Source organism: Pagrus major, chromosome 13, assembly GCF_040436345.1.
Source record: "Pagrus major chromosome 13, Pma_NU_1.0".
NCBI lineage: Eukaryota > Metazoa > Chordata > Actinopteri > Spariformes > Sparidae > Pagrus > Pagrus major.
The window spans coordinates 784134-850000 of NC_133227.1; the positions used below are offsets into that span (position 1 = coordinate 784134).

At 41.4% G+C, this 65867-nt stretch overlaps 4 protein-coding genes across 6 annotated transcripts; 1 reads left to right on the forward strand and 3 right to left on the reverse strand.

Moving 5' to 3' along the window:
* Positions 1–6509: 6509 nt before the first annotated feature.
* Positions 6510–13401, reverse strand: LOC141007630 (von Willebrand factor A domain-containing protein 7-like). Its single transcript, XM_073480004.1, has 15 exons — positions 12605–13401; positions 12156–12428; positions 11382–11475; positions 11132–11257; positions 10762–10948; positions 10490–10656; positions 10085–10197; positions 9857–9973; positions 9369–9581; positions 9150–9282; positions 8710–8859; positions 8161–8253; positions 7804–8078; positions 7192–7485; positions 6510–7108 (listed from the first exon to the last, which is right to left on the reverse strand). Exons 1-15 carry the CDS (start codon positions 12830–12832, stop codon positions 6641–6643), a joined length of 2931 nt encoding a protein of 976 aa, XP_073336105.1. The 5' UTR covers positions 12833–13401; the 3' UTR covers positions 6510–6640.
* Positions 13402–14243: 842 nt separating this feature from the next.
* LOC141007629 (protein ABHD15) lies at positions 14244–18421 on the forward strand. The gene is given in 4 exon segments (XM_073480001.1): positions 14244–15140; positions 16993–17222; positions 17317–17648; positions 17651–18421. Coding segments are annotated over 4 exon segments (1722 nt in total). The 5' UTR covers positions 14244–14351; the 3' UTR covers positions 18022–18421.
* Positions 18422–18922: 501 nt separating this feature from the next.
* taok1b (TAO kinase 1b) lies at positions 18923–44006 on the reverse strand. Of its 3 annotated transcripts, none has more exons than XM_073480000.1 (21): positions 43715–44006; positions 34339–34597; positions 33667–33738; positions 31770–31871; positions 31624–31669; positions 31416–31512; positions 31210–31323; positions 30677–30768; positions 29756–29849; positions 29357–29438; positions 26908–27075; positions 26436–26642; positions 26009–26143; positions 25605–25841; positions 25316–25444; positions 24818–24901; positions 24494–24613; positions 24176–24415; positions 23875–24087; positions 23142–23324; positions 18923–22851 (listed from the first exon to the last, which is right to left on the reverse strand). In XM_073480000.1, the coding sequence occupies exons 2-21, from the start codon at positions 34468–34470 to the stop codon at positions 22351–22353; spliced, it is 3048 nt and encodes a 1015-aa protein (XP_073336101.1). In that variant the 5' UTR covers positions 34471–34597; positions 43715–44006; the 3' UTR covers positions 18923–22350. The 3 variants fall into 3 exon arrangements, with proteins under 3 accessions (XP_073336101.1, XP_073336099.1, XP_073336100.1); XM_073479998.1 differs by having other exon boundaries at positions 43441–44006; XM_073479999.1 differs by lacking the exon at positions 43715–44006 and adding an exon at positions 42865–42949.
* Positions 44007–46401: 2395 nt separating this feature from the next.
* smg6 (SMG6 nonsense mediated mRNA decay factor) lies at positions 46402–60723 on the reverse strand. The gene is made up of 19 exons (XM_073479102.1): positions 60633–60723; positions 56908–59314; positions 56536–56728; positions 55954–56064; positions 55537–55643; positions 55038–55116; positions 54714–54824; positions 54024–54239; positions 52596–52657; positions 52295–52440; positions 51943–52056; positions 51185–51344; positions 50412–50631; positions 50080–50256; positions 49726–49893; positions 49173–49317; positions 48705–48961; positions 48499–48580; positions 46402–48398 (listed from the first exon to the last, which is right to left on the reverse strand). Exons 1-19 carry the CDS (start codon positions 60721–60723, stop codon positions 48268–48270), a joined length of 4977 nt encoding a protein of 1658 aa, XP_073335203.1. The 3' UTR covers positions 46402–48267.
* Between the last annotated feature and the right edge of the window lie 5144 nt (positions 60724–65867).

The window sequence follows — 65867 nt, forward strand, 5'->3', positions numbered from 1 at the left end:
GTGATCATTAGATAACAGCATTAATAAAGTTATAGAACCTATGGCCATTAAGGGCTTCAGTTTATAATACAGTCAGCTCATCTGCATTTTTTGTTTATTTTCCCTGTGGTTTGTGCAAATGTGCTCAGAAAATTATCTGTGGGAGAAACTGTTGCATTAAAGCAATAGTAGTTGTTGGTTTGTCATTTGCACATCTCCACATTCATTATATTGAGAAACTGATATTGATAGACATAAAACACACCAAGACATTAATAATATCAATCAAAGGTAGATATGGATGGTGAGAGATTTACTCCTCCTGTAAGATTGCTATTAAAAAAAGGGTGGTTGGGTTGGGTGACCTGTTTTGCGGATCAATTTCCCGACAGTACGAGCTGATGTACAGTATGACAGTTATTTCTTGAATGGGAGGACACTCCTTTCATTCAAGGCTACTCCACCAACCAATCAGTAGAAAAAACTTTTAGAAGTTTACACTTTTGAGTATTCAATGTGATAGACAGATCAGTGTAAGCAGCTAAAAATCAATGAGATTATCAAAAATCAACTCAATGCAAATGTGTTACTGTCCAGTAGGCTACAGCTTTTGTTCACCAGTAGGGAAAATAAATTACACACATCGGTGGGTGTTTGAAAGCTATAGGCCAATAAAATGTATATTTAAATAAGTAAGCTTTATGTACATTCTGATGCATTGATCAATAATGGTTATCTCTGGATACCAAAGCTCATTTTCTGAAGTTAACAAGAAAAAAAAAAATCACGAGTAAACTGATGTTTGTGATCATTAGATAACAGCATTAATAAAATTATTGAACCTATGGCCATTAAGGGCTTCTCTTTATAATACAATCAGCTCATCTGCAATGTTTTAAATGTATTTTCCCTTTGGTTTGTGCAAAATGTGCTCAGAAAATTATCTGTGGGAGAAACTGTTGCATTAAAGCAATAGTATTTGTTGGTTTGTCATTTGCACATCTCCACATTCATTATATTGAGAAACTGATATTGATAGGGGCTGATAGTAAAACATAAAACACACCAAGACATTAATAATATCAATCAAAGGCAGATATGGATGGTGAGAGATTTACTCTTCCTGTAAGATTACTATTTAAAAAGCTAAGCACAAATCCTTCTGCTGTATAGTTGAGATCTTTCATTTCATGTCTCATGCTCACAGGTTGGGTAATCTGTTTTGCGGATCAATTTCCCGACAGTAGGAGCTGATGTACAGTATGACAGTTATTTCTTGAATGGGAAGGACACTCCTTTAATCAAGATTAATAAAATTATTGAACCTTTGGCTATTAAGGGCTTATCATAATAATACAGTCAACTCATTTTTATGAGTCAACTCAAAGCTTTCTGTTATGTGTTTGAGTTCTGTCATTGTCATGTCCCATGCTAACAGGTTGGGTTAGATAACTGCTTTTGCATTCAATTTCCCGACAGCAGGAGTGGATGTACAGGAAGTGAGTCATTTGGGAGGATATTCCATTCCAGGTTACTCAACTGTCTTTAAAATTGAAAATACTTTTAGAAGTTTACACTTTTGAATATTCTCATTTAACTGTAAAGGATGTAGCTTCATTAATTTAAAATAAAATGCAATCTCAAATGTCTTTAAAATCTGATAGCAATATATTGGCAGACATTTTTGCTCTTTACTGGGGTAAGCATGCAAAAGAAACAATGGCAGGAACAGCATGTGGAACAAGGTCAAAGGGCTACAATAAACATAACATTAAGGGGACAGACCCTGTGTTGCCTGTGTTTGTAAATGATTTATGGAGGGAGGAGAGGGTGTGGGGGGTGAGGAGAGACAACCATTTACATGTCTACTCCGGTTTTCTTTCATTGAAGACCTCTCTTTATTCTCTTTATTTTATCAGTCAATTTATCAGACTGGACTTCCACATTTGTTTAAAAAGCAACAAGGCAGAAGTTTGTCAAATATGGGGGTAAGATGTTTTTGAGGAAATCGCAGCAAAACTTCCTGGAGGAAACAGAGGATTTCCTGTATTTTCCAATGGCATCATTTGTACAGGATTGTGTGTTCTGTTTGATTCCATCACTGCTGCTTCTGCTGCTGTGCTTGGCCCCCCACTGGCCCAGGGTGCACTGTTGGACGAGGCAGGCTGTCAAAGCTGCAGCCTGGAGACTCTGGGTCATTATTTGCCTGATCCTAGAGCTGCCACTGGACGAGAATACAAGCGCATGGACGGATCAGGCTGGATCACCATGGACGAATGTTTTGTCTGGGTCAGGTCAGGCCTCAGATGGCCCCAGGCTCATCTGCAAACCTACTGCGCTGGCCAAATATCTGCTCCGGCACTGTGGCTGTCTGGCCAGGCCGAGACTGGCCTCCTGGCCCAGGGGAGACCCCCATATACAGACTCTGTCCAGCATGCTGTGTGGACAACATGGAGACAGTTTACAGTTCGCTAGAGACCATCTGCTACTGAGAGATGGGGATATTGTCGCTCTGGACTGGGGGGTTGAGAGGAGGAGGTGGGAGGGGAGGAAGGAGCATCAGTCAGGGGGAAAGGCGCTAGGCTGTTTCACCATGACGCCTCCCGTCCTGCTCGTCATCCCTCAGTTCTGGGGAGGGATGACCCCCCACCTAAAGCTACTGTGCCATCAGGCCGTGCGTCAGGGCTTTTATGTGGTGGTGTTTCACGCTCGAGGCACAGCGGGGTGCCCGCTGACCACAGCACGGCTGACTGAGTTTGGAGACCCAGCTGATCTTGAGCAGGTATAAAAACATGTCCGGTGTACATGCCTTTGTTATGTTGTTATGTTTTGGGAGAAGTACACATAAAGGGTAACTCCACCAATTTGACACATTACAGTGTTTATCTGTTGAGTACTAGTGCATATATGAAAAAGAGTAGTAAAAAGCCTTCTTTGGCTCCAGAAGAAGCTGCATGTAATCTGATTTACTGCCTCCAGTGATGTCACTCAGTGGTGCAGTTGCATTGTGGGTAATGTAGGCGCCAGATTTTAAAAAGAAAGAAGAATGTGTAGAATATAGGAGGTGATATCTCTTATTCTGCTGTACGGATTTTGATCATTTGTTTTCAAACTGTATATAATGACTCCAACATTGTTATAGGAGTGTGATGCTAGACCAGTGGACCACTGCTAACTGTTGGAAGGGTTAGGAATTTCGGCTCGCTTGACCATTCAGGGGAGATGAAGAAAACTCTGAGACACAGATGACTTACGTTGAAGTAGTTTATAAAACATGGTCATGGAGGAACAACATAACAGCACATCTGTCTGCACAGTGCGATGTCATGTTAATCCTGTCAAGTCTCCATAATGTTCAGATTATTTCTACAGCTCAGAAAGCATCCCTCCCATACATGGTTATCTGTTTAACAACAAAGAAGGGAAAAGTTACTGCAGAGCTTCTCACCTCCGGCCAAGTGAGGAATAGAAAGAAAATGAGTAGAAGACAGTAAGTCTGCTACCATAGATAGATCGAAGGCCATCCTACGAGTTTACACAAACAATCAGCTTTGGTTTGTCGGGGATCTGTTCTGTAGACACATCTACTCAGCTTCAAACTGCTAAGTTTGCAAAGACCATGAGCGATATAAAGTCATAGAGCAGATGTCACTATGCCGTCATCCATACCTTATCGAGTCGTTGTTGTACGTTTACACAGGGTACGTACGACATCCCATCTTATGAGGCCAGAAAGTTCTGGACCTCAGATATTTCTCCCACAGATGGGACAGTTTATGTTGGATTAGTGATTGTTTCCTTTTCTACATGTACCCTTCTTTCATTTCTATGTCACAATTTGGTGACAACAACCACTGACGATGTTTGATTCATTTAGTGTGAATAATTACCTGTTGCTGCATTTCTAAGACTGATGCTGATTCAGTGCAATACTTATTTGTTGTTACAAGACTTGTTACCAATTATGCAGATATATGACATAGTTTTTACCCTCTGATGATGTTATGTGGCACTGCGAGGTCACCTTTCTGCCAAAAGAAATACAGTGAGTGGATATAGGGATAATTATTATTATATAGGGATAATTATTAATTATGATTAATAATGAGATCCAATTTACATTAGATCACCTCAGGGCACCACCCTTGAAGAAGTGAAAAGAGCCAATTCACCAAATCAGTCTCAGAAAAGGTACTAAACTGTTTGCAACTCTGATTAATAATTAACTTAATAACTACAACCAAAATTACCATAACAGCTGTAATGGTTGAAGGATTTTGGAGTCCTTGACAGAGTAGAGGTTGGCAACATTCACTCTTGTACAATATTAAATGGACAGCATGAAGGTTTGGGCCTTCGACAGTTCTAAAGCTGTACACATACAAGTTCATAAAATCACAACCTCCCAGTGTCAGAAATGACTACAGACAGCTTTGTCAGGCATTGAAAGAAGAATTATCTTCTACTTCTGATGAGGCCACAGCAATGGGGGGGGGGGGGCAGTTGCATGCCTATCTCAACTGCGTCGAGATAGGCATGCAGACAAAGGGAGTTGTAGAAGGCCATATGCAGAAATCTTAGCCCAGAATTATGACGAGCCAGCATACTGCTCAGATGATGATCACAGCTTCTCATAATTCCTTCGATAGTGATTACGCCTCAGAATTCCTTTCTGCATTCAGCTACTCAGAGCGTTACAGCCCTGAGCCACAGTTAAAGCAAAACGTAAAATCCAAGAGCCCCAGAAATGCAAGGCAGTAACAGCCAGATATAAACTCCTTAGTATCACAGGGCCAGTGGCACACTGTGATTAACACGAGGAATATTCAAATTCTGAACTGAAATTTTTACAATTTCTACAGAGCACTTTCAACTTGAATTGATAGCAGCAATAGCAAATGGCTTAAAGTGGCAGTTAGTAACCTAAAAGATTTTGGTTAATGTCTATCCATGTAGTAGACCAGTGGGGTTAAGTGTAAAGACTTTTAGCTAAAGGGTTCAAAATGTGAATCTCAAATTTTAGCACTTTCCAAATTATGCTGAAATTGATATTGCACATCTATGAATGATTGCCAACAGTTCACTGCCTCACACGGGGTACCATTATGTTGTACACACTTCACACAAGGCACCATTATGTAGTGCTTCATGCAACATTATTAGGGAGTTTTGGGTTAAATTTGGCTATCAATAATAATTAATGATCATCAGGAATAATGAATAATTAAAACTGCAAGCAGTGATGAACGGACCTCGACCCACGTACGTTGGGCTGTGGCGCCAAAATTTTCAGTAACTTCCTGTGTCCACTGGGTGGCGCTATGGATACGAGACAGTATTGATGCATAGTCGTATTCAGGGCGAACCCCTCTACATGTATGAGCAATTTGGTGTAGATTATTAAACAACTTAAACAAATCATGCTCAGGCTTGTATAGGCAACCGTGAGAGACGGGCAAGGATTCATTTTTCACATCATGATACAATCCTCTCACATATGGTCAATAAAAAAAGTTATTAATACATGTAAATTGCTAAAAATTGTTACACAATGCCCCTCTAAATGATCAAAATCATTTAACAATTCAATCAACTATAGCAGTCCACACCTTAATATCAGAGAATCTTGATTTTATCTTGATTTATGTATTATAATCAAACCAACATGTCCATGTGACTAATGTCTTAATCGTTACATAATCACAGCCCCATTATGCTTTTAAAGTAAGTTTTACAATGGCATCAATCCCACTGCGATACATAGAGTACATGCAGTTCACATTTCATAGCTTAAAGATTTTGGCATTGGTTCTACAGTAGTATTAATCACCTGGTTGTACATTCACTCAGTTGCCAGGTTATGAGGTTTGCCCATGAATCCATTTATGTCAAAAAAGGTAGACCAAATATTAAAAAGCACCTCTCAGTCTAACACAATAAAACACAAAAAACAACAGCCTCCTGAATGTAAACCGTAAAGGGTAACTCCACCAATTTTACACATTAAAGTGTTTTTGCAGGGTCTTGGGGTGAAAACCTGCGTACAATGTGTGAAAAAGTATCATAAAGCTTTTTGTGGCTCCTGAGGAAGCTGACTGTAATCTGATAAATTGCCTCCAGTGATGCCACTCAGTGATTAAGTTGCATTGTGGGTAATGTAGGCACCAGGTTTAAAAAAGCAGTTTATGGACCATATTCACATGGTGGCCATTTTCCTCTGACATCCCACTCAGGGTGGGAAGCTCAAATGTCGTACTGCTGTGTTCTTGGCTACATATAAATGTAGGCAACCTGACAAGTTGTCATTTCACTCTTTCCTTATTTATTAGTAACTGTAAAGACAACAGATATTTTAATCTGGAGGGACATCAGACCATTTTTTTAAGTAAAACCACAGGTTTGATAACTGATTAGCTAACGTTAGCATTCAACAAACACATTTTAATGTGGGAAATTGGTGGAGTTACAATTTAAGGCTTTGACATAGTGCACTTTCAGCTCCAGCAAACTAATTCATAGGGTTAATTGCAGTGCTGTTGTTTTAGACTGCATCATTTAAAGCTACATATACCTAATAAACTGGCAACTGAGTATGTATTTGATTTTCCAAAGTCAAGAGAGCTTCTAAATGTAAGTCTTCCCAACATTAATATGTCAACCTTCAGTTGATTCCCATTTCAAATGGTAAATTGAGCCCAAGGATTGTGATTCCAAGGCAAAGAAGAAAAGATTGAACAGCTTTGGTAGACAAAGACCCAACAGGTGCTGCTGTTGGAGTCTGTGGGGGGGCTTGGGAGCTGTTGGTGGGAGTTTGGGAGCTGTTGGTGGGAGTTTGCCGGACACTGTAGGAACAAGAGCCAACATTACCCACCCCATCAACAACCAGCAGTTCCACATCAGGGGAACAGCAAGATGCAGTGTAGGACACCAGCGTTACGTTCTCGTTGCCAGCGGCCAGGCTGGTGTTCATGGTGCCATTCCCCTGTCTGAGGCTAACACGGTCAATACCTGTACCGTTAGCCCCATCAGTCACTTGAACTGAGAGCTTCCATGAGGACAAGCTGCAGTCTTCAGTGCAGTTGGACTGCAGGCTGAGCAGCTCACACAGCGGCTCAGTGAAATCAGTCACCTACAGTATGAGGACAAGAAAAATCAGAAAAGAAAAAACTAGAATGATTATTCACTGCCATCACATTTCAACTGGAGAGTTACCGTTTTAAGGACAGTGAGACGCATCACAAGATAGTTGGTGTCTGCTCCTCCTGGAGATTCAGCCTCAATGGTCAGGGTGACGTCGGTACCAGATGTAGTGGTAACAGGTGCTGTGAGGTTCACTGTACCATTAGCACTACCTCCAGTGTCCAGGACTAAACTGGACGGGAACGTCGAAGTAAATCCTCGGTCATTGGTAGCTCGGATAGTGAAGGTTCCTCCTGCACCGCTGGTCTCCACAGAGAAGGGAACTGAAAATGTTTCTCCCGGTGCTAAGACGCGATTTGTATCAGCCTCAAAATGGAAGAAAGTGGGAGAATCAGTCATTTAAAATATAGATGACATATGAGATCTTAAGGAGGCATACAGTAACACTGAACAGAAGTTTTTTTACCTCACTGTTTATTCTAGGATTTTCTAGAAATATTATTAAATAATATTTTTCTTGCCTTATCAGTAGTAACAAACATAATCCTAGAATTTCGTTTTGATACTGTAGCTAAACTTGCTCAAAAGGCTGCCATCTCTCAGCTGTGCACCTTTTATTGTAAATAATAATAAATAAGTGCAACCAAGTCATATCTGCTTTTTAGATGAAGTAGTTTTACTTACAACAGTAACAGTCACAGTCGATGCTTGGATGCTGCTGGATGACTGCCTCTGAAAGGTCCCAGAGGATCTGGAGGAACCGTCGCTGTTCTGCCCCTTCACGAGCACCACAAACTCCTCTGATGGTACCCTGTTAAACTGTACCAAGAAGTCTCCTCCACCCACAGCTCTCACACTGCCATTGACATTTCCTGACCCCGATGATTCAACCAGAATCACTTCTGTCACTGTGGCGGAGGTACTCCCGGTGACCGTCAATAACAGACTACCATTAACACCTTCAGAAAAAGAGAGAATGCACTGAAATATACTGAAGTTAATAAAATGTCATATGTCTTTCATGAAGTCTGTTTCCTTTACCAGCTCTGGGACGATTGTCTATGACTTCCAAACCTCCAAATGGGCCACGTGATGCTTCCAAAAAGTCAAACAGGAAATCAATGGAACTCTCACCTGCAAATAACCAAAAGTCACAAGAAAGGACAATCAACCAACGAGGGGACATGCTGAACATATCAGGCCATATTTCAAGGTAAAACAACATATTTAATAAACTGTTAGCATTAGCATTCAACCACTTTCTGGCTAACATTATACTATTCCTTCTGCATAAAGTAGTTCTAGTAAAAAATTGTTAAACACAAAATCTGTGGATTATTCAAAGTACCTGTAACGTTTTGGATGGAAATACACGTTATTGTTGAATGAATGAATTTAATCCATTTACCTCCACTATATTTTGTTGATGGCATAAGGCTACATAAGGCAAAGTGTTTGATATCTCAAAATCTCAGGAAAAAAACACCAAAACACCAAGCCTTACTGTATGTGCATAGCTATTGGCTACATAACACCTCTTTTGTTATCTGGATGAATGTGCCCATGTCCATGTTATCATGAAGTTCTCACCTACGACCTTCAGAGTGTAGGGATTTGTTGACACCATTTTCACTTCCCACAGTCCCACTTCTGTTTTTAGCTTCAGATTCTTGAAATTTCCCACTGTCTGGGATGCAGTGATCAATGCTCCTGTCGTGTCGGTGCTTTGCTGAGAGACACCTGAAAGCAAAGCCAGGGCAAAAAATGAAGCACACTGGTTAAAAGACTGAGTGTTAAACTAACTTCAGTTCTTTTTTAACAATGGAAATTTTTCTGAGATCAGTTGTAAAGTAGCAGCGTGCATTGTTGTAACTGTACCTCTGTGTGACACTGAATACTACCACTAGATGGGGTCAAAGTCAGGAAATTTCAAAGCTTACATCAAGTGGCTTTAAAATACCCTTTCAATACTTATTGACAATAATACAATTAACACCCTTTAAAAGATGTAATCTCTAAAGCAGAATCACCTGAGGGACTGATGAGAGTAAAGGTGACAGAGCTCCCAGTGATGTAAACTGTGAGGTTTTTTACTGACTCGTCAACTGTGAAGGTGAAATTTTCAGCCTTTCCTGGACTCCTAGCTGCCTGCAGGAGGGTCACCTAGGGGGTTAAATGAAACTGGTGACACAACTGAAAATTTTAAACAATCAGAAAAGTCATTAATGAGTGAGAGCATTCCTTCATACCAGAGAGGAGCTGGATGACTCTGTAACGATGCTGACGGCCTCAGGGAGCTCACTCTTTGTGACTTCAATAGACTGACCTCCTGAAGTCTGAGCCAGGTCTCTGTAAAGCTGGGCATCTGATGTCGCTAACCGACTCTGTTGTTGTTGTTGTTGATTGTCACCTATCTGTCTTCTACGACGAAATCCCAGTCCGCCTGTAATCATGAAGTTCACCTGAAAAGAAATCAAATGAATAAAAAATAAAGTGCACTATGTAGTTTTTTTGAAGAAATTTTAATCAGAAGAAAAAAATCTTAAGTGATAAATTCATTAAACTCAATGCCCCCATGTTGCTTTTTTACAAGCTACTATACAGTATAGCTGCTTTATTCAGCAGAAGATTTTGACCCGTCTTGACAGTTTGACTTCCTCTGATTGGACAGTCAGTGGCTGAGGTGTAAAACATATCATGTCAGTTTTTTTAGCAGTGATATACTAAGAATACTCACCACTGTCTTGGTGCGCTCTATGAGTGCAGTCACTGTGCTTTTCAGGTGACTGTCTTTAGCAGCTGCATCCGTGAAGAGGAAGATCTCAGAATTAGGAGGAGCACCAGTTAAAGCCAGCTGTAAGAGGAAGAGAGGACCGAAAGGATACAGTAGTTTGACTTAACTTTTTTCACATCATTAAATTTTACAGAGACTGATTTTGAAGTAGTGTCAAAGACATCACAGCACCTGCAGCCCTGATAGACTCAATTCAGGAGCATCTCCTCCACCAGCTGCTGACAGTGAATTTATAGCGTTCTTGAAGATGTTTGGGTCTGTAGTTCTCATCAGCGGCCCAAAACCTGAGGTTCAGGTGTGGAGAAAACTGCTTTATTTTTCATATTGTGCTCGTGTTTTTTGAGTGATTTACAGACACAGATATTTTTCTGCATATTAATTGAGCAATCATAATTTTCCAACAGGTATATAGCACATGTCAGCTTACAAAAATCTGCAGGTTTATTTCACTTAATTACAGTTCAGAAGGCAAGCAGATAAAGAGCAAATTCATAAACTTCATAGCACAAACATCCATTTATTTAATTTAAGAGGAAAATAAGGATTAAAAGTCTATTAAGGGACTCGTCATACTACCTGGATCACTGAAAGGTACAAGAATATAAACTGAGGGCTCATCTTCTGTTCCCACTTTGCTGTTGATTAAAGAGGAAGTGACGGTCCTCACTGTTGCAATGTCGTCACTCATGCTTCCTGTTGTGTCGATCACAAAACAAAGAGCTTTACTGGAAATTCCCATCATCCTGAGGGAAGGACAGAGACAATTAAAAGAGACATAAAATACATAAAAACCCTTTGCTTTGCCTCCTTATGGTACATAACCGAAACATGCAGAATGGGTTTCTTACTGTAAGAATGTTTTGTCACCAGCAGCCCCTCGAATGTCCTCCAGCAGCTCACTGGTTGCAGCCACCGCCATGTTTGCTGCTGCCATATGGAGATGTCCATGCTCGGACTTCATCTTGTCTTTGTTGATCCCACCTTTAGGCTCGACTTTTTTTGATCTATCAAAAAATCCTCCATGGCTGCATTTTCCTGTGTGAGGAGGGACAACCTATCAATGTGTGTTTTTAGAAACTAGCAACAGTGTTTTAGCTTTAGAGCAGTGATTTATTAACGGTTTATTTACAAGCCTAAAGACAAATTGACATTTTCTAAATAGTCTTTGTACTGTAAATTAAGTACAGTTCTTTAGGTAGGCACTGTCAGGACATTTACCGTCTGGTTTGCTCTTTGAAAGACTAAAATATCCGGAGGTAAGTATCTTCTCCAGTAGGATATCCTCCAAAATGTTGTTTGTGCAGTCATCTCCATCACAGTTGCGACAGGTTGCTCTGCTTAAAGCTGTGGGAGAGAAAATCCACCAGACATTTTGAGTCTTTTAACTGTTTTGTTTTGAAAATGATCTCTCTAATCACATTTCTCTCTCTTTTGGTAACACAGCCAAACACTTGCATGAGCTCTTTACCTGCTATGTTACCAATGCTGGTGCCTGATCTGATCAGATTGGTGTTTGGGAGAGTGTTTTCCATTTCCACCCAGTTGCTATGACTGTAGAAATCCTGTTATTTGAAAAGAAGAACAAGTTAAATATTTTCAATAAGCCATTTTATTGTTCATTTTTAATAGGATGTAAAAAAGTACATAAACTGCAGTGCATACACTGTAAATTCTAATGAATTATCCTTACTTAATAATAATACATTTCATTTATAAAGCTCTTTTCTTAACAAAGTTAGGGAGTGCTTTACAAGAGAACCTTTAAACATGACCGATTGCCTCTCCATGTCATTTCAAGTGAAAAATATGTGTATTCCAAAAAACTCCAACTGCAAAATCCATCCCTGAACCCAGCCCTCATCCTATTCCTTTCCGTCTTCTCCTGCAAACTAGCTACACTTCAGTGCATCACAGCCTCATACTTGTGTCACATCATTGTTTCTTTTGTGGTTACTTGATTGTTTGAAGTTAGCATTTGTTTTATTTACTTTGATACCTGTAACTTGATAAAACCTAGTAAGAAGTAGTGCCAGTATTGTGGATAACCCAGTTAACTGATGTATTTCATGAGAACTATAAAAAAAATTACAGAGTACAATAAAATTGAAAAAAATAGCACACTGGCTCATGGAAATATACTGATATGCTGCTTGCTGAACTTAAGTGAGTTTTAGTTTTGAGTGCAACATTTTTGTAAGAAAATTTTAATAAACACAGGAACCAAACAAATAATAGACAGTACCTGTAAAGGGTGTGAGATTTCTCCAAGTTTTTCTCTTGCTGCCTCAAAGTTCATTTCCTTGTTGCTGGCCTTCACTATTGCCAGTCCTTCTGTGATGACTCTCCTTCCCTCTGCAAACTTTTCATTGTCAAAATGGTATTCAGGGTCGGAGGCATGAGAAGAGTCTACGAGCCGATTCTTTCGTTGGATTAATTTGATGGTTTGGTGGAATCTCTTGGATGATTTTGATGCTTGACAGGCAGCAGCAACAGACTCGGCTGTAAAAGGCTGAGGCTGCATACACACACACACACACACACACACACACACACACACACACACACACACACACACACACACACACACACACACACACACACACACACACACACACACACAGAGATTGTTGTAGTGTCACATATATCAATAACTGATCGGAAATGTATAATTTATACAGATTGAACACTTACAGGAAAACTAAAGTCTTTGCCACCAGCCAGGGCCAGAGCACGACACGCCTGCAAGGTTGTATTTAAGATCGCTCTCTGAGTGATGTCTTCATGCTTTTGATTGGTTGCTTTACTGAAAAGAAAACTACTAACAAAATCCTTAATAAACTCACTATCGAGCTCAATGTCAAACCCGGACACTCCAGTCTGCATGAGCAGGAGACACAATGCCACCAAGCCAGGAGACATCGCTGCACATCCCCGGGTCTATTTCAGTGCTGAAAGATGAAAAAAACACAGCTTTAGCATAAATCACTGAGATCAGTCCTAACCCAGGTCATTATCTCAACAACTGAATATTTCACATTAACACAAATCTTTGTCAGCTCAACTGACATTGAATTCAAAGTTGTGTATAAACATTCAAAATATTTATCAACATGGTAAACGTTTTTACATCCTCAAGAATCAAAAACACAAAACAGGGACTAAATTGTTCATATAAAATATGTATGTTAAAAATATTCCAAATATTCTTGAAACAAATCTCTCTACAGCAGGAAGAGAAACGTGGTGCGGAAATTCTTCTAATTAAAAATAAAAAAAAAACTGAAATCTAAAAATCTGACTTACATCAAATTGTTGGTCCTGATTTTGTCTTGTAGGCTATTTACTGTTTGTGACAACCTTATTTATAATGTTCCACATCCGAGGTGGAGTCACGACTGTGCTGAGCCTGTTTGACCTGTTGCCCATTGTTGTTGGTACTGGCCTTATCTCAGTTTCTGCCATCCTAATTCTCTCTGGCAAAGTCCGCAGAAATGTGGACTGAGAAAGTGCCCAGAAAGGGCTCAAAATGTCTTTGACAGTTGGACAGCCCTCACAGACTTTATGGGAACGGCCTCAAAGTCTGTGAGTGTGTGAGTGTGGACCCTGGGATTGGGCCATTGTACATTCTTTAACATTTACCATGATGTTGTCTCCTTTTTGTTGCAATGTCCGGAGCTGGGTCAGCATAATCTATCTATATAATCTTATCCTGGTTATGATTTTAGTGTGTGTAAATGTTTACAAAGACTCTGAAAGTAGCCACTTTTATTTAAAACAGAAACACAATAAGACAAGTGCAGTAATTTCTGGAATGGGAAGGACACTCCTTTCATTCAAGGTTACTCAACCAACCTATCAATAGAAAAAACTTTTAGAAGTTTCCACTTTTGAGTAATCAACGTTCTGTCATTGCCATGTCTCATGCTAACAGGTTGGGTGACATGTTTTGACAGCAGGAGCAGTTGTACAGGAAGTGACCCAAGGTTACTCCAGGTTGCTCAACTGTCTTTAAAAACACTTCTAGAAGTTTACACTTTTGAACATTCTCATTTAAATGTAAAGGATGTAGCTTGAGTAATTTGAAATACAATACAATCTCAAATGTCTTTAAAATCTGATAGCAATATATTGGTAAACATTATTTTGGCTCTTTACATGGGTAAGCATGCAAAAGAAATAACGACAGCAACGGCATATGGAACAAGGTCAAAGGGGACAGATTTGTGTGGCCTGTGTTTGCTTGCTGTAAATGATTTATGGAGGGAGGAGAGGGTGTGGGGGGAGAAGAGTGAGGGACAACCATTTACATGTCTACTCCGGTTTTCTTTCATTGAAGACCTCTCTTTATTCTCTTTTTTTATCACTCAATTTATCAGACTAGACTTCCACATTTGTTTAAAAAGCAACAAGGCAGAAGTTTGTCAAATATGGGGGTAAGATGTTTTTGAGGAAATCGCAGCAAAACTTCCCGGAGGAAACAGAGGATTTCCTGTATTTTCCAATGGCATCATTTGTACAGGATTGTGTGTTCTGTTTGATTCCATCACTGCTGCTTCTGCTGCTATGCTTTGCCCCCCACTGGCCCAGGGTACACTGTTGGATGAGGCAGGCTGTCAAAGCTGCAGCCTGGAGACTCTGGGTCATTATTTGCCTGATCCTAGAGCTGCCACTGGACGGGAATACAAGCGCATGGACGGATCAGGCTGGATCACCATGGACCGATGTTTTGTCTGGGTCAGGTCAGGCCTCAGATGGCCCCAGGCTCATCTGCAAACCTACTGCGCTGGCCAAATATCTGCTCCGGCACTGTGGCTGTCTGGCCAGGCCGAGACTGGCCTCCTGGCCCAGGGGAGACCCCCATATACAGACTCTGTCCAGCATGCTGTGTGGACAACATGGAGGCAGTTTACAGTTCACTAGAGACCATCTGCTACTGAGAGATGGGGGTATTGTCGCTCTGGACTGGGGGGTTGAGAGGAGGAGGTGGGAGGGGAGGAAGGAGCATCAGTCAGGGGGAAAGGCGCTAGGCTGTTTCACCATGACGCCTCCCGTCCTGCTCGTCATCCCTCAGTTCTGGGGAGGGATGACCCCCCACCTAAAGCTACTGTGCCATCAGGCCGTGCGTCAGGGCTTTTATGTGGTGGTGTTTCACGCTCGAGGCACAGCGGGGTGCCCGCTGACCACAGCACGGCTGACTGAGTTTGGAGACCCAGCTGATCTTGAGCAGGTATAAAAACATGTCCGGTGTACATGCCTTTGTTATGTTGTTATGTTTCGGGAGAAGTACACATAAAGGGTAACTCCACCAATTTGACACATTACAGTGTTTGTCTGGTGAGTACTAGTACATATATGAAAAAGAGTAGTAAAAAGCCTTTTTTGGTTCCAGAGGAAGCTGCATGTAATCTAATTTACTGCCTCCAGTGATGTCACTTAGTGGCTCAGTTGCATTGTGGGTAATGTAGGCGCCAGATTTTGAAAAGAAAGAAGAATGTGTAGAATATAGGAGGTGATATCTCTTATTCTGCTGTACGGATTTTGATCATTTGTTTTCAAACTGTATATAATGAGTGTGATGCTACACCACGGAGGAATAAAAACACAGCGTCGTGCTTAGACAGGAACCCATTCTCAATCATGGAGAAACTTTATTAACACATGCGCATTTGACATTCACATCATATGTCAGTTACAGCACATTAAAGAGTACCTGCCTGAACTTTTGCTTATGTGACAATATAAAATAAAGGCTCGTTTTCACAATTGACAGCATACATTATAACCAGTGCATAGCTTGCTTTCTATTAGCATACATCTCACCATCTCAAAGAGAGTGGGCTAGTTTCATTCAGCTGTAACCTTCTGGTGAGGTGATTATATCGCTGACGTCTCATGTCTGATCCCATATCTGCAGAGTAGTGTCTGGTATTTTTCTCCCATGAAGATCTGCATCATTATCAGATCTGAGACACGTGAACTTGCCGTCTAGGGCTCTATTAGCAAGAAAGTTATCTGTTGCTTGCGCTGTGTCACTCTTAGAAAGTACGCAAACACTTCACTGGAATAATCATCAGTGAATGATAAGGCAAAGCCGTCTCTGGACTCATCACATAATCATCACACAGTACCTGCCTGAACTCAGCCAATTTTGCTTATGTGACAATACAAAATAAAAGCTAATTTTCACAATTGAGAGCAAACATATATACAGTATATGTCAAAACCCACAATGCAACTTAACCACTGAGTGACATCACTGGAGGCTGGAGTTAATCAGCAGCTTCTTTTGGAGCCACAAAAGGCTTTAAACTACGTTTTTTCTAATATGCAGTAGTACTCCCCAAGACCTGTAAACACACTTTAATGTGTAAAATTGGTGGAGTTGCCCTTTAAATTTTTAAAGTTTTGTTTTGAGATAATGATTTTGCGGTGCACTGTTATTTTTTAAACCTGTAATCATTAGAAAGCACCTTTAATGACCCATATTGAATGTACTGACCCATAATGTTGGTATATAGTCCTACAGTATATGCTTGCATGGCAGGACTTCTAGATGGGCACTGCTGTTTTTCTTCTCAGCCCACCGTAACTCAAAACACAAGTCTCTTATTCTCTAATGTTAACAAATACAAATATAAACATATGGCTTTAAAGTTCAGCATGTTTCACCATCTCATTTTAGCATATTAACATGCTAATATTCACATATTATCACTAAGCATAAGCACAGCTGAGGCTGGTGAGGATGTCATTACTTCAGCAGGTATTTGTAGTAGTATTGAAAGAAAATTGATTGAAATTTTGACCTGATGGTGGCGCTACATGCTAAGTTAAAGGTGTGACCAAAGTTATCAGGAGTCATCCTCTGGGGATCATGAACACATGTACAGCATTTCATTGCGATCCATTAAACATTCGGGATGTTTCAGTCTGGACTAAAGCGAGCGATTGGAATAACTTTCCATAGAGGCGTGCTGCTAGCTGCTGTTATCAAGGCCGAAACCGACATTTTGTTTATTCTGTGTTTCTGTTTTTTTTTACCTTACAATGATGGTATATTTGTTGTCTTCCATTTTCAGGCGGTGGTTTACGTCCACAGCCGCCACCCGTCCTCTGCGCTGGTTGCAGTGAGCGAGGGTTCAGGCTCAGGGATTCTTCTTTCCTACTTGGGGGAGTCTGGGTCAAGTTCATACCTGAAAGCAGCTGCAGCCATCTCACCTGTGCTCCTGGGCCAGCTGTGGTTTGAAACAGCCATGCCTCCCATGTATCACTGGGGGGCTTTACTTCACAGGAAAATGCAGCTCAGCAGGTGAGAGGAATCAAAGACAAACAAATTAACAGTGGTTATGACTCGTATGCAAAATGGACAGGATCATAAAAATGTTATTTTTGGCTCTCATAAGATATGAAAGTTCCTTCAGGGGAGTCCTGGATGTGGATCGGGCCCTCAGCTGTTCCTCCCTCCGAGCCTTTGAGGAAACTCTTTCCTGCACTTCAGCCCAGCTTCAGCAGAGGGCCCCTAGACCTCCACTGAGCTCAGGATCTCATTCCCCACAGGGCCTGGCCCCCTCAGTGGCCTGGGCACTGGGCGAGAGGGCCTACCCAGCCAAGGACTGGGACAGCTACTGGGAGAGGAACGAACCTCTGAGAGATGCAGATGAGGTGGCGGTCCCTGTGCTCTGCGTCTGCAGCCGCGATGACCCTGTCCTCCCGCCTGCCTCCACCTTACCCCTTTTCCTTTCCAAAGCAATCCTTTTTTCCTCCTGGCCTTGACAGACAGAGGGGGGCACTGTGGATTCACTCTGGAGCGGGGGAGCACTGGAGATGAGGAGCTGGAGGAGGGTAACTGGAGTCATATCGCAGTTCTGGAGTACTTCAGAGTGGTGGCCGATTTCCTGAAAGGGGATGAGAGGGATGGGTCGAGCTGGGGTGGCACACCAGCAGAGTACAGTCAGGCTGGACAGAGGAGCAGGAGCAGCCACATCATGGCTCCCCCTCGCAGGAGGAGAGCCACTGTGATAAGGAGACCAAGACTGCAGACACCTGAGCAGAGCGGTGTGGATGCAGAGGAAGGGAACTTTACCTGGAAGAGGTCGTACACACGCTGAGGAGGAAGAGATGGTGAAGATCTGCGGATAGAAATGTTGTTGACTTTGGACAATATTTAATTTTTCCTTGATATTCTGTCACACACACATATCATTATGAAATATTTCTGTTTTGGTCAGTGCTAGTGCATAACCATAGTAAAGTGGTGCAGTCATGGACCTGCAAGAACCATCATCTAATGAAATACGAAGATGGGATTTTTTTTAATTAAATGAAATAAGGACTAACCAGGAGGAGCATCTATCCGACCTGATGTCTATCTCAGATGCCAAGTTCAATCCAAATAGTTTCAATTTCGGTTTATGGCTTGCTAATACAGTTGACTGGACCACAGGAATGTAATCCTCCCCAAAAAGGAAATAAATATCGACTACATATCTTCACACGCTCAAAAATGCACCTCTTGTCAGGTTTTTCTTTGAGAGGTCACTTTAGGTAACAGACTTTTCTAGTTACATCTTTACTGAGCTAAATGAGTAAAATAAATCAAGAGTACAGGTGACTTTTGGTAAAGATAAGCAAAAAGCACTTGTTCTGAAAACATGGATTCCCTTGTTTCGACCAAAATAATAATAAAAAAAAAGGGGGGATCATAATTTTGCATTAAGGCATAAAGTTTTTTGGCAACGTTGCTGCTGTTTGCTTTACGAAATCCCCCTCCGAGACAACAGAAAGGAAAGGTTAAACAAATATTTGAAGTTAAAAACACGTCTTTTTGTGCCTGGGCTTTGAACAGAAGTGTGGTAATGTAGTACAATTAAAAAATGTATTACAATAACGCAGGCATTTAAGGCACGCAGTTTAAGGAATTCAACAATTTAGGCTGAAATTTTAAGCTTTAAACACAAACTTGCTCCTCACACAGAATGAAAAAAAAAAAAATCCAACAATGCGGCAAAGAAATATTAAAATTACTTTATTACAGATGATTCTTTATCCAGTAGCCCTCTTCCAACAAAAAATAGTAATTACAAACAAAATATTACATTTATCCCCTAAACTTTGTTTCTGAATTTCTTTTATACATTTTAAATCACTTTGTCATCTGTAAGGAATAGCTTTTCTCTTCTGCTATGCGACATTCAGCTTTTTGCACAATCTATACAATTGAATACAGTTTAATACAGGTCTCTGGACTACGGAGAATAAAACAGCAAGATCCACCAAATGACAGGAGAGATAAAGGGAATACTGATAAACAGACTGTACAGAGACATAACCCTGCCTCCCGCCTTCTTTCAACCAATGGCAGCCGTCCCTCAGCACACTGAGGGGGGGGATCACAGTAGACTCTTTAATCTGGTCAATCACTTGTGCAATCAGTGCAACTGATCCAGTTCAGAGTGACCGAGGTCTAAAGCTAGACTCTGCCCCGACTGCCTCGCAAAACACCTGGGAGTTCTAGTAAACACAAGAGAAGGTCTAAAAAATAAAAAAATCCACCACTCGTTTGGCCCTCTGCAGACATCATCCGGAAATTAAAATGAGCCTTTCTGGCATAAAAGTAAATAAAACACTACGGAGCGGGGAAAACGGGCTGATAAAAAGATGTTGGGTACAATGGCATACTGGCTGAAGAAAGAAGTGGGACCACCACACTCTGTTGTTTTTTTTTTTTCTGTTTTCAGAACTGAGCCAAGAAAAACGACAGTATTGTAAATTCTGAGTGCAGGTGGTGGTCTTTTTTTTCTTTTTTTTTTTTTAAAAAAAGGCAAATACTTAAGTGCAGTGTGAAAATGCTTTGTGTAGAACCACAACAAAAGAGGGCGCGTGTTTCATAAATCAGAAATAAAAGTCCAAATAATAACCGTGGACCCCACAACACCGAAGAGTAACCCTTTGCAGATATCAAACAACAGATATATTTTCACTGTCTTGTGCAAGAATTTGGAAAGAATTTGTGGAGCTTGTGGAGTGCATCAAATATGGATTATGCAGCCAAACACCATTCAGCAGTTTTTCAGATTTTACAGATCTTTGAAATAAAATTCTTTCTCTCTACATTATTATAATCTTGACTTTAGGACTGTGAGTCTTCTAAAAACCATGAAAAACCTAAAGAGACAGGCGAGTCTACATTTGGGTATCATAATGTCAGTAAAACATAGCCAGTGCTAAAGCAAAGGCTACACCTAACTACATTTCAAATTATGTGCAAAATCATCCTCATTCAGCATTAAACAAAATGTTGCCATTTACTCGAGGCAACCTGACCTAGAGTTGTGTTGTTATCAGTCACAACAGAATATCTGTAACACGTTTCAGAACTCGCAGCTGCAAGTAAGACAGTGAAAACCCAGCGGCCGGAAATTTGAACACCGCTGTCATAAAACCACGTCACTGCGTCCGCATCACAACAAGTTAATTTGTCTTTGATTTGTCGATCAGATTTCCATATTTTCAAATTCAAAATATACAATATTAACAGGTTTCCTGTACATTTTCACCTCTGAAATTCATATAATGCATAATCTCTGCATTTCACAATAAGACTTCCACCTTTATCTCTAGTTCTCTATAATCCTTCTTTTTTTTTAAGATTTATATAATAATACATATATATATATTTTTTCTTCTTTTCTTTCACTTGAAGAGCTCTTCCCAAACAGATCAGGGAGGAGGTGAATACCACACCAGGCTCAGGAGGGGAGGAAACGGAGGTAGAGGGGAGGCGGGGAGATCATGACATCGGGGGGTCACCAGGGGTGAAACAGAGCGGGGTGTCAGAACGGGGGGGAAGGTTGCAGGGGCATGGCAGCGGAGATCACAGCACCACCGCCCATCCACCCACTGAGACATTCAGCAGTCACCAACCAGCAGAGGGCGGGTGAAGCTCCTCTTTCAGCTCCTTGCTCATTCACTACATCTGTGACCTCTTAAAAAATCAAAAGTGCGCACTTTTTCACACTTTTATGTCCCAAAATTTACCCCTGTACATGCATTCATCAGCCAAGTGTGCAAAGGGACATACTGTCAATTCAAGAACTTTTGTATCTATATGTGTGTGTGTGTGTGTGTAAATATGTCTGATTAATATTTAGTGTGATGTAGAAGGCCTGTGCCAAAGTGAAAGTCATTGTCAAATCATGACACCCTGTGGTGAAGCTCTACTTGGTGATCTTGAGGTAGACCAACAACCATGTTTTTACTGCGTAGTTAATCGCTTTCACCGACCAACACAGTGCCAGATTAGACCTGGAAATTAATGCAAACGAGCGACGAGTGAACACCAGTTTTGAAAAGTTGGTGGTTAGGCGCTGCTGAAATACCCATCTCTGTCACGACGGCGCATGTGAGTGAAGTGCAGAGGTCTGTGGAAACCCAAGAGCCGGGCCAATGAGGCCGAGCGTGCACGAGAAATGACTCCAGCGACAAATGCATCACATAGAATTACACTGAACTTTCACTGACATCTCTGGCACAATCTCATTAAATACATTAACAGTATGTTGGCATGGATAATGACAAATCTGACTCTGCACCTTTGGCATCTTTGTAGGTTTTTTGTGTCAAGAAAACACTGCACCTGGTGATCAGATCTCCTCTCTGGTGGAGGATAAGCCTCCCACTTATACTGCATACTTCTAGCTTGACATACCTTGGTACTCACTTACGGCAACCTTCGTCCTCCTTTTCATTTTCCTTCTACACCTGTCCGACGTTCTCAAAATGCTCTTCAATCATCAGTCCTGCCTCCTGCCTTCTCATTTGCCTGCAACTGCACATTAACAATAATCTCATTAACTGTCTATCAGTGAGATGTCTGTTCTTTAATCGTGAGCTGTGAGTGGTTTGAAGGAGTTTGCACACTGACACATTTTAATGCTAATCAAAAAACTGCATACTCAATTTTTCGCATTATGCTCACTATTGTGCTACCTTTACATCTAAAAGCATCAGATTAACCCCACGTGTGTATAAAACAGCGTACTGCAAACAGACAACTCTTGATAATAAACTCCATGAATATGACACTTTGGGTCTATGGCAACAGAGACTAACATGGTGAATACGAACACATAATAGCGCTGTAGGCTGCAGTAAATGACACTATTGCACTGTGGCGTACTGTAAATGACCCTCGGCCATCTTGGATTGGACTTTTGGGCTTCCACAGACGGCTGCTAGCAGCACACTGATGTAAGAGAGCAGTGGTGGTGGGAGAGGAACTGGGGTGAGGAAAACCCAGTCTCAGCACTGTGCAGTGTGCGTTGTATGCATGGTGTGTGTCTGTCTGTGTACAGTGTTACCTCGGTGCACAAGAATTTTACTTTCAGACAATTACTGTGTTGTTTGTATGTGTGTGTCTGTGTGTGTTGTTTTCCGTTCTAGGTGTACGACAGATGGGATCCGTTGGATATCTGAGAGGTGATGCTGGCGCTCCTGCTCATGCCCTGTTCATTCCTCCCCCCTGATGACGTCCTCCTCATAGCCTGCGGGCTGTTCCTCACCCCTCCCGCCCCTCCGCCGCTCCCCCTCTGACTCCCTCCTCCCGGGTGGTGGAGGCTCCAGGGCGGCGGGCCCCCAGCCAGCATGGGGTGTCCCCAGGGCTGCTGTGAGCTGGAGCCCCCCTGGTGGTGATGACTATGGTGGCCGCCTCCTCCGCCTCCTCCGGGCCAGTGGCCTCCCCCCTGAGCCCCCTGGCCTCCTCCACCTCCTCCCCCCCAGCCCCCCTGGGAATCGGGAGCCAGGTTAGTGAGAACCATGTTGCTGAAGCCCAGCCGCATGGACTCCGAGTCGAAAGCCTCGATCTCTCTGGCCTGGCGCTCCAGCAGCGAGCGGATTCGCTCCAGACGCTCGTTCTGCAGTGCGAGCATTTCCTCCTCAATCTGGAGAGATGAACACAGTGAAGAGATGAGTTCAAGATAAATAAGAAAAACATGAGCCTGCTTTGAAAGGACAACTGATTCATAAGTTCTTGGTTGAAAAAACAGAATGTAGCCACTCAACTAGATATTTTCACATTATTGACAAAAAGAAGGAAAAGAAAAGTAAAATATGAAGGAAAATACATAGAATCATCCATTATGAACATCCAGTATGTTAATGTCAACAATTGTCACTGCTAAACCCACAGACACACGTCCTGACACTGGATGAAGTTGAGCGCCTCTCTTACTTTCTGCTCCAGCAGAGCCCTCCGCAGAGAGACCCTCTGCTCCAGCTCCCTCCTCTCCTTGTCGTGCTGAGCGTCTGTTTGCATCTTGATCTTGCTCTGGTAGGCATTGAGCAGCTCCAACTCCTGCTGCAGCTGCATCCTCAGAACCTGACACTCCCCCTCTTGAGCCTCGTCTAACCGCAGCTGAGAACGAAGAAGAAAGACAGGAAGTCAGAAATACAGAATAACTCATTTTCATCTGTGATAAGGTAGCATTTATGTGGGATCTAATAATGTTAACAGAGGATTTTTTTTTTATATATAACTCAAGGGCTTTAAAGAAATCTGCAGGACCCGTTTTGATAAATCCAGTGACTTTACTTTGGGATGTGCTGTGGCAAGATGGGACAAATACTAAGTGCACCGTACATAAGGACCAAAATCATGTTCTTCAATGAGATATTTCCAGATTTAAATAATAATTTTGCTAATTTTTGACAGTTTTTTGTTGTTGTTAAGACAGAATTAAACATTGATGCATTTGAGAAGTGTAGCATATTTTCTTGTAAAACATTTTTTCAACATTCTTAAGCTCCTTAATGTTATGTTGTGGTATGGGGTATCATTTATTGGCAAAGGTACTGAGAATTTCCTTCAACGGCAAGTCCTATAGGAGGCGAGTTTAAAACTAAATTAGGGCATTTTCGTATCTGTGTTCCACAAAGTTTTTCGGGCCTCCTCTTCAGGTACTCACAGCCTGCGTAGAGAGCATTTCGTTGATGGAGTGGTCGTACTGCTCAGCCAGGATGGCCAGCTTCCGGGTCTGCTCCTCCTTCAGCCTCTTGAGCACGGCCTTGTGATCAGACTTGGGTGTGGTCTCCAGCAGGTGGTTCCTGAGGGCCTTGTACTGCCTGGTCTGAGTTTTACAAGTCTCCTGGAACTGCTTCTTAATCTGAAGCTCTTTAGACTGTAGACAGGAAAGAAACAAAGATGTCGAGTTAGGGAGTGTGTGTTGTTTGGAGTAAGGTTAGTTACAGAGTGGCATGTCCGTTTACCTTGAGGCTCTTGGGCTGCTGTCGAACCTCCATGACATGCTTGCGCCTCAACTCCCTCTCCCTCCTCTTGTTGTATTCCAGTTGGTTGGTGAGTTCAGTCTGGTGCTGGGTCCTGATCAGCTCTGCCCGCGCCTTCTGGATCGTGCCCAGGTGTCTGAACTCCAACTCCTGCATCGACTCATGATGCCTGAGCAGCATGGCGTGCTCCAGGTCCTTCTGTGTCTGCCGTTTGTTTAGCTCCTGAAAAGGAGTAGGAAATGCTGGGTGACAGCAGTCACATGAATAAAATCAAACACTGAATTCAGAGTGACTACGTACCTCTCTGGCCAGGTCCTGCTCAACATTGTGTCTGGCAATGAGGATCCTGCGTTTGAAGCGCCGACACTCTAGCTCCAGGTACTGCCTCTGTCTCCTCAGCAGGTTAGCCTCCTCCTCCGCCTGAGAATCGACACCATGTGGCATTTTATGACGTGCTGTCATGCATATGGGAAATAAGGTTTTGGGACACAAATCCAGGAAGCAGGGTCTGGCATGGTTAGTACTTGGCTGGGAAATCAAGTTTAGTTAATGCCACAGGTTCTATTGACTGTAAAAACATCATTTTGTCTTGGCAAGTGTTCATATTATGTGAGAGATCCTGACCTGGAAGTGCTGGATGTTCTCTTTCTGCTTGGACAGCCACTCCTGCTTCTCTTTCTTGGGAGTCGACTGGTTCTCACTCAGTTCCTGCGACACATTCAGTTTTATTTCAGTTTGTCAGGGCATTGTCATTACTGGATTTTATGGATATTATAGCATTTAGCATATTGACATTTATGAGTACAATAATGGGCGCCTCTTCAATTTCTTAATTTTTCTAATATTAAAAAGGTGCAATATGTAAGAATTGGTCGCCTGCTGAATTCATTCTCAAAACAATTAAGGTTATATATAAATAAATAAGTAAGTAAAAGCCCTAATTGTGACCCACATCTTTGTCCACCCATATGAAGAAATAACAAGCATAGAGGGCATTACTACCTTAACTACATGCAAAAAGAAGTTTTAGTATATACTGTGTATGTTTTGTTTATTGTATTTTGGTCATGGACAAAACCAACATAGCTTGTGGTAAAGATGTATGCAGTGCGATTGTGTTACCTCTTTGAGCTGCTCCTTGCGTAGTTTGTATTCCCGCTTCTGTGACTCCAGGAAGCTGCTGAGCTCTTTCTTCTGCTGCACCTGGATGTGCTGCTGGAACTTCTTCTCATCGTTGGTAAACGTTTTCAGCTAAACAAAATGTTGAGTAAGAGTTGAGTAAAAGTAAGTAACAGCACTTGATTCAAATGTAGAAACAAGTTTTGAAAAAGGGAGTAGCTGAATACTTGAGTACAGACATTCAAATTAATATTTAGTGTCCATTTTTTAATTAAATTTCTTGTCTACGTACATCTTTGTCCAGAGCTGCCTGGTGTTTTTTGAGCAGCTTCTCCATCTCCTGGGTGAAGTTGTTCCTCTGACTTTCCAGCTCTTTGTCCAGCCTCAGCCTGTGCTCATCCATCTCCCCCTTCAGCTTGTTCTCCAGGGCCATCAGGTGCTTCTGATGTTGCCGCCTCATGCGTTTGTAACCCGACATCTGCTCCCGCAGCTCAGAGTCCTGCTCGTGTTCCTGCATCTCACGTGTCACCTGCAAGATGTGGACGCAGCGCCGTCGACTTAATTCAGATTACAAGTATGACACAATATAGAATTTTGACTTGGTGCTTGTAAAGAGGGATAATGGCATCGTGTGTGTAGGTGTAACAGCCACTAATAAATGAAATTAGTAAGTGAGATAAGCAAGTGTGTTCTCACAAGTGACGCTGTGCGTATGGTGGCAAAGTGCTCTCTGTTGCGGTAGTGCTTCCTTGGGGCCTGAGCTGGTGTTTGCTGGGGCTCAGAGGGTTGACTGGTGGCTGCCTGCTCCCCGGAGAAACTCTCTTCTTCCTCCTGGAGATATAAGGCAGCGTAATTAACATATTATCTTGTTACAGCATTTAACAGGACATAAAAGGAAGCATTAGGGGCATGGGAAGGTTCGGTTTAAAGAGAGAGAGAGATCAGGACAGAAGAGAATCAACAACAACCATGTACACCAAAATTCAACAGAAAAGAGCCACATAAGACATTATTATAAACTGATCTGCATGTGTAAAATCTGTGGATTGACCCTTTGATCAAGAATGAAAATAATCCTACATACTTCTTCTAAGTAGATGTGTGTATTAGCCACTTCACCCACCGGTTTGAGGTGTATGACGGAGCTGTTGGACATGACCGTGTGGTCTCCCTCCATCAAGTCCAGCTCGCTGCGGCTGTCCTGGGCCGCTTCGTTCAGACTGTTGACAGAGCTGCTCTGGGAGCTGGCGCTGATGGACATGCTGGGGATGGACTGATTACTGCCGACACTGTTCACTGTTCCTGTTCGACCTCCGCCCGGCTCCAGCTCCTAGAGACAGAGTGGAAAGAGCAGAGAGAGGTAGCGACAGAAAGGGAGAGAGAGAGGGCCAGAGAGGGAACAAGAGAAAGAAACAAGAGACACAGACAGACAGACAGACAGGCATACAACCCGATGCACGCTTGGTTATTTTCTCTGCACGATGGAATGCCATGAAAGTGGCAAATGTAAAAAAAATAAAAAATAAAAAAAGGGAAAAAATCTTATTCTAGCGCCATTACTTTAGTTTGATTCTAACATACAAAATTCCACAGACCTCATCTCCATCCTGGACTTCTGCTGTGGGTCCGTTGTGGGCTTCCTGAAGGAGGATCTTCTTCATTTTGCGGTACTGCAAATTGTCCAGCTCTCGCACCGCATCCTTGGTCCTCTGGATAAGATCCATCAGCACAGAGTCTGGACGCTCACGCTGCAGAAACGCATGCTGGACAAGAAGGAAAAGACAGAACATTGAGAACGGAGAACACCCAGGAGTAGAAGGAGAGAGGTCGAAGGACAATGACCATTAGAAATAATCAGTCATATCTTATTTACTTTAAAAGTGTTACTGAAATTTTCATCTTTATTAGTCAGGTTTGTGAATGACATCCACATGTGATGTGGTTTTTGGGCCATAAACTACACAAATCGCAGACATAATGGGTGGAAAATGTTGAATTTCCTAAGAAGGCGCCCGTCCCGTTAGCACAGAGTGCTAGACAAGCAGAAAGTGTCAACTATCTGGTCAGAGCCTGGATTTAAGGAGCCAGTGGATGCTTCTGCACTGAAACTAAAGAAAGAAAGGACTTTATTAAGGTAAGACATCTCACGCTGTTTCCTCTTTATGGCTGTGTATTTGCTTACATTTCTCCGACGCTACGATCATTTCCTTGGTGATCAGTTTGTCGTGCATTTAGAGTTCCGGTGAGTGACTGTATATATTCATATGATTGTTATTGTTATGATTATTTTACATGTGAACGATTAGACTTATCATATACACACTTATTGTATATCATATACATATTACATCATAATACACAATACAGATTCATATTGGCACTGTGTAATTATACTCTTCATATATATCATTAAATATGTATATAACATATTTTAATCATGTTACATATATCAGTCTGTATATATTCTTACATTAAGAATATATTAGGGCTGGGCAATATATACAGTATGATACATATCGTTATCATGATATAAGACTATATACCGTATATACCAATATGTCATAAGTGTTGTCTTTTCCTGTCTACAGGCTGCATTACAGTAAAATGATGTCATTTTCTGAACTTACCTGACTGTTCAACTTAGCCACTTAGTTATAATATGTCCATTAGTGATGATTATTTATCATAAATCTCATTGTGTTAATGTTTTGTAAAAGTACCAATAGTCATCCCTACAATATTACACAATAATATAATAATAAATAATATACACAATATTAATTTTGAGGTATTTGGTCAAAAATAAAGTAATCTGATGCTTAATCCTAGCATTTATGAAGTGCTTTTGAGGACATTTTAAAATATAGATATATCGTTTATCGCAATACAGCCTAAAAATACCGTCACATTATTTTATTAAGCCCTAACATACATACAGTATATCCTTCATATTTATACCGAGCAACTATCCTGTGCAATTCCTGCCTGTATCCTGTGCAATTATTTCTAAATCTATTTCTATACTATCTATATACTTTTGTATATTGCTATACACCATGTGTGTACTACAATTATGGATGATTTTTCCCTCTGCTTATGACTCTTGAGCTGTTAAAACAAGCAAACTTCCCCAGTGATCTTATACCAGCCCTGCCCTTGTGTGGAATATATGTCATGTTAGCCAACCAGAGCCAACAGATGTCTTTGAACATGTGGCGTGTGTTAAAAATGATGAGTGCCACATACACATTTACCTCTAAACAGTAATTAAACTGGTTTCCAACTAGTTTCTTTATTTCTAAATGCTGAAAATGTCCACATAGAAGCTAACATTACAACGTGGCAATCAATCTTCTACCCCTCCATGTAGTACAGTGGGTCACGCAGATGATGACTTATTGTCAAAATCAGCAAAGATATTGCAAAATATGAGAATAAAACCCAGACTGACAAAACACAGCAGTTTGTTCTGAGATTAGCATCAATTGTCTGTGCACTTTGCTGGGAAATAAAAGTGGAGCCTGAAGTCTGATTTTTAGAAGATCACGTCAGAAATCAGTTAAAAAGCAAATTGTAACTCTTTAATTTTGTTTAAGAACAAGTATTGTTTTGGAACTTGACATTTGAAAAAGACAGAGTGCAGGGCTTCTGTACCCTGAGGACAACTTCCATTAGCAATAGTGAGTCCATTAGTGAGCTAAGTGACAGCTGCTCAGTTACTTAACGATGGACGCAGAAGTCACATCTCTACAGTAATTACATCTGTGTTCTTTCTACAAAACCAAGCTGTGTGTGTATGTGTGTGCGTACATGTTCTGATTGTGTGTTTGTGTGTTTGTGTGTGTGTGTGTGTGTGTGTGTGTGTGTGTGTGTGTGTGAATCCGGAAGCAGAGGATTAGTGAATCAAAATAGAAGCTTATGGGGGAGAGAACAGAGCTCAAACATCAGAGCGATTTATCACCAGAGGGGCTTTGTCAATCTCCCATCTTAACACACTGACCCTGCTCTCTGTTTCTGTGTCGTAGCGTTACAGTGTGCACTTACACCCAGCATGTCGTCGGAGTGTGGTCTGTCCTGGGGGATTTTCTGAAGGCATGAATCGATAAAGTTTCTAAAGTAATCCGACCTGGAACAAAGAGGACAACATGGAGGGTCAAAACAGAACAGACACACAGATAGCCTTTAGCAAAAGAGAACATGGAGCAAAACATGTAACATAATTACAGTAATTGCTGTGAACTGGATGCAAAGCGTTCCACACCAGTTTTGTATTTTCATATCATAAAAATCAAACATTATTGTATCACACTTGTTGCTGCTGCATTGTCCCAATTTTAAAGCAGCTTTAAACAACTGGCTTCTGCACAAACTTTCACAATATCTTACCTCTGTGTGTGTGTGTGTGTGTGTGTGTGTGTGTGTGTGTGTGTGGTGGCACCTCACCATTCACTGGCTTGCAGTGTAGGGCTCTCATTCTGCGCTATGTGGTATAAGGCACTCATTGCATTCATGTTAAACAAGGGAGGCTTCCTCTCCGCTGGAACAGAAAGGACAACAGTCAGTATATACTCCTTTTTATTAAAGCAACATTATGTAACTTTTTACCTTAAAATAACAGTGTAATTAAAAAAAAAATTCTCAGTTTCTACATAATGTTGCTTTAAATTACATGTTTTATTAAATCAACACTAGGAATGTAGATGAGCGTAAATTAACTAAGTAAACAAAATAAGTCAGAAAAAAAACATCTCAATACCAGTCAGCCATGTGAATAATCGCAGTCTGTACAACCTGCTGACGTCTGGCAAAAGATACAGAAGTATCCGCTGCCGTGCCACCAGAATACTGAGCAGCTTTTTTCCTCAGGCTGTGAGACTCCTGAACTCATTCTCAACACTCCACCATGAATAGTTCATTTATCTGACTTGATTATTATCTATCATTTAGTCTGTAGAGTTTTTGTGTGTTGCTTACAGAAATCTAATTATACAATCTTGTGTTGCATAATGACAAATTCATCTTGACTCTAGAATCTTGAATGCAAATTTATAAGCAGCCCTGAATGCACCATATAGAGGGCAGGCAGTCAATAGAAGCAGCAGCTGTTTACGACGGGACACGGCACTTACATCAAAGCAATCAAATGTAGTTTCTGACATTATTTCTTGTATCTTAAGCGCCTGTCGATCAATTTAGCAGCGACTGCAAATCCTGTGTCAAAGGCAGATGGTAGGGCCACGGAGTTGCTAACATTGGATCACAGATTGTGCTTTTTCTGGGGTTTAAACTCATTTTTTATAGGAAAATGTTTGTTCTACTGCAGTTATGTTTTAATAGACACAATATGCACACACTGCCACCTACCTAATTCTATACAGGTGATCCCTAAGGACCAAACATCCACCTTCCCATCATACTGGCCCTCGTCCATAGCTAGAATCACCTCCGGGGCCATCCTGGATGAAGTGGAGGAGAGAGATACAGCGTGGGTGGAAAATAGAGAAAGACAAACAAAAAGTAAAGAGATGACTTTCAGTTGCTCTCACCTCTTAAGATGTGGGAAAAAAAGAGATTTTTACTTTAAATCTCCAAATTAAAAAAGGCATTGTCACTTTATCTTCTGGAATTAAATAATGGTGCTTTTCATGACTCATCTAAGTGGTTTCTCAGCAGCATAAATAACACCAAAAGAGAGAGAGTATATAACCCTGAAGATGATACTTCAGCGATTGTTGGGGACAATGTGAGCTCAGGATTCATGCGACGCATTTGAATATATCAGCAGGAATTTGTGAATCAATGCCACTTTCAGCTCAACTGGCAACTCTTCATAAAGTCAACATTTTGGTCATCTCAATATTTAACACACACAAATAATTCCTTCAGTTTTCACTTACCAATATGGCGTTCCCACAAAGGAGTTGGCAGGTGAGGCAATTGAGGCAGAGCCGAAGTCGGCCAGTTTGACCTGCCCAGGCTCAGTCAGCAGAATATTACCTGCCTTCACATCCCTGAGAGCGAGAAAAACATGCGTGTTTGAGAGATATGTAGGGGATACAGTGTTTACAGAAGCCTCTTATAAAACAAAGCAATAATAACTCACCTGTGGATCATATTGTGGGAATGAAGGTAGGCCAGCCCCTGCAGAGCACCATGTGTGATGGCAGCAATCTCTACTTCTTGTAAAGGTTTTTTATGAACTGAAAGAGTAAAAAAAAAAAAAACAAAGCTTGAGGAGGAATCAACATCAGTGAAGGAAAACGCATCAAAGTCAGTGCTCAGACAAAAAAAGAAAAGGAAAAACTGCTCACCTTCTAGCAGATCAGAGGCTGAGCCGAGACAGTACTCCATCACCAGCTAGAAGCGAAAGATAAAGTCAAGGATGCATAAGGCCCTTTAATGTAGCAGAATGAGATAATCTTCCAATTCTGTGCATGTACAGTAAACAAGCACTTACCCATGCTGTGTGCTCACGGAGGTAACAGCCTTTGTACTCTATACTGTTGGGGTGCCGGATCCTCTGCAGAAACTTCACCTCCTTTATAATGTCCTGCCATTTCTGTCAGGGAAGGAAGGGATTTAAAAATAAATCAGGCAATGCTTTCTTGGCTTTCTGTGCTCGAAGTCATTGTATGTGTGTGTTTGTGTGTGTGTGCAGAAGATTGTCTTTCAGTGTAAAAGTGCGCAAGGTGGTTCTCTTCACAGATTATGTGTAATCTGATTATAGCTAATCTGAAATAATGAGTAGAGTGAACTGTATCTGGGACGACAACAGTGAAAGTGAGCGCACGGGGGTGACCTTGTTGAGATGGTCAGGTTTGGTGATTTTACATCAGACTCACGATGACACCAAACATTAATACCGTAGTCCAGCAGCTCTTTATCTGGCATTGGACTACCTGATTCTGATACAAGATTACTCCATACATATACATCAAGACGCTGTACAGTCAGAATGTGGCTGTATCACAAAGAGCAGCTATAATGGCTGCAATCAGAGTATCTTAATTTACTAAGGGTCACTTTTAATTGAAGAACATTCCATAGTAATTATGTTGAGTTATGCATGCGTCTGGTTATATCCTGCATGGACATGGGGAAGAGCGATAGGCTTAGTTAGCTACAGCTAGCTTTCGCAACATGCCAGTAACGTCCAGCATACTTAATAAAGACTCCCTGCTAACACCGGGATAAACCCCCCTCTACGGTTTACGGAGTACTCGCATTGCAGTGATGCACACAGCAACTCATTAACAGACTGTACTATGTTGCTTAATATGCACTTACTAAGGCTGGAGATATACTTGCTTTTTAACCACGCGTTTCCGTAGACAACTGGCTGCGTCATGAGAGCAGTTGTTCATATACTTGCCTATACACATCTTAGCTTATCTTAGAAAATTCCTGCCATTGTTGTCCCTGCTCCTGTTGACCCCTGACCCTGTAACATCCCTATACGGGCCTTTCACTGCCTCTATCGTTCATGTGCGTACTGCTTCTTGCAACCGCGTAGCGTTAATTCCTGAGGACGTGCACAACCGACGGTCCGAACTAGGCATGTTGATCATTAACCGATTCATCGGCATTAAGAGTTTAACCGATTAAAAATGTATTAAATCAGACAATAGACAATCAGAGATGGCCACAAATACATCAAAAAGTATCTTGTTACAAAATTACAAACACTTGCTTATCAAATAAAGCATATCAAAGTAAGATGCATGTTCTGAGAAAATGTATTCAATTAAAATAAACTAACTTGTAATTTAAAAAATACAAAAAGACTAACTAACTCTAAACTGATATTATTAGATTTTAGCCATTTCCTCTTGAGTATTTTAAAGAAATTGCTTAAAAAAGCAAGTATATCCAGGCACTAACATGCCACTGACTTGTTACAGCTCTACCAACTGGGAGCTTCTTACCGCTGTGGTAATTAGATGTACTTGAGATGAGGGAACTGGTACATTCTGGGATATGGAGTCCATTATGACTTCTGTACTGAGTGAGGTGAAATTCCATTGTGTACATTTCTTTTTTTTAGTTCAAAAACAAAAGTATGTTGATTAAAAAAAGCCCATGTGAGCATTTCATACCACAAAATTATGTCTTCCTTTTTTAACAGTCTGCTGAAGTGCTGCCGAGTAAACAAATTGTGAATTCTCTAGATTGCTGAGCTCAAGGCCTTTTTCTACAGCCTCTACATTGATCAAACCAGGCCAAACTACTGTTAAGCAGGCCATGTTTTACATTGCAATGTGACCAAAAGCATAAAGAGTTAACAGTGAATGTATGATGTGAATTGTTTATGGAGGAATTGAGCTATAATATTAATATAATCAATCTTTTCTCACCTCATTAGACTGTTTCCCATTGTAGGACATCTTTTTAATGGCCACCACCTCGTTCGTGCGCACATCCCGTGCCTGGGAAACACAGATTTTCAGCAACACGCATAATCATTTCACACATTTCAACTAAAAAAATACAGTACATCTAATTCTCTGGACAGGATGTGCTTTTTAAACCTCACTGTGTGCAGTGTTCAAGAACCGAAGTCAGATCAGACTGCTGGGGTGAGTCATATCACTCTGCTGTAGCTCGGTGCTATTAAACCCCACCATGGGCTGGTAAAAATAACTTTGTTCAAATAGTTTCTGTTCCTTATCAAAGAGGATCAACAGCTTAATTTTGTTATGATCGTGAAGCAAACTCAGTCACATTTAAGCCCACAGATGTGTTAAACAAAATTTAAGATGTATCTGATTCTGTTGCTAGCTCTAACTAGCCTTGAGGTACTGTATTATTGACAGAAAGGAACACAGCAGCTAATTAAATATTGAGGCAAATTTGGATCAAAGAATTGATCACTTCAGCTCCAACATGTGACTGTGTAGAGTCTGACTTTACTGACTCAGAACTGACAGTGATTGTATCCCTGATTATCATTAATAAGTTCTGTCCACAGATGAGTTCAAGTGCATTTCTCTTTTGTGTGAGTCAGTGTGAGGATGTCTCTGCCGTACAAAGTAGACAGCGCCGAAGCTGCCATGGCCGATCTCTCGGAGGTCAGAGAAAAGCTTCTCTGGGTCTTCTTTGAAGAAAAGCTCAGCCACCTCCGGATCCTTCAGGCTCCCTGCCCTTACAGAGGAGGGCATCCTGGTGAATGTAGTCCCTTATCACCCACGCAAAGGGGATGGGACTATCTGGGTGCTGAGCTACGCCACAGCAGCTGAAGATTCATCTGCGGTAATGGATGGGCCTAAGGAACCAGCACATGGGCACCTAGATGGACAGAGGGGGTGGGGTGGGGGGGGACAAAGAGAGAAAGCCAGGGGTGTTAAGAAGGACAAGATGAAACATCATAATCGGGCACAGCATGAATTTGCTCTGCTGATGTGGGATTGAAGATACCAGTGAGAAAAGTCGATGGGCAGACTCTGAAAGAAGAGAAGAGGCAATTTCTGCATATTTTTCTTCTCTCGACACAAATCAAAATCTAAAACATGATCATCTCAAGTCTTGATTATTGAAACTGTAAGTCCACCTAAGTATATTGAACCATTTTAAGATTTTATACTTTTGGTTTTATTTAATCCGACAGAACAACGCCTACATAATTAACGACAAGCTTCCTCCTTCAAGAGTTCATGCACGACATTTGGCCAAATCCAAACATTTCAAACAAAGAGGGGTATTTGGCTCATAATGTTGTCACTTTTTAAATTACATATGAATTCTCTTTGTATTTTGCATGCAAAGTTTATTATGATTTTTATTTTGGAATGAGGAATAAACTGAAGGATGATCCCAGTCCAGTAACAATATCCTATGTTCCTTGTTAATATACAACCACACCCTGTGAACACCCCAACTAATCAATTACACATATGCACCCTTTATCCCACTGATATGTTTAACATTTGGATAAAGACACGGACGGGGCTCCAGACAACTGATTGGTGGCATTTAACATCACCAGCTAAAGAGCACACACAAAGTGTCTTCAGAAAGGTCAGGGGCTCCTGAAGTACTGTAAACACAGTGATTTTGACCACTGCTCACACCTTCAAGAGCCAACCCTGATATAATCAACTATTTGCAGCCTCATCAGTTCAGATTGCTTCAGCTACTGGAATGACTGGACAATGCAAATGTCCCAGCTCAGGGATTGATTTCATGTCCATTGCTATGAGGTGGCCTACAGTAATGAGGGGTGAGCGGCATCAGATGATCAATTAGATGACCTGGGGTCAATTTTTATTGTGCACTCCAAACTGGATGCATCAATTTTGCACTACTTAATTCAAGGACCATGCATGTTAGATTAATGATGTGTGTTATGTGTGCATTGTGCATTTTGATTGTACTCGTTTTGTTGCATCAGCATTTTTAAGTTACAATAATTAGCGAATCATTTCAAGGTTGTGACTTTTACCATCAAACCATCTATTGAGTAAATTACCATTACATAATCAAGCTTGCAGACCTGCAGCACCCTTTGTTCCCTGAGTAAACATTTGAACCTTCTGAGCAGAGGAAGATGATAGCCAGGATGAGCTTAAAAGAAAAAACTTGAAGTATTTGTGTCTCACTGCAATTTTCTGATGGCTTGATGACAAATATCCTGACATGCTCAACAGAGCTGCAACAACTGATCCATTCTCTTAACTATTAAATTCATCGTCAAATATTCTGACAGTGGGTATGTGACAATTCTCTGATTCCAGATTCTTATAGGTGAATATTTTCTGGTTTACTTACTTCTCTGACAGTAACCTGAATATAACAAGACATTTGGGGACATCATCTTGGGCTTCGGGAAATGCTGATAGACTTTTTTCTACATTTTCTGACATTTTATAAACCAAACAATTAATCAATAAAATAATTGACACAATGATCGACAATGAAAATAATTCTTAGTTGCCAGTCTGATCTGTTGGTTACTGAGCTGCAACACTTTGGCAGTTGGGGGGTGCTCTTGATCCTTGATCATCCTTGATCAAGAGCACCTCACCATGTGGCCAATCTATACAAAATCGCATAAACAATCACATAAAGTATTTCAATTGCCATTTTGTTTTCTGTCATCAGAATACTATTCCGACGTAAATCTATAACTGATGATATTGAATTGTCACCCAGCTGTATGTTCCAACCGGTGACCACAAACAGGGGGTACACCTAAAGACTGGACAGGAAATATATAAAGCACTCTCCTCTAGTTAGGGAAAGTATGATCAAAAGACAACCATCAACATGCAGCCTTAAAGTATGACTCCACCCTTTTCAACCTCATGTCCTTGTCTTGTCTTCAGCCAATTCTCAAATTGGCAACAACCTCCTTCATACTTAAACACCACACATATGCAATTACAGAAACACTCAGTGGGAAAACTGCTAGTTTCCTCTCTTGGTTTATCTTTGAGTCGGCAGCACCGCTAACCTAGCCAGCTACAGTTATCAGTACAGGCCGCTCTACCAAAACCACACTGCTGGCTGAATGTCACAAGGTTTCGTCCGGCTGAAAAAGCCATCCAGCTGACTGAGGGGGAAAAAAAAAAAAGAAAAAGTGAAACTTATACAACGACACACAGCCCTCAAGGACAACAAATATCTTAGTGAAGAGAAGCTAAAAACTGCTGCTGGTAACAAACTTTAGTAACACCAACCAGATCCAGTCTTTTTCTGTGGGATTCTAATGAGCAGAGAGTTTGCTCAATACTTGCAGCATTATTAGAAAAGCATTGTAATGACTGGCTGCCAAACTTTGACTGTTTAAGTTGAAAAGTTTAATGTTGTTTTCAGGAAGCAGGACAGGTTAATGCAACTGCACTGAGTATTCAGGATGTTTCTCTTATCTTGAGTTGGTCATGTGCACAGTCACTTTAGGCAAGCACTACCTCTTTCTGAGAAGACGTGCCATCTTATCCGTCTGGTCTTAATGTGGATTCAAATGATTTTTGAATTTTTTTAACTGGATAGTACTCTTAAGTATTCACTGGTGAATGTGGCAGACCTATAGGCAGTCATAGGAGAAGCAAAGAGAACTAGAGAGCATCTGGAAAAAGGAAAAAATGTACAGTCTGCAAAAATAACACATGAATTCGTCGAGCTGATGATCAAAGCAACAAACTGTGCTCCAGTATTGGGCAATGCTTCTTAATAAGCGTTGCAACATGACGGTATGATCCACGCATCAGAACTCATTTTTACTGTTTACCACACTGAACCATGCAGCTGGGATATAAGAACAATGCAACAGTTTTAAAAGACATTATGAATTCAAGCTATAAAGGTAAATGGTGACTGTAGAGAAATCTGACATTCAGTAAATTCAATAGACAGAACCCTCTGTGTGTTTGTGTGTGTGCGAGAGAGAGACTTGATTATAAATGTTCAATGGGTTGACGTTTCTGGTGATTTTTGTGTGAGAGGCAGAAAGGCTTAGAAGTAGTGTTGACAAAGTAAAATCACTGCTGCACTCTAAATGATTAATATCTTAGCATAGACAATACTGACTGTCTCTGCCCCCCAAAAAACAGCAAGATACAGTAAACTGACACACATGAAAGTCAGCAGCAACAACCAAATAATGTAAGTAATACTTTTAATTCAATTTAATTTAATTTAATTTAATTCAATTCATTCATGGCTAAATCACAAGCAAGTTTCAGTCGTCCTAACCCTAACCCTAAGTGTAATTACAATGAACATTGGTTGAGATAACTGTCCGCCTCCTTATAGCAATGGTATGATTAATTTTACAGATCCCTTTGTAGTTTTTTGCCATTTAAAAATTTTGCAAAATAATGTCACATGCCCCAAATCATACTACCTTTCCACAGATCGTGTGAGCTAAAACACGCAAGAAGCCTGATTCTCCATTACAATAACTCACTAATACACGTTTATAATTGGCTAGGCAAACTCACTGAAATATGCAATAGGTAATATCAATGTATATGATGGTCATAGTAGCATTATAATGTGCCATTTTTTCTAAAAAGAAACCTGCACTTAAGTTGGACTGTGTGTACATTTCTAATAGTGGATAATACAATGTGTAGGCAGACAAAAAAAACAACACACTCTCTCTCACATACACACAGTGAAACAGAGCACTAAACACTAAGTCACAAGACTGAATCTGGAAGACATAGACTGGACTGCAAGACGTGCACATACACACACATTATCACAAAGAACAGTGTGTTCAAGAAATGCACCGAAAGTTGTTTTGCTTCACTCCTCAAGAAAATGGATTCGCTCTTGCTGTATTATGTGAATTGATTTCCTCTGCACTGTAAAATCACAGAGAGGCCTAATGAAGAGGCACACAATACGCAAAGCTGAGTAACAAGGGGCGTTACAGAGAGGAATGAGTGAGAGAGAGAGAGAGAGAGAGAGAGAGAGAGAGAGAGAAATGGAGACGAATAATAAATAATCAAATACTTTATTGATCCTTATGGTGAAATTCTCTTAGCTGCGCGGGTTCAGCTACAGAGGAGCAACCACGGAGCAATCCTGCTGTCTGCTGGTTTATCAACACGCAGGGATAAGATTTATATATACAAAATATATATATGTCAGGCAAACCTTCTTAAAACCCTGCCTAAAACATCCATCCATGCATCCATCCATCCATCATTCCAGATGTCCTGTACTGCACAGTTCAGGACCAATACACAAAACTGTTATACCCCTGCTACTCAACCGTTAAGGCCTATTACACCTCCTCTGTGCATATTGTACTTGACTGACATCTCCCTGACCCTCTGGGTTTTGTTGCACCTGCTAAAATTGGACAACTTTCTTACACCGTTGACTCTTTTTTACGTACCGGGAGCTGACCTCAGCAAAGCTCCAACTTTGAATGTCAACCTGAAAAGAAATCTCATCAAGCAGAATAACTGAAATCACCTGTGTGGGTGTGCAGGGCCTTTAAACTGACTTTACAGAACTGTTCGGACTCAGTAGGTATTTTGATTTGCTTCAATTCACACCTCAACAGAAAACATGTGCTTTATATATATATATATATATATATATATATATATATATATATATATATATATATATATATATATATACATACATATATATATATATATATATATATATATATATACATATATATATATATATATATATATATACATATATATATATATATATATATATATATGTATATACATATACATACATATATATATATATATATATATATATATATATATATACATATATATATATATATATATATACTTTCAAAATGTCCTTCAGTAAGATGCTAAATGCTTCATTGCTAAATAATTCGAAGTAGCTACTTATTAAATGATTGTGTATCAGCCAGATGTAACTGGTACACATGAATTAGACCTACTTATTAGTCTCTCTGTGTAAAATTGTAACAATGCAGCTTCATAACAATACATTTAAAATGTTCACATAAATTGCATGCACCCTTGTGCTACCTCAAACAAGGAAGAGTGACCCCAGTCAGCATCAGTGAGGTGTACAGATTTGAAAAAGAAAAAAGAAAGCGACATCATCAGTCAAGTGCCCAATCCAACAAAAACAACACTGCAGCATCACAGCTGTGTGCTCAGTGACAATGTTAATTTCATGACCTACATGTGCGCTCTCGTTCAAATGGCTTACACACTACGTTTCTATCCCCCCCAAGATAGAGGGTGGGGTGTCCATGCTCCTGCTTCCCAGACTGATTACAGATTGTGGCTTTCAGTGAGTGGAGGAAGTGACAGAAGAGGGGAATGGAGTGACCAAACACTAAGAGGATTTGACCCATCCCATTTCACTCACAGAGCTCCATTTACACTCTTCCTGTTGGGATAAATGTCACGAACATTAACAAGACACTGCGTCTCTTCTGGACAAGACCTGCTTAGGTTAAAAAAGAAGACAATGTCCCTGTGGCGCCTTGAACAAGACATACAGGAATCCAAATAGTCAACCCCACTCATCTTAGTGGATGTGGTTTGTCAAATCGGATGGAAGAACTAATGGATGTTGGAGAAACTCAGACTTCAACAGTCATTTTGCCTGTTGAAGTTTAAAATTTAAGACTGAAACTGATAACGATCATGAGATTGAATCTGCAATGTGCATCCTATTTCTTTTTTTTTTTTTTGTTAAGGGAGACCTTTTCTATAAACTGTAACATTTTCGGATGTTCCTACCCTTAACCTTTTTCTTCTTGCTCTCAGTCTGACTCATCAAATATGTGAGTGGTTTCCAACTGTTCAACAGCCAGCCTCAAAGACCTTGGCCAGATGCTCAGGGAAGTCCGTTTATAGGGGTGGGAATCTCTAGACACCTTATGAGTCAATTCAGTTCTGATTCAGAGGATTGAAATCTTAAACGCATCTCGATTCTCAATGCAGAAGGGTCAATAATCGGATATTCACAACACAATTCTGGAAGGTTGGTCACTTGTAACAATTTTGCAGGTTGCATGTTTCTTATGGCTGAACCAATTGGATGGTGAAACTGAATGGGCGTATAAATGTGCATCGTGTGTCATGTTAATGTTCCTTACGGCTGAACCGACTGCACAGTGAAACATAACGGACCTAAAACATGTGCGTCACTGTGTCATGTTTGTTTTTGGGTTGCAACAAAATGAAATTTTCATGATCCGATAGCATCTCAATAGCAATATTAAGTTTTCACGGTAAACGGTAGTATACAATTGTTATCATTATTATTATTATTGTTATTTTTATTATTATAAGTTATGATGTTTGTTAATGGAAAGAAAAAAAGAAGGGTTAGCTGGTTTAACAAACACTATATTATCATTTTACAAAATAATATGTCCAGACAGACTGATGATATGCAAAAAACCCCATCATATTGCGATTATTTTGACAGATATTGTGATATTAGTCGCACTGTTAGAGAAAATTGTCATTTTTGCAGGAAAAAATACAAAAACAATTTGCTGGTATCTACCAAATACAAATGTTCCCTGTCCCCCATGTCTGGAGAATATGATTGGTAGGCTGGGACAACTCTGCATCACCACAATGCTTCATTTCTAAATGGTATGTTGTGGCTCATTTTACCTTTATCAAAAATTTGGACATTGCACTTGGTCATATTGCGATTTTGATAATATTTTGATTATCTGTGCAGCCCTACTTACAACTGAACCAATTGGACGCTTAAACGTAGCTGACGTTTTCATGTGCATCATGTTTACATTCTGCCCTGGGCTACTTCTTGAGTTTTGGTGAGGATGGACCACAACTTCATCACCTCACTTTTTTAAATTGCCAAACCACCGATGCCCCTGTTGGTCGGATTAGTCAACATAGTTTACCGGTTGTTAGATTAGCCATTAGTTTTGCCAAAAAATGAGAATCAATATAACAAAAATCACTGCAGCGTTACAATCAGTAAGCTAAATAGGCCCATTCATAAGTACATTACATAACTCCAACCACTAACAAATACAAATATGGTGGCAATGCTGCAGTGGATCATCTTGTGGAACCAGCACTTGTTCTGCAGTAGCTGACTGTCACTGACTGACTTGGATCTAGACTTTAGCAAGCAGGGCAGGCTTTGCTCCAGTGTCTAATCCATTTTTCCTGGGAGATGCTTAAATCCATTATGCAGTGTGTCCATATTCAGCACCCCCCCCCCGATATAACACTGACACACACGAAAACACAACTTTGCAAGGGCTTCTCCTGCACCGAGATACGCACAGTCAATAAACAGCTGCGTACCTCTCACCATCAGCTCGCAGTCCTTGAAAAGTAAAGACGGGGAGCTGTTCCAGCCTGTGAACGCACTGTTGTTCTGACAAGCATGCAGAGACGCAAACGAACAAATGACAGGTGTGCAGATCGGCACAGGTTACAGAGAATACAGGAAAGCAAGGACAGGCAGCCTGGCAGAGATCTATGATACCAGAGGGAGAGGACAAATCGTACCTGCCTCTCAGATCTAGACCACGGGCTGCATTTACAACATGGACAGTTCGTGGCGGTCTGAAGACATCCACAAAGATAGGTGGAGTGCTCATACTGCAGTGCACATAAAACATAAAGCACATGTGTAGGTGTTGGGGTGGATCAGCCATCAAACCTTGGACATGAAATCTGACAGATCACTCCAACGGAGCGCAGCGTCTTGGTCAGATGAATGGTGAACTGGATGTCACAACACTGGCGTTATGCGCGATTTAACCACAATTAAAGTGTTGTGTTCAAGCCCGGTGTGGCTGATTCACTGTGTCATGCATAAGTTAAGCGGCGAAGTCACAGATAAGCCAAGCAGAAGAGTAGCTCGCTGAGTGATAGCCAGCGTTACGCAATATCAACACAGAAAACTGAGGAATGCGACTCACGTCAGTGCACAAAAACAGCCATCAGCGGCAGATGGATGCGAGCTCGCTTACACAATGATCATCACAATGATTTGGCACACTCTCCTGACTAATGCTGCTTGTAAACACAATGTCAGGACATATACGTGCGACAGACATTGAAAGAGGCTTGACCAATGTCACCTACCGTGACACTGCTAACAATTCAGACGGTGTGTGAGTCATGATGTCCCCTTCCAGGTAATCAAACTTCCAAAACAGACACGTCCGAAGCCGAGTTTCACTTAACGTACAGCCACAGTGGACAAAAACAAAAACGAGGGAGTGGCACTGCTTGCAACGATAGTTGCATAAAGCGGATTAGCAAGCTAACGCAGCTAGCTAACGCTTGTTGGGTAAAGAAATCTGTTACCATTATTTACAACAAACCAACCCACTGACAATTTAGCTCACCAGCCTTGCTCAACGTATATCGATATTATATGCTTATGTGTTACATTGGCATTCATAACAAACACCCCTGTGCTAACGGGGAATCAATAAAGTTGCCCAGTGAGGCAGACTAAAATCTGTCGATGCGACAGACCGTACAAGTTGTGACAGCAACTTTTGGTTAGCTGGCGAATAGCAAGCAATCTAGCTGGCTAGCAGGCGAGCTAACCTCTGTTGAAATCGAGCTCCACTGCAGCATGTAGCGCCGGAGAACAAATCCAGCGTTACCAATCGTTAGTTAGCAGAAAGCTCAAGTTAGCGACCGACTCACCTGGTCAAGATGAGTCCAGACCGGATGAGAAGTGGGGTATAAGCGGCTGATTAATCCAGTCGCCCTGTACACGGCAGAGTTGGTGGCTGACGCTAAATCACAGTCGAGGCAATGCAGTCCAGAGAAATCAAAGTGTGAATTCGCTAGCTGATAAGTTAGCAATGCTAATTCGCTATTCTAACCGCTACAACTGCCCTACCCGATACAGACGGCTGCACTGGCTTCAAGTCTAGCTCGTTCAGCAATAAGCGTTGTGTTTGTCATGTATACTGACCGGCCGCAGGAATAATTCACATCAACGTGAGGCAAGCTAGCCCTGCTAACGACTGTCAAGCGTTAACTGTCACAGCGAACTGGTAGGCAGGCTACTCGCCAACTAGCTAGCTGCTAACGTCAGGCAGTAGCTAGCAAAGTTTCTCTTCGATAGGCAGTTCCCTAAAAATGGCGGCGAGGAGAATCACCTCCCTTCCATCGTGAAGGCATCAAGGAGCGAATGAATCGACTAGCGGAGAGTCGGAGCGACAGAGTCAGCTTTAACCGAGGCGAGAGTACACGTGTGACAGGGTTGGAGAGGCTTGCAGAGCAACTGTACCCTACGGGGTAAACGTAGCCCCCTCCCTGATCTCAGAGCTTGGTGCTGCTGTGCCACCTAACAACTGCAAGCATCTGGATGGAGCTAAATGACTGTCAACACAACATGACCCCTTAACCCCTAACCCTGCTATATTTTAGAGCAGGGAATAACCAGGTATTACACACATCCCTCTCCCCTGTGTGTGTGTGTGTGTGTGTGTGTGTTTAGCCTTATGCACTTTCAGTCACTGAGCTCCTAACCTGATTAACAGTTTGAGTCTTAATCTGGCCTCTACTATAAATAGCCTGTCGTTAACTCAGAGACTAAAAAAAAAACTGTTTTGTGTATCTTGGAATAACAGATCTTTTTCAAGATGTCAGGAAATATGGGCGAGATCTAACCAACATTTGGTTGCAGTTACCACAATGTGCAGTTCATCAGTCATCATCCCCAACCCTAACCCATTTATTCCAGTGAGCAGTAATAGTTCAGACTAAACATCAATGTGCAGATGTCATACCTAATTTAACACCTCTGCACTCAGACCCCCAACAGGAACTGACACAAGTCTATTAATGTGCACCAGATGTGCTGACACTGTCACTTTTTTTTTCTAATCCTGTCGTGTTTACATCAGCGATGCACACAAGTGACCATTTGTGTAGCTGAAGCCTCTGTTTATTCTGTATTCACACAAGAATTCTCCATTAAAATCTTCTACTTCAACTCATTATGACGTCAGTATAAACGTGACGCCATATCTCAAAGGATTACACATGTAGGTGTAATCTACAAGAGGAAATATATAGGACGTGTGCACTGTGTGCATGGCAGCAGAGAGGTTAAAGATGGGCATTCCACAACAGGCTGCAGGCTGGGAAACCAATCAGCTCGCAGAACGGGGCTCAGAGGGCTTTGATTGGTTGCTTGGCAGTCCTGTTGTCATGATGATGGGAATCAGGTCCTGCCTGTGTGGTCTGTATCCAGGCGCAGAAGTATACTGGAGCAAATGATATGGATGGATAGGCTGCAGAACTTTCTGTTCCTGACACACACACACACAGACACACACACACACACTGATATATATACAGTATACATGTAGTGTAAATACATGAACCCCATTGATCGATATTCATTCAAACTTATATGTGATGATGGTGCCTGAGTGCATGCTGAAGCATCAGTAGCTTCTTGTTATGATGGAGTGAGTTATATCATGTAACAGTGAATAGTATGAACCCCTCCGAGCGCTGACTTTATTCTGTGTCCACTGACTGACTCTGAGCCTTGCTCTTCATTATTAACACTGGGAGTTTGAAATATTACCATGTACCATATATCAGCTCTAAGAATAGAATTTCAGGACTGAACCAGAGCAAGTCAGTCTTCTGACGGATGTCTGGATAATGATCACGGTCATTAAACTTGTTTTTTTTCTCCCCACAGATGTCATCTTGCTCATTACAGGATGGCTGACTTATACTGTACATTTGCTCGTGTTTGCCTATTTAATCAATTTATCAAGACTTTCCCTGTATTGAAGTGTACACTGGTCTCATCACCACCTGTGTCATCTCCAACTACCACATGAGGGCACACATGTAATGGGTTTGGTACATCAATGATTTAGATAGAACTTTCAGCAGATTATATGGTTATGTGTTGTTACATTTGGTATGCAGTTTCTTGCAATAACTTTATTTTATTTAAGGGTAATGGTCTCTAATTCATTTGTTCTGTCCAACTTTTCATTTAAGAATCTCAATGTAGCCAAAATTCAAAGCCAAAGTTTTGATGTTCAGGCTCTGTATGTCTCTACTTTAAGGATTAAGATAAAGTGAATATTGAGAATGTCTTAATGCAACGCTTTGGGCCTTTTTCACATCAATTTTGACATGTCACAGAAGGATAAGAACAGGTATGAATAATAAAAATTAATCAAGACTGAATTTCATTAAGATGCTTCAGTTTCCTGGTATTGTGCATGCTGTTTTACTGGGAGACTGGGATAACTGTGTTAGTGTTATTAAAGGAGCACTATGTAGTTTTGGTGGACAAATTCAAACTTGGATTTTAATATTTACAATTTTAATGAGGTAATAATACAAACACAGAAATATATTTTTTTCATAACTGAATAAACAAGTTGTTCTCAGAGGAAAATAAGGTCCCCAGAACACTGTTTGAAACTAGAAAGGTGGCAGGGTCCGCCACATATAAACAAATTAAAACCTTACGAAATAGTGTTGTCCTTTAAGGTCAGTTTGTTTATTCAGTCATGAAAACAAAGAGTTTGTTTCTTTAGTTTGTTTAGGCATAAAAAAATATCAGTCAAAGAAGATCTTTCTCTTCTGATTAAAATGATTCAAAACAAAACAAAACAATGACTTTAAAACATTTTTAATAATGGAAGATGAAAAAGAAATCTTTGTTAAACTGATTATGGGTGTACAATTGCTCCAACACTAAAACACTGCAGCAGTGCCACTTGACACAGTAGATAGTACTGAACACTACAGCAGCACCAGAACAGAATAATCAAACCTGTCAAGACGGCTCACACAAATACACAAACATCAACTGCTGACAGAAGTTTATAAGCCAGGCTGAAAAGTTACAGGACAAATAGAAAGCAAGGTAGCCACTTCTATGTACGGTATTATTTTAAATCCATATGATCAAACTGCTATGAGGAAATGATGAATTATGTATGATGCAACATAACAGAGGACACAGGTGTACATTACATCTATTTTAAGCATCCAGACACAAGTCTCAAATGCACACAGAAACAAACATAAGTATCACTCAGAATCTCCTGAAGCAATGTAGAGCAAGCAAAAACAAGAACACTCCCTTTGTGTTAAGTGTTTGTTGAATGTGTCAGTTATGGTGGTGCACGTAGTGCAATTTGTTTCAACTGAGTGGATAGTGGAAGTGGATAAAAGTGGAAATAAAGTGTCACTCTGAAGAGAAGAATCGGTATTGTGATTAAAAACATTTGACGAAAAGGTAAACTGTTGTATGAACTCAAAAGCACAAAAAGACTGGGTGTAAAGATGAACAGACAGTAAAGTGAAACAGTCACCGACAACACTCGATATTAAAGTATCTGCAAAGTCATGGTCAAGGACCAAACCATCTCTGAGCCTCGTGGCTGTCAAACTGTGTTTGAAAAGCTCTGTTCCATATTGTTTTAAGTGATAGACAGGTGAAATTTCACTCAAATAACAAAATCCCATAATTAGTGAATGTAGGATATGTAGTGGTCTTGATATATTCAATTTGTCAAACTGCAGAAATGAATAATTTGCGTTCACGCTGTCGGGAAACTTTGCAGGTGCTTTTTTTTATCAGAGTCAACAAAATGAAGAAATTCGAGAAGGAAACAAAACTTTTTACACAAATGAGCTCAAAAACAAGTAAAAACAACAAAAACATAAATAATCAATGTTTTTTGTTGTTTTAAAAACATTTTCTTAAAATAACCTCAATGTTAGCATCAAGCTGGAGGAACAACCCAAGTTACCAAACAGGCATGAGGCACTTCCTGGTTTGGCAGGAAATACCATACCTGGTATGAAGGTGTTGAGGTTGCATGATGGGTCTTGGTTAACCTTCACTACAATTAGCCACTTGTTATTGTCCTGACAAAGACCCTCCAGCTGTGCTTCTCTCTGCCTAGCTTTCTCTCAGCTCTGCTATACAGGCCAAAGCAGTCAAACATGACTGGGCCCACAGACAACTGTGGAAGTGCCAGTTATGGCCTTCATTACTGCTGTCTTTAATCAATTAAATGACCATTAACTCTCTCCCTCTCTCTGCCTCCTCTATCATTAGCCTCAAATTTTAACACTGCTTGCAGAGTACACTCACTAACTAGGAGCAGAGGCTCGAGGCTGGACCACACAACTTCCAAATCAAATCACTCCATTTTTACCTCCCTACTCCCTTCCAATCCAGCCTTCCTGAGACTTATCATGTCTCCCGTGGCTCTTTCTGAGGAAGCTCGCTGATCTTAACACATACATACACACACACACTTCATCACGAGGGGGGGGAAAGCTTAATGAGACCACCCTGCTCCCACTACATTTGCTTGTATTTCATAAGAAGTGGTTCTTTGCTTTCTTTATCATTTCCTCTCCCCTGCTATCTCCTCTTCCTCTGCTTAAGTGTGTCTTCTCTCCTTGGCTGAGTGGCAAGCAGGCTTCAGCAGTTGGGCTCCTTTGATTCCAGCTTAGCCTAGTTCAGCCCACTTTGGCCCAGCTCAGGAAAGCGGGGATGTCTCTGACTGGGACGTTTCGGGTCAAAGCTTTGACGCGCAGGTTACGGTCATCTGTAAGGAGTACCACCTCCCTCTGGAGCCTCACTGTCCCATCTGTGCGTTTGTGAAGAGGCAAAAAGAAGTAAGCATTTTTAAGTGTTTTCATGTGTGTGAGGAAATATGAGGACATATGAGGACAGTCAAGGTTACATACTTCTCTGATCAGGCATGAAGTCTTTAGCCTTGTCTTTGCAGTAGTTGAGACAGCAGGACAGAATCACATCATCATTGTTACCCTGAGGAAGAATAGAACACAAAGTTACCAAAAAACAGTAAAAACATTTGATTTGATTTGATTTGATTAGTAACACTGCTTACCAGCAAAAGAAAAGAAAACTAATGACGAAAAAAACTTCTCACCTGCTGTCCAGAGGTATCTTCACTGCGGAAGGCAATAGATTCAAGCTGATTTCCTCTGCTCGTCAGGGCTCGGAGGCACGGTTCCCTGGCTTCAAATCCTCTCTCTAGGAAAGCCACTGCCAACCGGGCCTTCTCCTGCACGGCCCGCACATGGGTTGCGCTAACATTGTAGTTGCCACGACTACCAGTGCTGCGCCCTCCTGACCCTCCACCAAAATTGTCCTGGCCTTTAGCCAAGCCGTCCAACTCTGTAATCACTGCCAGAGAGAGAGAACACGCATCACACTACAAGTACACATAAACAAGGATTTCCTGTTTCTACACTAAACTGCAGACACATGGGGCATTCTTATCATTTTAAACAAGTCACAACACCACAATTTAATCCTCCATCATTACTCTTACTAGACAGCACACTCATTCTTACATTTCTTTGCTTTTTTCTCCGTTTCTGTTTTTCATTCTTACCGATGAGTGGCACAACTATGATGTACGTTCCACTCTGAAGGAGTTTCGTCAGCCCTCCCAAGTGATCGATGAATCCATTCGTATCCGGAACCAAAAACAGAGGCCTCACTTCCAGCTCCAACTGCCCGCTTATCTGCAGCACTGCCTGGAACACACACATGTTGTGTTTGATGTCAAATTCAGCTCTGAAGCAAAATGGTTTAACAGCATACACCTGCCCTACTCAATTTATAGTTAATGTTCTCTATTCAGAAACAAGCATGACTGGGTAGGAATTATTTTAAATTCTCTCTGCATAACCTGAAATGCTTTTGCCATCCATACAATGCAGATCTGAAGGTGCAGATCGGAAGGTGTAACTTTTGCTTAATACCATTAAATAATAAAAACCTGGCATTAATATGAAAATTGACATGCAGTTAAATTCCATTTGCAACTGAACAGGTAATTTTGGTTGTTTAAGCCTGCAACTATAAAATATCAGTCATAAAGACAAATTTGTTTCCTGATGTGAATATTTACTATTAGGTACATACATAAATGTCAGTTTTACCTGTATTTTATCCCTGCGCTTCTGTTGCTGTGCAAGTTTGTTGGCGAGGGCGTGGCGTCGTGCCTTCAGCTGTCTGATGTCATTCTCACTGTCTCCTGCGTCCTCTGCATCATCCTCTCCTTCAGATGCGGAGAGAGAGGATTCTGCCTCGACTATGACGTCATCAGCCTGAAAAACAGACACAAACATGAATAAGACACAGAAATCTGTGTTTTACTACTTTCAACAGCCTGTTGAACTTCAGCATTGTGTCAGTCAAATTTTGTACGGAGTGCAATCAGAGATGCAAAGAACAGAGGGTGCTAAGTGAAGAGGGAAGGTTATCTAGAGGGAAAGTAGGCGAAGGACAGTTACCTCTTTTTCTGTGAGAGAGTCCTGCCTGCTCCCTGTATCCATCGAGTGGTTAGGTGGAGAAGATGCCACAGAGATGTATTTGCCTCCCTTGAAGGCCAACAGAGGCTCTTCCTGTCCACACAAAGCCTCCAAAAAGTACTTCAGCACCGTGACTCTCTTACAATCTGCTGCTATTGCCTGAGGAGAGAGGATGAAAGTGTAAGTGCATGTGAACAGGAAGAGCATGATGTAAAATCAAACACTCTAAAAGGTGAATGAAGAAGAATAATTCTGCATTCATAATCCTGCATGAGTAATGCTGAACTGAATGAAATGAAATACTGTCCACTCACCATGTCAGTGTGTCTATCTGTGTAACAGGGCTCCTGTGGTGCAGCCAGCAGTGGTACAAATCCAGCAAGTAGCCTGTCCTCCTTTAATTGCAGCACAGTCAACTCCTCATCTCCCTCACTTTCATCAGTTTCGACTTTGTACAGCGGCACTTCCTCATGGTCGACGCGTGCCAGCACGTTACACAGGTCAGCCAGACACTGCCAAACATCAGGGCAGCAACTTGACAGAGAAGAAAAACCCCAAGTGATGGTGAGGACTGAGTATCTTAAAGAACTGCTGTCTTAGTTTGTGTCTGTGTAAAAGTATCAGTAGAAGCCATGAACAGAAGAACAAACAGATTACTTTGAGGTAGTAATTTAAAGCTGTTATAATCAATATTTTTATGATGACAATGACAGATGACAGGAAACTATTCTCTGCATCTGCAGCTTCAGCGTCTTTTTCGGGCGCAGCAGGCAGCTGTTTTTAGTGTAAAGGCTTAAAAATGAAAACACACTGTACACTATCTGTTCAGTACCAAAAGACAGCTGCCATACTCAGTTAGTGACTAGCTGGTGAGTGTTAAGTAGCTTAAGAGCCAGTTATTCCCCCTCAGGATTTGGTAGAGACCAAAAACAGAGCTATAGAGAGTCAATATTGGACTTGCACAACTCCAAATTAATGATAATATTGCTCCATAACTACTCTAGCTCCAGCTTTTTTGTTCATTACTTGTTTCCACTGCCTCCGAGTGGCCAAAAGCATCAGTTATTGCAAGTTTAAAAGGACTCACTCTATAGTGCATGGTGGTGGATTCCATTGGTCTGGCTGTCCCAACATCCAATCAGACCAGACCTTGATGCTTGGCAATAGTTCTCTTAGGTCCGAGGGGAAGGCAGAGACCCTCACCATGCCCTCCAGCTCCTCCTCTCCATCTGCCATGGGAACTGCTTCTGAAAGAGACAAACAGAGGAACGTTTTTTTTTTTTTTTTTTTAAACAAAGCACTTAACAGTAAACAATGAAACAAAAACAACGGAAACTTCAATTATTCGGCATAAAGGATTACGTTTTAATGCAAAAAGTGTTATCACAGCTGTACAAATAAAGATGGATTACGCTTATTTGAAGATGTTAAGTCCATCTGATGTTAAGACATCTTTTTACAGTCAAAACAATTACTTTCAACAATATTATACTGTTAGAAGGTAAAAAAAGACATTTGTCAACATTTATTAGCAGACTACAAAAATGTTTATTTTTAAAAAAAAAGAGCTGTAGATGATACTACAAAGCCAAAGCTGACTGCATGTTCAAATACACTGTTTATTAAGTAGCTCTATGAATAACTTGCACTGGTGTTCTGTGGGACAGCATGGACATTTTGTCTTCTAACAGTTCATTTGATGTTGATGCAAACACCTAAATACTAATGTTGACCTTAATTTCAAAGTACGTGAATTGGATACGAGTGCAGTGCCACAACTTTGATAAATGCTGCTGATCCAAACATGAACTGAACGACTACTTGTGGATGTTACTGTGTGTGTACCTGCAGCAGTATCTTTGAGCAGCTCTGTGCAGCGCTGCACCAGTAGTGCAAACATGCTGAGACCCAGAGCAGTGCTTTGCTCCTGTAAGACAGACCTTACTTCTCCTTCTTCACCTGACAAGGACAGACAAGAATTAGAATTTTTATGTGAGAAGATATAAAGTGGGTCTAAGAGCCATTATCAGCTCAATGGCCCAAGTCAAACATGGCAAAAAGTTACAAAAAGAGTTACAATTTACACAACAAATGAAATCCATATTCATCACCTGCCAGTTTAGCAGATAATGTATTAAGCTTAGACACGATATTCTTTGTTTGATGAATAATGGTGTGTGTGTGTGTGCAGAATTACCTCTGCTGTGGGCATTGTGTATGGTGAACATGTTGATGGTGATGATCTGCAACATGTGCGTGCTTCCCAGTAGAGAGGGGCCATGCTGTAGCAGTGTCTTGAACTCCTGCAGAACACGGCTCGCCACTCCAGGAAAGGATTCCATCCTGTACAGGAAAACATACAAATTCATAAAAAAAGAAAAAAAAGAAAAAGAAAAACAGACACAAGGGCACATACAAAAAAGAAAAATAAATAAATCAACTCATATTCTCTTTCAGTCCATGAATTTAAGGGCTGGAATACTTGAGACATCACTCACCCCACTTTAGTGAAGAGCTTTCCATGTGCATGCAGGAAACTCAGAATGAATCTTTTATTTAGCTGAAGAAAAAAGGAGAAGGCCATGATAAGAAAAGTATTAGTAACAGTTTTATTTAGCTACAAACCCTGGAGCACAGCATATGACAAGAAAACACATCTTCATCTACTGACAAAGCACAAGGAGAGCTTTGGAGCTGATGTCACCATTTAAATGCACCCGGGAATTTGAACAATAGGGGTGGGAGGAAATGGACTGAAAGGCCACAGAAGCTGGAAAGAGAAAGGGGATACACATAAAGATGCCTCTATCAACAGGATACACGGACAAATAGTGAACAGAGGCAGAGCACATTGGAAAGAGACAAAATAGATTTGTTGTAAAGTCAAGAAACTACCACACGTTAGCGGGATATTTTAAGCTACTATTAGCATAATCGCTGGGACTGCTATACAGACTGTCAAAATAAGTACCTCAGTCAAACTGTAATTAATACAGGGAAGTACAAAAATAAGACACGAAAATTGTGATCTTCCAGTAGAGAAACCCACTCCTGACATAGATAAATTATTCGCTGTGTACAATCTGAGCCACATTTTAAACCAAAGCTCTACCACAGAAACAATTCATATGCAGTTAGGATGTAACCGAACTGGCTGATATAGCTAGATGCCACCTGAGAGTCTCCCCTTGGTAGGGCAGTGGACACAAACATCTGTGAAGGCATTTCCAGAAAGACATAGGACCTGCTTGAGAAAGAATATCTCCCAGCTTTCTGCTTAAACTCCCTCAATATCTCAAAGCAGGCACTGACAGAGGTTGACCAGGGAAATATATTTGTCTATCCTGTTCCCTCAAATGCCACTTTTGAAAACTTACAGAATATGCAGCAAACAAATGGACTGATGTCCAATTACTCCACATATATAGTTGAGAACACAGTCCGTTTTGCTTAATAAAACCATGGTGAGTCATTACGAGCCAAAATGAAAAACAAACCAAAAAGGGCCAAATAACAAAATATGAAAGAAGGGCTAAAGTAGGGGGTTAAAAACATCCTTGGACATAAAACAGCTATGAAAACCAAAGGATAGCATTCAGAATCGAAGGCCCAGGAAATAGTGAATAAGTAAACATGAAATGACGACAGAAGAAATAACGAAATTAAGGTAATGAAAGAAGGGGACATAATGAATTAGATTACAAAAAGAGAGGGGAAATTAAATTCTATAAAACAGTGTGGTAGACGTCAGCAAGCACTAGAGTCTTTAAGTGTATAATAAAACTTTAAAAAAACAAAAAAACGCATACAAATAAAAATGCATACACACAGACCAGTGTCTTTGAGTGCGTCCATGTAAAGGCATATGACGCATCAGACTCAATGTGCGTGTTTGTGAGAGAGCCAAAGAAAGAAAGGGACCTTACATCACTAGCGCTGAGACTGCCCAGCTCTCCATCCTGTTCAGAGTCTCTGCTGGATTCACTACCTCCTCTCTGTGAGGATGGGGTTGCTGCTTGTCCGCTGGGGCGAATCCAGATCTCCACACGTGCTCCATCTTCCCCTCTTCCTCTTCCTCTTACTGCTGGACCCTTGGAGCCTCCTTCATGCTCCTGCCTCCTCTTTCGCTCAAGCTGCTCAGCCTACAAAAAAAAGTCTGTAAACAAGAAGGACTTTGCTCTGCAATTTGGTGTACACCAAATTATAGCCAAGTGGACCAGTTATGCTGATAAGGTAACCTTTATATATATTTGTCTTTATACTGGGTGTAATATTTGTATGAATTCAAAGGCATGGTCCGTGATAAATTCAGCAAGTGTGTCAGGTATAAATGTGATATCAATCGAAATTTCATGCAGCCGTATTGCATTGATAGTTCCGTTATAAATAACGTTATGAGATTATACCTCTGTCAAACCACTTGGTTGTACCAACCAACAATTAATGTCCACCATGGTTCATTTCCAAGGTTTTGACTCAAGCTATTTTCTGTGAGTGTATCCGTGCCAAGGCTATGAACTGAGGTTAGAATTAAGGTGACCTTCAGATATTTTTAGTCCAAGAAAAAAGAAAATAAATCGTCTGGCAAAAGTTAATGACAGAAGTGTGTGTCTCACCTTACGCTTTGCTTCCTCAAACAGACTCATCAGGCTTTCCTTTGCGGTCAGGATGGGGTTGGAAGCTGCCAAGCTGCGCATATAGTAATACACAGCATCCAACTTCCGCTTCTGTGAGTGAAAGAGGTGGGAAGAGAGTAAGAGGACTAGAGGTGTGACTAGACCATTGCTCAAATTGTTGTCTTTTAAATCATCCCTGGGGCATGCCAGGAGCAATACAACCTAATACAACTTAACTCCAATGATCTAATTATGCCTCAAAACCTTTTTTAGCTAAATATCAAACTCAACTTTCCATCCCTACTTGAGCTACATATTACTTACTGTATAGACTGCCAGCAGGGCCAGCTGGTTATATGGTCGTCCATTTTTGGGGGCAATCTGTTGGGCCTTCAGGTACCAGCTAAAAAAATGGAAACATGTCATCATGAGATACAAACATAGAAATTTTGTGGGAGATTTGGCCTTTGTTTTCTGCTTCTACCTTTAAATTATTAGGTTTTTATCTAGTCTGCCAAATGCAACTGGGAAAGAATATTCTCTATTATAGTTTATCTTGTTTATTCTCTTAAGCAGGTAGCATCTCAGGAGAAAGACTGCAACAGGAATTTTCTAAATATATAGACTAAATAAAAATTGTATGGGAGAAATTAAACAGGTGTGTTGTCCCACAGCAAAATGGCTAGTCCTGACTACTCATTCTTGGACTTCAGAGTTACCACATTTCTATGATCTGTTTTTAACGCCAATGCAAATCCTGTACTTTTCAATGTGTCTGTAATTTTTTCCACAATACCCAGAGAATGCTCAAATAACAGCCTACCTGCGAGCCTTGCCATAGTTGGCAGAGTCACTGGCTTGTTCCCGGTAACGTGCTATATCTCCTAGACAAATCATGCAGCGCTGAGCACTGATAAGTGCATACTTTACCTAAAAAAGACAGGAAAAAGAAAATTAGCATTTAGCAATTCACTAATACAAACTTTAGTTGGGACATAATTGTTTAAACAACAATGAGTAGTAAAAAACAAAGCCACTAGCATACTGTAAATTTAACATGTATAACATGTTTATATGACATTACTTTGAAAAAACATTTTTGAAGCTTTAAGTTTAGGTTTTCATTCCATGATGCATATATATCCCACCAATATTATTTTTTATTATTCTATAAATATTTGAACACATGTTCACAAGCGCTCACCCAAGCACACTCAGACTACAAGGAGTATTACTGTACCGTTTTGCGCAATGGCCGAGCCCTGATAGCCATGCCATCCATGTACTCCTCTAATTTAAACTGGTACACTGTCTGCAGCTTCTGAAGCAGCGCATCAAAGAAAAGTGCTCCCTGTAAAACACAGACAATGATCACAATAGACAAATAAAGTTACAGTGAAGGATAAAATTATGTATCTTATGTACCTAATAGTATTACGGATCTATGTATAACAACTTAACAGGTTTTCCTCATGTTCAAGATCTTACAAAAGTGTGACAGTAATTAATTTACTGTGGTCTGTTACCACTACAATAAATTAACACTGTAAAAGGGGTTTGGACACAAATATTTCCTAGATTCATAGGCTGTAAAGAAACACACTGTGTGTATTATCTAATCACATACAATCATACAAATTTGGGGTTTACTACTCACAGTGCTTACCCATATACTGAGTTAAACTAAAGAGACAGTAGATAAGCATCTGTCCAGACGTATCCTGGATACACATTCAGTGTTAGACACAAACCTCCAATATGCCTCCCTGACTCCTTATTTTATGACACCCTGCAAGGTACAAATTTACCACACATTCCTTACCTCATCAAGCAGCGTGAGCAGCATGTTCCTGATATGAGGGGTGTTATCACAAGTGGGATCTTTGAGGAGCTGCCTGAAGCGCTCTATGACCTGGTAAAAGACGTTCTTCCACAAAGCCTGATCCACGTTCTGAGAGTCTGACAACTCGATGTCAGTAAGGATAACCTGCTCATACAGCCCCAAAAGGTCAGCTCTAGAAAACATGAGGGCATAACAGGATAGTGCATTTTCAGTATGCCAACTGGCTCAGTTCTGCTGAGTGTATTATTAATTAGTTCCAAGTGGCAACTCACAGCTACAGACCAAAGAGTAAAATATAAAACACACACCAAAAAAAGCCACCAACACACATCTTTTCCCCTGAATCCTCACCTGAACTGAGCCATACGATCCAGTCCATCAGCACTCACTCTGTCTCTGGAAAGCAGGTTACTTAGCTGCAGCTCCTGTGCATCTGCAGCCCTCAGCAGCCTCCCCAACTCCCCTCTGGCTTGTTGCTCCACCTCTTCATATGACAAAGCACCTCCTGCACCTGACTGTGAATAACCTGCTCCCCGGAAACTCCCACAGAACTGACCCACACCAGGGCCTGGGTACATACCGTTAGTGGGAGTCATTTGGTAGGAACCCATATGATAAGAGTTAGGATAACGCTGGCTGGTGGCTGTGCCGGGATTATGTGGGTTGCTGCCGGTGGGCATGGGGTAGCAGTATGGGTTGTCAGAATTTTGGAATTTGTAGTAGGCCATGGCAGCAACCTGCTTGGATCGAAAGTGCTCACCGTGCGGGACTGGAGGACTGCCTGCTACCTCATCGTCTGTGTCCAAAAAGTGAAGTTGTCCATATCCAGTCCCTGTCTGAAGATATACAGGCTGTTGGAGAGATGAATGCTGTGAGGATTGGGTGCTGGTAAGAGCTGGTTTCTGGTCAGGGTTATTAGGATCCCAGAGTCGTCTCACTCCACCTCCTCTGCCTCCTCTGCTTCTAGAAGCTCCTCCTCCCCTTATTCCACCAAAAAGAAGCCTTTGCCCAACCTCAGGTGAATTAGAGATGTCTGTGCGGGCTGGAAGCACCAAAATACCCCCACCTCTGCCACGAGGAACCAAGCCTTGCTTGCGATGTTGTGCAGCCCCACTATGGGACGAGTTATCCAACTGTTTTTCTAGAGAAACCCTCAGGATTCCCCTTCCTACACCTTTGTTTCCCTTTGGTCTGTTCCTTTCTTCCCTCCGCCTCTCTGCACTTTGCTCCTCCTCTCCACCTCTTCTTCTCCTCCTTCTATCTTCTGCAATGTCACTCATCTCACTCCCTTCTCGTGATTCTGTAGATGATTCCCCATTGGTTGTCCAGCTTTGTAAATGACTTCTTCGTCCTTCCCCACTATTAGCCACTCCCTCTTTGTTATTGTGTTTAGGCTGCAAGCGTGGCCACTTGGTACTCTCTACATCTTTTCCCAGTCCAGGACCATCCAGGCTTGTCACACTGCTGGCTGAGCTGCTGCTGTAAGTTCGATTCCGTGAGCGCCGAATATCTGATTTGGAATAGCGTTTTGAGGTTGGTGTTGGGATGTTTGCATTGGATTGTTTTCTATCATCTCTTTCTACAGCTCTGTCTACATTTCTTTGTGTCTTAGCATCTTTCTCAGCATCTCTGGGTCGGTTGTTGTTGTTGTCTCCTCTGCTGCTTTCTCTGCGATTTTCTCTTCCTTTGCTTTGGTGTGTCTCTCCTGTCTTCCCTGGTTTGTTATCCCGATCTGCTACTGATGCTCTCTTGTCTCTTTCCTTCTCAGATTTTCCCCAGTCGCCCTTTACCCCACCAGCTACTTCATCTTCTCCTCTTCTGGAATCCTGATTCCTCTCTTTTCCTTTCTCCCCTCCTCTTCTCCTGCGGTTTCCTCTTTCCCTCTTCTTCTCTACCTTTTCCTCCTCCTCTTTTTTTCCTCCCCCTTGGCCTTTCCTTTCCTCAGCTGATTCCCCTCTCATGCAACTTGGCTCTTCAACAGCTTGGCCCACCTTACCTTTCTCTTTCACACAAAGCTTTTCTACTTTGCGAGTAATTTTCTCCAATGAAGCATCAGTTGGTAATGGAGGTTTTTCCATATCTTGGCTTCTTTGCTTTCTGTTTTTCTCACTAGATTTAGACAATTTTACATTTTCCTGTATACATTTTACTTCTTTATCTTTTCCGCCCTGATTATGTAGAGATGCCTTTTTGTTCCCGTCCCTTTCCCCTGTACTCAACTGGGATTCTGGTTCAGTTTTCTGGTCATGCTTCCTGGGGGAAGGCTTATCCTGCTCTCTTCCAGCTCCACAGTCCTTTCCCTGAATACTCCTCCGGCTCCCAGGTTGATAAAATTCCCGGTCTGGTTTGCGGGCTTTCTTTGTCGGCTTTGCAGCTCCAGCAGGTTCTGGATTTTCTCTGTCATTTTGGATAAGGCCTTTTGCTTCATTTGCTTCAGTTTTAGCCTGTGACTGGTTGCCCTTTCTACAGTTCTGAGTGTTACTACCATCGCCTCTCATCCTGTCTTCTTCCCTTATCTCAGTAGCTGTCCCACCGTCTGTGCATTCATGTCTCTCTAAAACTTTTTCAGGCACACGCTTTTTCTCAATCTGTGATGGTTGATCATGCTCATATGAATCAGTAGCCAGGGAATCACTTTGACCAGTTTCTCCCTCCTCACTGTCAAGGTGACGCCGTCCAGCTACCGAATGGTAGCGCTGGAGATCAGGGCGCTTTCCTTCACGTCTCCCTTGTTGCTTTTGTATGTGGTGCTGCTCCTCTGCAGAGAGAAAAGCACACAGAAGAAAATAAGATGCTGATAAACAAAGTCAGTCATCAACACAGTAGATGGAGTATGGGATTTATGAGGCTGTCAAATCCTGTTTCTATTTGTGTCAACAAATCACATGAAAATAACAATTTCAACAATGCCTTGGACTGTCTCAGTACTTTCCAACCTCCCTACTCTGCCTGTGGCACTCAGCACCAAACCAAGGGTGTAAATCTTTAGAAGTAGGTCTCAAGTAAATAGTTTAATTTCTAAAAAGGGCTCAGTAATTTACTTAATCAATTGGTCACTGTAGTTTATATCCATCATTACATAAACAGGAGTGAAAAGAACATTTGTTGTGGCACTATTATCAGCTGTTATAAATGCACCATGCATTTGGTGCTCTAGGAAATACTAATGGCAGCAAAACAGTGCATGTTGGATCGACTCAAACCATCAATCGTCACCATGCAATGGACTGTCTCAGTCATGTGTTTTAACAGTGTTTGGTCCACAACAAAGGGGTATTTTACAGTGTAATTTGTTGAAAAAGAGAAACATGCAGAGCATCCTTCAAGATACAACAACTGAAATTCTGCTTTTTTGGAAACAGGTCACAGGAGATGACAAGATTTAAGCTAATAACCAGATGTTCAGAATCACAGTCGATGAGGAAAACAGATGTGGGCATAGTCATAAACTAGAGCTACTCACGAAACAATACACTATTTACACTTAAGCCAAATGCAAAACAGCAGTCCCTGTGTGAAACTGTGAAAGAGTACACATGGGAAATTGGCATGTACAAAAAACAACGGGAAAAGGACATCTCTGTTCCGAGTTTAAATATAGTTTTTCAAATAAACCGTGTGCTCTCTTCGCTGGAAACGAAATGCAAATGCCGGCATCAGTCTACGTCAGCTAAGTGAATTCTCTAACGTTAACTATCGGTTAACGTTGTCAAGAGTCGGGCTCATGTCATCGGTCGCAAACTCACTCAACATTATATTCTAATATAAGGAACACATTTCGTCCACTAAATGTACTTGCAAGTGCAAATAGAAATAGCACGAATAATATTAAAACAGTGTCAAATCCGTGACATATAAATGCTCTGGTGTCGTTTTGGTCGAAGGGGGCGTTTAAAACAGACCGCGCGCCACCAAAGAATGGGCAGGTAGTTAGCTTACTAGCTAACAACATTAGCTGGTTAAAAACTTAGCAACTCCGTGGGCGACTTTCAGCTAACTTGGGACACCGCTTCGCTCGAATGTATCACTTTTTCACAAATGTATCCCGTCGAAGTATTTAGTTAACTTCCGCTTACCTTTCTGACAGTCTGTAATAACGACTGCGTTCGACGCTTCGGCTCGGAGTTCCGCAGCTGAGATTCGCACTCTGTCGAGTTCGTTCGCCATCTTTGCTTTCACTAAAACAAACACAACAAGTACGGTGGCCCAGCTGGATCAAACATATTCAACGGGTGACGTTTCACCGAAGGCAGTCGGGTAATGTAGTACGAGTCCTCTTTCAGTTTAAGCAGTTTAGCAATGTTTCGTCTACTTGAATGAAAGCAGAAACCTCATAATTTTTAAATATTAAATTATACTTAAAACTTCTGCCATTAAGATTTTGCTATTATAGTATTATTTTACACTTTCTAAGCCAAGTGAAGAGCAACAACATAACGTATTACTGTCTTAAACCATACAGAATATACCTTTTCACTTATTTTACTTATATTTATATGTATAAATTCCTGGTATTGTGTTGGGCCCATGTAAAGCTCTTATTATCCTCTATGTATGTACTTAATATTTTTTTTAATGTTTTAAAGCTGTATGGATTTTGTGCTGCCTGTTCTGGATATATAAGGTTATATAAGGTTTTCCATCTTGCACATAGCTAAATTGCTTTGATTGTAATTATTACCCTTTCAACTAAACTCATGATTAATTTGAAAATGACTTGCATGTATTTTAAAATTTCTGGTACAATTTGTGCCATTCTAAAGTGTGTAGTTATGTAATTCTTATGTAGGCCTTGACCTACATATGAGTCCTGGGGGAAGGGGGCTTAAAGGTCTTCACATTATGTAAACTAAGAAACAAACAGATATGCTCCATACATACACACCCTCAGTTCCACACAGTATCCACTAGATGTCAGGATTGATTACTTATTCTCATTTTTAGCTCAACTCTCCTATTCTCCAACCATTTGTATTTGGCCCAGCAACAAACTTTCTCTCTCCTCTACTTTTGTTTGAGAGTATTTGCAATGTAGTGCAAATTCTATGCCTCATCACTTCTTTTTTACCTCTCCTGTCTCCACTGATGACTTTGATGTGAACTGACAAATTGCATGAGGAGGTGTGGAGGAAAACAAATGACAGAAACACACACATTCACTGTGTGTGTTGTGTGACTGTGTGCATGTGCATATGAGGGCCGATGAGTGGAATCTTCATGCAGACATCTTCAGTGTGGCTGATGCTAGAGTAAACAGCTTCATTTCCCTAGCAACACCAAATTAAAGGGCCAGAGTCTCTTGTCCTTCCTATAAATCTCCCACACACGATTCTTCATCCAGAGACAAACCTCCTCTTTTTCCACACACGTTTCTTCGTCATGTTACTAAATTATTCATCCGAGGTGCTTGGCTCACTTCTTTGGAATAGTAATCAGGAAGGTCTACACATACTTGTGTAGTGTGTAGATTACTTCTTACAGTAATTGAAGTTACTTCTGTCTAACTACAGTAAATCATAAAGCAGGCAGGCACCAGAGAGGGGAAATACAAGCGATAACTGAAATAATGACACCATTTTATAGACCATTTATTTAGTTTTTTATTGCATTTTCTGAATTCATGAATTCTATATAAAGCACTTGAAAGGAAGGTTCAATTAAGATTACATCACAGTTATTATTTCATCATTAACACGATGTTTAAATCTCCATCACGTCATTAACTATTTCTCTCATTCTCATTGTGTTATTACAGTTATTTCTCTGTGTTATAAACAATACGGCACACTGTATGTGAATGCAGAATCCTGTTTTGATGTAGTGCTCGCAGTGTCTCTTGATGAAGCACTTGCACACCAGGGGTTGTAGAATGTTTCGTGTCTGCAGTGGAGAGGTGTGAGAGAGGGAGGGGGGCTGCCGGAAGTGGTGGGCGTGTGTCTCCCTGTGTGTGTGTGTGTGTTAGAGAGAGAGAGAGAGTCTGTAAGTGTGTGTGTGTGTGTGTGTGTGTGTGTGTGCGTGTGTGCGTGTGTGTGTGTGTGTGTGTGTGTGTGTGTCTTCGTGCGTGTGTGTGTGCAGAGTTCTGATTGTCAGTGCTGCACCACAGTGCAGGTGGAGCAATGCAGGATGATAAGAGACACAGAAGGACAGAGAGGGGGAGGCAGGGAGATATAGTGAGGGAGGGAAGGAGGGAGAAGCGGAGAAAGAGGAAGCGAGGGAGAGAGGTGAGGAGGCATGATGCAGGAGGAGAGGAGAGACTGTGAATACAGATGAGAAAAAGCGGGGGAAGCAGGGAGTTTTTGCAGGTGAATTTCTGACACCAGGGGGTTCCTCCAGTCCAATCATATCTCGATCTTTCCTGCCCCCATCTCATTCTCTCTCTCTCCCTCTCTCCCTCTCTCTTTCTGTCTCACTCTCTCCGTCTCCCCCCACTGGGACACCAGGAGGTGGGAGGAGATGACTTTTAGAGATGACTGGAGTGGAGGAGGAGGAGGAGGACAGATGGGGGAATACAGTCAGCAGAGAAAGGTGGAGACAAGAGCGGGACATTGTGGATGAGGATGGAGCAGAATGAAAATGTAGGGGGTTGAAAAACGGGTAACAAATAAAAGAGAATGAAAATGGCAGGGAGATGAAAGAGAGATGACTGAAATGGGATCCACATCTCAAGTAGTGAGAGAGACAGAAATGAAAGAAGGCGTGTGTGTGTGTGTGTGTGTGTGTGTGTGTGTGTGTGTGTGTGTAGGAGAGACAGACAAAAAGGCACAGAGAAAGAGAGTCTGAGGCCAAATGCTTGTGTGACGCATGTTAGCTGGCACTAGATGTTTAGAGTATGTCTTTTTCAATTTTAATGTATAATTCACAAAAAGCAGAGATAGAGGGAGTGACAAAGGAGCAAAGCGTGAAAAGACAATATGAGATGCAGTACATCGAGTGATGTGTCAATGCGGAAAGCCAAGCAGAATATAGAGAATATTTAATTCCAAGGCAGAATGTAACAGTGGAAGCTGTTGACTGCATTTCACGACCCCGTTCAATGAAAGCTTTATCAAAGACGTTGGACCCAAACTAAATTTCATTACTTTTGATGATGTTGTGCACATAATAAACAGATTCCCCCTTATTTCTCCTTCAGTAGCTTCGGGGTTGTTAAAATCATCATTTTCCACACTGTCTGACTGTATCCGTTGTCTGTACGAGCTTGCTTACTCTTCCTGAAGCTGAGTAAAAATTTCAATGCCCCAAATGTTTTTAATGGCTGCACTTTTCCCTAAAATTCGGCCTGACATATTTGGTATCTCTTAAAACTTTAATCTGAGATCTTCACTGTAAAGTTCTGTGCGTTTGAGCAATGCTTGGCTGCAGCCAGGAACACTGTGTTCAAAAGTGGACTCCAGTATAATGGTACCTCTATCTGGAACCAGTTGGACAGGCACATATGGGGACTAAAAAAATGTTACATGCACAGAGCTTGTAGAAAGAATCAAAGTATCTCTTTTCCCTACAACCATTATTATGAATATGACTTAATAATTAAAAAAAAAGTTTTCTCTGTAGGGAATCAGACAGCTGGTTTCAGCTTCTAACAACGTTTGTCAGCCAATAGCATAAAGCAGTTGGTATCACGTGGTATCTGTGTTTCGTCAGCGATCAACAGTCTTGGTAGTTACGTCAGTAATACGTTTCCTGATGGGTTTAAGGTCTTAATCGCTTGTTTGAAGCCTTTTAAAAACAGCACGATGTTCAGTTAGTAAATTATGGTCCCATTTAGAGTAATAAAGGCGATAAAGCTTTAGGGCGGGGCCACCTTGTGATTCACAGGTCACTACTACAGCGTGAAACCAGGTTCTCAGTCAGATCCAATCAGGATATCCTCCCAGGCTCCACCCTCTTGTCCAAATATGGTCACTTCTGGCTCCAAAAAAAGAGGAAAAAAGATGGTGATGACTGTAATGCCCAGTGGTATTCCACAAACAGGTGGGTGACGTCATTTGGTTGATATTGAAATGCAGTATGAGTTTGTAACAACTGGCCCACTTGCAGGAGGTCAGTGAGTTTACTGCTGATTTTAAACTCCTGCTTCGTGAAGATATACATATGCTGATATACAGTATACATGATATTAGGTCATGCGGTGGGCTTTGACACATAAACACAAACACATATGCTGCTTCAAATATCACTGGAGATCTGCACCGAAAATTTAAATGATCCCCATGCTGAACTCATGCAAACAGATGCACTCACTCACTCGCTCACTCAGTCACCCTAACACTGACACCCCCTCCAACACATGCGCATGCACAAATGACTGCCCACGCTTACACACACACTCACACACACATACAGCTGGCATCCCGCGTTAATTACATTCAGCATATGACTTTGGCATAATGTTGTGAAGTTTCGTGTGAGTCACTGTTTTAGTTACAGCAGACGAGAAGAGATGGCATATGACTTTGCAAAAGGACAGCCCGTCTAGGCATCCTTTGCCACAGATGCTCTGTAAATGTAATGAAATCACAGTAATAACCTCATCATGCCATCTCAGGTAAGGCAATTTTCCTGGAGCCACCTAATTGGCTCCAGTGGCTGACGAACGCATGTCACCGAGGAGGAACACGCGCCATTACATGCTTCCTCCTCCGCCTCCGTCACGCAACCTCACAAAGACACACATATTCAAAGTTTCTGAGGAGAGACGGGTTCACAATATCTGTTTCTTCTTAGGCATGTGTGTGTGTGAGTGTGTGTGTGTGTGTGAGTGGGTGGATGTGGAGCTGCTGCTGTGTGTGAATGTGGGTTTGCGATCTCACAAATCTTGTAGGCAAGAGGAGCACAGAGACAGTGGAGGGAACGACGTGGGGGCGAGAGGGGTTTCACCAATACACACCCACTCTTTCTAAACCTCCGTCTCACTCTGACACACACCCCCACCATCACCACACACACACACATACACGCGCGCGCACGCACGCACACACACACACACACACACACACACACACACACACACACTTCCTCCTCAGCTCTCCTTTGACAGAATCCTCATTACGGGCACGTTTTGGCAGCACAGAGTCTTCCTCCTCCTCCTCTTCCTCCATGTCTCCATCCCTCCGCTCCTCTCTCTTCTCTCTCTCTCTCTCTATCCTTTTTCATTTGCTCATTCTCTCTCTCGCCCTAGCTCATTGCCTTTCGAGCCAGCTTGGCAATCAAAGGGAGAGAAAACACAAATGAGAGCGGAGGGGTGGGGTGGGGGAGGGAGAGGGAGAGGGAGAGAGAGGAGGCTCACTGGGATTTCAGTATGAGTCAGA

Excerpts from the sequence above, each read along its gene's own strand:
- taok1b (XM_073480000.1), bottom strand. The coding sequence starts at position 34,470 with ATGCCCTCCTCTGTAAGGGCAGGGAGCCTGAAGGATCCGGAGGTGGCT. Across the intron at positions 33,739-34,338 it reads GCTTCGGCGCTGTCTACTTT|GCACGGGATGTGCGCACGAA; the intron begins GTACGGCAGAGA and ends TGTGTTTCCCAG. Across the intron at positions 29,439-29,755 it reads ACACTGCAAGCCAGTGAATG|GTCGGATTACTTTAGAAACT; the intron begins GTGAGGTGCCAC and ends TCTTTGTTCCAG.
- LOC141007630 (XM_073480004.1), bottom strand. The coding sequence starts at position 12,832 with ATGTCTCCTGGCTTGGTGGCATTGTGTCTCCTGCTCATGCAGACTGGA. Across the intron at positions 10,949-11,131 it reads TTCAAAGAGCAAACCAGACG|GAAAATGCAGCCATGGAGGA; the intron begins GTAAATGTCCTG and ends CTCCTCACACAG. Across the intron at positions 8,254-8,709 it reads CTACACTCTGAAGGTCGTAG|GTGAGAGTTCCATTGATTTC; the intron begins GTGAGAACTTCA and ends GGTTATTTGCAG.
- smg6 (XM_073479102.1), bottom strand. The coding sequence starts at position 60,723 with ATGGCGAACGAACTCGACAGAGTGCGAATCTCAGCTGCGGAACTCCGA. Across the intron at positions 56,729-56,907 it reads GATCGTATGGCTCAGTTCAG|AGCTGACCTTTTGGGGCTGT; the intron begins GTGAGGATTCAG and ends CATGTTTTCTAG. Across the intron at positions 55,644-55,953 it reads CTCGGCCATTGCGCAAAACG|GTAAAGTATGCACTTATCAG; the intron begins GTACAGTAATAC and ends TGTCTTTTTTAG.